This window comes from Anticarsia gemmatalis, chromosome 2 (assembly GCF_050436995.1).
Source record: "Anticarsia gemmatalis isolate Benzon Research Colony breed Stoneville strain chromosome 2, ilAntGemm2 primary, whole genome shotgun sequence".
NCBI lineage: Eukaryota > Metazoa > Arthropoda > Insecta > Lepidoptera > Erebidae > Anticarsia > Anticarsia gemmatalis.
Genome location: NC_134746.1, coordinates 4,401,474 through 4,473,562, shown reverse-complemented (window position 1 = coordinate 4,473,562; position 72,089 = coordinate 4,401,474). Strand labels below are relative to the sequence as shown.

General features: G+C 34.6%; 6 protein-coding genes across 9 annotated transcripts in view; 2 read left to right on the top strand and 4 right to left on the bottom strand.

Annotated features, from left to right (window-relative positions):
• The window catches only part of E2f1 (E2F transcription factor 1), a 17,786-nt gene extending 4,586 nt beyond the window's left edge, over positions 1–13,200 (top strand). For all 3 annotated transcript variants that reach the window (XM_076125383.1, XM_076125366.1, XM_076125375.1), the window contains exons 3-10: positions 2,098–2,264; positions 3,081–3,277; positions 3,607–3,857; positions 4,225–4,330; positions 4,411–4,522; positions 4,602–4,765; positions 4,886–4,981; positions 8,509–13,200. In XM_076125383.1, the coding sequence (XP_075981498.1) occupies positions 2,098–2,264; positions 3,081–3,277; positions 3,607–3,857; positions 4,225–4,330; positions 4,411–4,522; positions 4,602–4,765; positions 4,886–4,981; positions 8,509–8,621 (1,206 nt within the window). In that variant the 3' untranslated portion in view covers positions 8,622–13,200. The remainder of the gene's footprint in view (positions 1–2,097; positions 2,265–3,080; positions 3,278–3,606; positions 3,858–4,224; positions 4,331–4,410; positions 4,523–4,601; positions 4,766–4,885; positions 4,982–8,508) is intronic.
• Positions 13,201–13,294: 94 nt separating this feature from the next.
• Positions 13,295–21,748, bottom strand: Jhbp16 (Juvenile hormone binding protein 16). 2 transcript variants are annotated; one of them, XM_076125395.1, is made up of 6 exons: positions 21,446–21,748; positions 15,575–15,667; positions 14,747–14,894; positions 14,435–14,513; positions 14,091–14,283; positions 13,295–13,724 (listed from the first exon to the last, which is right to left on the bottom strand). In XM_076125395.1, the coding sequence occupies exons 1-6, from the start codon at positions 21,534–21,536 to the stop codon at positions 13,573–13,575; spliced, it is 756 nt and encodes a 251-aa protein (XP_075981510.1). In that variant the 5' UTR covers positions 21,537–21,748; the 3' UTR covers positions 13,295–13,572. The 2 variants fall into 2 exon arrangements, with proteins under 2 accessions (XP_075981510.1, XP_075981518.1); XM_076125403.1 differs by having other exon boundaries at positions 13,320–13,724; positions 14,103–14,283; positions 21,446–21,746.
• Positions 21,749–23,756: 2,008 nt separating this feature from the next.
• On the bottom strand, positions 23,757–43,176 carry LOC142980067 (circadian clock-controlled protein daywake-like). The gene is made up of 6 exons (XM_076125353.1): positions 42,967–43,176; positions 29,025–29,143; positions 28,255–28,376; positions 26,035–26,168; positions 25,450–25,599; positions 23,757–24,593 (listed from the first exon to the last, which is right to left on the bottom strand). The coding sequence occupies exons 1-6, from the start codon at positions 43,031–43,033 to the stop codon at positions 24,442–24,444; spliced, it is 744 nt and encodes a 247-aa protein (XP_075981468.1). The 5' UTR covers positions 43,034–43,176; the 3' UTR covers positions 23,757–24,441.
• Positions 43,177–45,041: 1,865 nt separating this feature from the next.
• Positions 45,042–48,026, bottom strand: LOC142978160 (uncharacterized). Its single transcript, XM_076122486.1, has 3 exons — positions 47,680–48,026; positions 46,463–46,722; positions 45,042–46,137 (listed from the first exon to the last, which is right to left on the bottom strand). Exons 1-3 carry the CDS (start codon positions 47,732–47,734, stop codon positions 45,070–45,072), a joined length of 1,383 nt encoding a protein of 460 aa, XP_075978601.1. The 5' UTR covers positions 47,735–48,026; the 3' UTR covers positions 45,042–45,069.
• A 315-nt stretch (positions 48,027–48,341) lies between these two features.
• On the bottom strand, positions 48,342–51,206 carry LOC142980058 (uncharacterized). Its single transcript, XM_076125340.1, has 3 exons — positions 51,055–51,206; positions 49,827–50,089; positions 48,342–49,541 (listed from the first exon to the last, which is right to left on the bottom strand). Exons 1-3 carry the CDS (start codon positions 51,107–51,109, stop codon positions 48,486–48,488), a joined length of 1,374 nt encoding a protein of 457 aa, XP_075981455.1. The 5' UTR covers positions 51,110–51,206; the 3' UTR covers positions 48,342–48,485.
• A 14,950-nt stretch (positions 51,207–66,156) lies between these two features.
• Positions 66,157–72,089, top strand: part of LOC142980039 (protein takeout-like) — a 7,291-nt gene continuing 1,358 nt past the window's right edge. The window contains exons 1-4 of the mRNA XM_076125318.1: positions 66,157–66,327; positions 70,376–70,518; positions 71,370–71,464; positions 71,974–72,089. The exon at positions 71,974–72,089 is cut by the window's right edge and continues 18 nt beyond it. Coding sequence (XP_075981433.1) covers positions 66,255–66,327; positions 70,376–70,518; positions 71,370–71,464; positions 71,974–72,089 — 427 coding nt within the window. The 5' untranslated portion in view covers positions 66,157–66,254. The remainder of the gene's footprint in view (positions 66,328–70,375; positions 70,519–71,369; positions 71,465–71,973) is intronic.

Below are 72,089 nucleotides of genomic sequence, written 5' to 3'. Positions count from 1 at the left end.
TCGCTCAGAGTCCACTCGACTTTTCCAATGGTAACAACTAGAATAAACCGATTAAAGGAAGTAGATTTTACTTTTAAGAATAGATTAGCCATGAGAGACAGACGAACGGTGTTAACATAGAGAAGAGATGACGATGGCATGCAGGATACGGTCGGTTCGCGTTGCATGCCAATTGAACCTAATGATAAATTAGTTTTTTATAGCAAATGCCAGCTGGTGGTATGTATAACCTTAAACTTGTCGCTACGTGGGTAAGTAGCATAATAATATGTGAGCATAGCGGGCGGCAAGTGTAGGCAGAAGGCACACATGTTAACAGTTTGTCATGATGGCTCGAGTGGCGTTCACCCGGCGCCATGTGGTTCCAACACTAGGTGGTCACGTGGCCAGGTACATACTTCCTGTCATCACACTTGCATTGCACATTTTTTCGGTCATTGTCCTAAACGTCTCACGCAAGCCTTACTTTACATTGGGGTTCCTTTAAATTATTGTTAAGAATAATTTAATTTATCATAGATAACAATAGAGTTTTTTTATAGATACGGATCGAGTTAATCTATTTTGTTCGGTTGCATGCAGTTGTATCATTATTATTACTCGTAATATACCAAGGGCTGAATTGATGATGTCAACAGTATTAGTAGTTTGCGCTGACGCGAGGGATGTTTTATCTGGTGAGATAGCGGGCCGGTGTCACATCTGCTCCGGTTTACTTGCTCGAGACGCACACCGGCACAAAGAAGCACGGGACCCACAAATCCGGCAAATTAACAATAGCGCCTAGTTCACTATTAATAATAACACAAATATTTCGAGATAAGAAATTGCCATTCTTTTGCTAGAGGTCCCTTCCGAGAGCTCGGCGGCTTTTGTGTTGATTCTAATTTATGTCATGTATTGTTGTTACCGGGTACCCTCCCCACACACTTCCTTTTGGGGGCTTTGGCCCCGCTGGATGTCGAAATTGAATTTGTTGCATGAGCTTATTGAAAATGCCTCGTGCATCTTCCTCTTAGCTCTCGTGCTCTATTTCGGTTTGACGTTGCGCACCTTATCTTTAAATAAAATTTTAATAATAGTTTCTTATATTGTGAGTTAATTTGCGAATAATAGTTGCTATTAATTAACATGGGGTCAACGTACAGTTTGAAATTGAGAGCAGTTACGAATAGATCCGTTGAAGTGTCGTGAGTTAGAAGTCAGTGTCTTAGTCGTTGTAGTGATGCTCAATTGAAGAGATTAACAATGACTTACTTTGTGTTAAGAGTGAGTACTATTTTATCATACGTCGCGGCCCGTGGAAGTGCTTGAGTGCAGTTAACTAATGTTATATTAACACGTCATGTCGCTTACATATGTACCTTAAATCACGCAGTATTTTGTTACATTTTGCGATTGAAAGTGAATGTCATGGGGGTGAGTGCACAACATAATTTTAATTATATTATCGTCGTCAATTTATGCGTTCTGAAATGGCGATGATACAAAGAACAATAAAAGTCAACTGTTTATTTACCGTACATAAATTCAATTCGGGTTATGTTTTTCAATAATTTATTGATAATGACGTACTTAGGCGTAGTGATAATATAAAATAGTCTAGATTGTAATATTCACGTAGTGCGTAAATTATCTTCTAAGATATGCTGTTCATGTTGTTGTACTCAATTTATTATACTCCTAGCTCTACATATTTTTGTATGTCGTGCATCAAACATCCGCGTATGGGTAATGCATTGCAAATGACATGTAAATTACCCTTATTCAGCCTGCTATCATTATAATAAACCCTCTTTTTTCTCTCACCTAACGTTAGACATCGACACCTGGTTTTTGCGCAACCGCAGTTTGGAATTCTTTTGTGCTAAATCAATGCATTTAAGGGACTTCATTTTTTTTTCTGTGAATAAACGTCACGATTTGTTCGTCAGTAACGCAGGTTTTAAAATGTTGAAGTGAACTCACAAATTGGGGTTCATTTAACAAAATCGTCTTTATTCTACGTAATTTCATGTAGGTCTTTACCTAATTTAAGTTATCAGATGATCACAAATAGTGAAAGAGTAAATAAATGTGGTAATTAATTGTTATCAGGCGGTGAAAAGAAGACTGAACCTGAGTGAGAGCAGTTCTGGCAGCCAGCAGGGCCACGTGGTGCCCATGAAGGCTGACTTCAAGACGCCCAAACAGAAACGCGTCAAAGTTCTCACGCCGTACAGTCGACCGTCCAGTTCTATGAAAAAGTACGCCGAACGTTCCAGGTACATGTCTCAGTGAGAGGTAAATTTCCATTTTAGAGAGCTGTAACTTTTCTTATTAGAGGAGAAAAACACCTCGTGGCTTAATAGCTACTGCGCGGGTCGCTCTCGCCGCCTGTCCCTGCATGCGTGGACCACTTTTGACCTCCTTGCATTCGAGGGCAAGTACCGTTGATCCTGAGCGGCGTATGATCGTTGTAGGCAGTTACCGATCAAAGACAAGCTATTTGGTAACGATCAAGAAGGAAGTTATGCAGAAAATATTCAAAATAAGAATTTGGAGAGAATTTTTTCTCTACAAACAGTAGAGGATGTAAAAAAACCACTATAAAAGTTTGGATATGAAAAATAGACTGAAGAATCTAGATCACAAGTTGGAATAGAATTAGATCACTGGTTGTGTTTCGTAAAACTTGGTACGGAGATGGAATGTGTAGGTAGTCTGGTGACGACAATTAACTAAACGACCTTTACATAATATACGTAAATATTTGAGCCAGAGGTTACGTTGACATTAGTCTGCATGAGTGCTCGTTACATTTTAAACACTAAGGATGTGAAGAAATAGGATTAATATTCGGCGCAAATTTCTCTTTGTTTTTATAAAGCTCTGACTGCTCGTAAATGGTTTTCAATGTGGAAGTATCTAGAAGGAATAAAAAACTTGTTACTGTTTTAGAAATATTTAAGGGCGTGGTTCGTTAGATTTAGGATGGCCTCAGGACTTGTGCGTTTACTAGCCACAAGTGAATTTGGTACTAGGACTGTGTGACGTTAGTTGATGAGAATATAAACTTATAACAGTAACAATTGTTTCAGGTTTGACACATCATTAGGTTTACTCACAAAAAAGTTCGTCGCCTTGCTGAAGTCGTCGCCCAACGGCGTGTTAGACTTGAACATAGCGGCTGAACATTTATCGGTCCAAAAGCGTCGTATATACGACATCACAAACGTTCTAGAGGGTATAGGAATTTTAGAAAAACGATCCAAAAATAATATACAGTGGAAATATGGTGAGTATTTTAATTCTTAACATATTTTATTGATGTCTCGTATTAATATATTTCGATACTCAGGCTCATTAAGGGTGGCACGAGGACGCTCGTCTGTTCCACTCACAAAATCATCCTATGCGAATCGCTTCCATGGTACCTCGTAAAGTTCAAAATAAAGCTCATATTGAAATTAAAGTGCCACCCTCGATGAATTGAGACATTTTCTGTAAGACCGAAGAGGTCCCTCATCGGGCCCGCTTTCGGTAGGAAGGTTAGGAAAAAGACAACCGTCGCTACCGACGGTCGTCAGTCCCGGGGATATCGTGTGAGTCAGAGTGTGGTTGCAGGCGGCGCGTGCGGGGACGCGGGCGCGGGCGGCGCGGCGCGGGCGCGGCGGCTGCGGCGCGAGGTGCGGCTGCTGGCGGCGCGCGGCGCGCGGGCCGAGCGCGCCGTGGGCGTGGCCGAGCGCGCGCTGTCCGAGCTGTCGGCGCGGCACGGCGCGCGCGCCTACATCACCTACGCCGACCTGCGCTCCATCCGCGACTTCCGCAACCAGACCGTCATCCCCATCAAGGCGCCGCCCGACACCCGCCTCAGCGTTAGTCTCTCCTCTTTAGCTCACTGCTTGTCGACCCTCTGTGCCGTCTGCGCTCTTTGCGCTCTCTGCGCTCTTTGCGCTCTTTGCGCTCTCTGCGCTCTCTGCGCTCTCTGCGCTCTCTGCGCTCTCTGCGCCATCTACGATCCCAATGTTCGTCCTTTTCGTGTCTACCGATAGATCTCCGTCGCCCGTTTAACCCGGGGAGTCGCTCCCCGAAATTCGGGTGGATAAGAAATCGAATGACACGACGCTGGTGTGAGTCTCGTCGTCTTTCGATCTTACCGAACTTTTGCGCGTTCCTACCGAACTTCTACGCGTTTGTGCCTTACTACGGTTCCGACTATAGACTTCAATTGATCTGTTACAGGTGCCGCATCCCGACGAGAAAGGATACATGATACACTTGAAATCCATGTCGGGAGAGATCGAAGTCTACCTCTGTCCGAAAGAGAGACCGGAGTCGCCCGCCTCGAGTGAGTACCCGCTTCACACTATTCATAAGAGATCGAAAGTCCGCCAGAAAGATCCCTATTTAACGTTTTACTTCCTTCAGCGTCAGGCGCGTTGCCGGCGGATCCCCTGCTGGAGGACAATAAGGCGCTGCTGGCGCCGCTCATAGCCCTCCTGCAGTCCAAACCCTCCGGCTCTATTGCGGCCGATTTCACGTGAGTATTGCTCTTTCGCCAAGTTAAATGTCCGTCGTTAACCGAACGATGACGTTCTAACGAGCGGTGGTGTTCGCAGGACGCCAATAAAGCGCGAGCCGGGCACGAGCCCCGCGCTGGAGGCCCGCGCGCCGTGCGTCACGGACCCCACGCTGCCGCTGGCCGCGCCGCCGCAGCTGGCGCCGCCGCACCTCACGCCGCAGCGACAGATCCACCACCGCGACACGCTCAACACGCCCGACAGTCAGTATACACGCTATTGTATCTTTCTTAACCGACTGAGCCCGCATCATAAGATAACATTGACGACTTGTAATTTAGTGATGATTCGATGATTTCATGGCAAAATGGCGTGTGTTGTAGGTGGCAGTGCGCGGGGTCGGCTGCGTAACGCGCTGATAGCGGACAGTGACGACTTCGCGCCCGCCGCCCAGCTGCAGACCGAGGACCAGGAGTCAGGTACTCGCGCTCGATACTCCTTGCTTCCTTTCATATTTACACTCACGACCACCTTGTGGTCGACCCTCGTGTGCTTCTTATGTACTACTGAATTTGCAAACAAAATTGTAATGTAAGGACATAATATCTTATTTTACCGAATTCTCGCTACGATATAGCTTAGATAATATATCAATTCATCAATAAAATCGTTTATTCTTTCGACGTTTGTCTCGCGATTTGTGTATTGCAAATATGTTAAGGCACATTCGATGGTACGTAAGGGTCATAGATTAGCACTTACGAGTATTTTTCGTCAAATCGACAGTCGTCACAGGCCTCGGAATTGCGTTGTATAAGCTACAGGTTAAAAATAGTTATAATCAACGAAGTGTACGTGAGAGCCAGTGGCATAATAACTAATTGACTACCACAAATGTATGCCACTGGCTCTAACGTCCACGTAAACGGGTAATAATATGAAAACCTCATTGGTGGCTGTCATCATAACTTACTGTTTGTAACATTCTCTAGGATTATTGCAGGTAATCTATCGATACCTTAAATTGGAAAACTGGTTGTTGTATTTTATTGTTTGTAAGATACCTATACAAAATAAACAAGTTTTCAAGCTACAGACTAACACATAACTTAGTAAAAGTCTGTAGTGATCTTTGATTTAACTATTTCAAGAGATTGTAGTTCGTATATTGAAATGCTTTCAAAAGTGACTATCTAAGTTATGCGTGTTGTAACTACAATTGAAGGTGTTTGTAGTAGTACCACAAGGTATATAATATATCACTAGTCATGGGTCATAAGTCACGCTACTGCGGGGTGAGGAGGAGGCCCGCGTTTCGTAGCTAGTACTCGGATTGTGACCTGTGTGTCCACTCACATCACAGTCAGAGTTCTAGCTGCGCGTCGCGGCCGCGCCACGGCCACGCTACCCGGCGAAGACACCACACATTATGTCACATCATGGTACTGCGGGATCTTAACACGGTTGGTTTATGTGCGGACTTGCTCCCTACACATATCACAATACATTACCACATCTCACACGTAATGGTGTTTCTTTGAGGTATCCAACATTCCAAATGATTTCGTTATTGGCGACTATACAGACGTGTAATCATGGGTTGAATGCATTGCTTATTTTAAGCATTGTGTCGAGTGTCTTTCAACCATGAGTAAGTTACACTTGATGGTTAATTGTGGCAGTGTAATGTGATATGTGAATATTATCATAATCATGTATTAATATTGTATCATGTTATTACATGGGCGCACACAACGTGTCAGCGCATTTGCATGCTTTTGTCTCATCACCCGTGCTCACGTCATCATCATCATCGGCTTTACTAACTTTGTAACTGTCTCTGTTAGTGAAAAATATACATTTTGAACATAATTTACTGATAACTGCCCTAAGTCGTGTGTGCGCAGATTGTTTCAAAGACTGACATTGCAACGAATCGTGGAGTATCATGTTAAACCAGTGAACCTTCATATTTAGGACGAAATATTTCTTCTATTCTCTGTTGCCTTCTTGTTGCCGTGCCATTCTCAGTAACCAGTTTTATAACTAATCGTCTAATCTATGCCGTGTGATCAATGCGTCTCTAATATAAATAATAAGTTTGTGTTGTGTAAATAGTTCGCTGCGGTCTATTAACATTTATAACTGAATAAATTTTGAAAGAACGCGATGTGTTTGTATCTGTACAAATACGACGACTATAAATATTTTGTAAATATGTATACTGAGGGGGTGGGACGGGGAGGGGGGTGGTCGCGAAGAGAGGCGGGCAGGTGTCGGCGAGCAGCGGGCGGGTGCGGGAGGCCCGTGCGGCGAGCTGTGTCCCGTGCGGCTCCAGTGCAGGCATGTAGCACCATGGGATTCAGCTCACGGCGCGGCGCCACTAACAGCCAATTCATCTACTAATACCACGCATCGCAATCGTAACAACCGCTCTCATGTCTAACTATGTTTGCACTACTATCTACCACGACACGAATAATATCACTTGTGTTTTGTATTACACTGCTTTTGAAATTATGGAAATGTTATTATTGAATACGAATATGAGTGGTATTTTTCGAAGTTGGATCGTCCGATTTGAATATGACCGAATCTAAAATATAATATATTCATGGAATTAGAGGTAGACTCGTTGAAATGTTCAGGTCATATTCAGATTGAATGATTATAAATATGATGATTCTAAAATAACAGACGAAAATAGTCGGAAATGTTTGTTTTCGTTTGTGTGTGATTTACATTTGACAATACTTTTGCAACATTACATAAATCATGACAAGCCTTATTAACACACTTTGGTATAGCCGAGTTGTTCTGACTGCGACGTCGTCCGCGTAATAAGATTCCCCGGGTTAGAAATAAATAGTTTTTTTTTATTACCGAGATAACTATCTGTCTGCCTAATTTTACAAAGTTCGTTTAGTGATATTTGTCTGAAAGAGTAACGAGAATATAGATGTGCAAAATATTGTGAGAATGTATGGACATTCTCAGAATCTTTTGCGTATCCATATCCATATGTACAGACCCAGGATCTATTTAAAAAAATACAAAGATCTCACGCCAAAGTTATAGAGGGATATTTGTCAAATTTAGAAGAAATCAAAATTCACAAATTTTAACAAATCCTAGGCATTTTTATATTTGTTGAAAGTTTATGTTGCAAAAAGTACTGTATATTTTGTCTTTCACCTTCGCTTCGCCTGTCAAGACCCTATACGCTTGCTCTATATGTTCGTATAACAGTGTGTACAGTTCTACAGGTGTTGTCGAAGGTGGCGGATGTTACAAACTAATTCTGTAGATAATAACTATTTATTTGTGTAATAACTCTGATATTGACCTATGTTCATTCACACGTTGTTTATTATTTGCCGTGAGTGATTCAGCATCCACGTTTTACGATTATTGATGTAATGTGGCGCAAGTTAAGAATTTGGATATATTATTTTCATACTAATGGAGTACTCTGAATACGATAAATCTTAACTTACGACATACTCTTTGTGTAAATCTTATCATTTAATTAAACATATTATACTGATACTCGTACATTGGGTCGATTTCCGACTACTATCAACCATAGACAACCGACTAGCTTTTGTCAGATACATTTGATCAGTATTTACTAGTCGATAGTACCGTATCGGGTGTAGGAAATCGCACTACGTAACACCATATACATACATAATTTACCTTATAAAAAATATTTGTATATTTAAGTATCTGCCTACAAGGTATGAAAACAGTCTTGGTGTACTTCCTAGGAAACAATATCTAGAATTTTTTAAAATTGTTTTAATTTTTTCTTTTGGTGCTGTGATGACTGAGACAATTATCTCATGATTCTTTTAGCTATAAAAATAATTGTTTGTTAAAACATTAAAATAGATTTAAAGGAAAATACAGCAAGGATAGTTTTGTTGCGAGCTCGTGCTATGAATAAGAGAAGTAAGTAGTAATGTGATGAGATATTGACACGTGGTGTGTGGTGATGTTGCAGAGCTGGAGCTGGAGCCGTTCCTGGCGCTGGAGCCGCCGATGTCGGCGACGGACTACGGCTTCTGCCTCGACCACGACGAGGGGCTCTCGGAACTGTTCGACTTCGAGTTTTAGTGTTGTGCCGAGTGCGAGACTCGACTTTAGTGCCGTTATCAATACCACGAGCTTCAGTTTCACATCTTTATTTCTGTCCACTGCTCGTTTTCTGTTGTACGTGAAAGCGGAGAACACTCTTGTGCTAAAACTTGTGAGTGTGTTGTTCTTTTATTACGTATAGGGCTTACGCACGCGACTAGATTCGACAGCCACTTGTGAAATGTATAGCTGTGCCGTTTTATCATAATCGACTTGATTGTTGAATCTGATTGTCATCTGTGTAAGCTCTCAGCCTTATTTTATATTTGTACAGTAGCAAATTATAAAGTACATTAGTTTGATTTTAATCATGCATTTCAGTGTTCTTCACGATGTTCAACACCTTTATAAAGTTATTATTGCATACTGATGACAAATCAAAAACACTATAATGATATTCAAAATGGTGGAGACTGCTCAGATGCATTATTAACTTGTTGAAACTTAGTTGCATTATGTAAGTATGCAGTAACACTGATGCCATTTTATTTACGGGTATATTGTACCATCTTTATGTACTTTGCAATAATGTCTGGGTGTCAAAAGTAACGCACTAACACGTTTATTGTCCGAATGGTATATTTTTAGTAATAACAGATTTTATACTTTATGTATGGTTGTATTTGTGTGTTGTCAAGTGCGAGAGTGTTCTCTGAATCTCTTTTATTATGGTTACATTACATCGCGCGCAGTAAGTTAATGTTAAAACTAATTTCAAGTAAATTATTTAGTTGGATTATTTGTGACGTAGAAAATGTCGAATATTTAACTAATTGTGTGTTATGTGCGACTGTGATTGGTGACGTGCTGTTACTGATACGATAGGTAGTAGCTTATGGCTGGGGCTCACGTCCAGATTGAGAAGTTCAATATTTTCGGAGTGCGGTGAGGTGACATTGTAGTTACACCAAACGAAGATTTCACGAACTGGGCGTCATTTTTCTTTGTTAATAGTTTTGCTAGATAATAGCCATATTAGAGCCGCTTTATAAAAATAAGATGAAGATTTATTGTAGAGAAACAGCACAAGACCTCAACTACAATCTGAAAAACATGGTGCTAATTTCATTTCTTCATACTGTCACCAATTACAGTTGTACATTCCTATTTAATAAACTGAACGCTTATAAAGAAAATGTTCCTTGAAGGTGTAATTTGTAATTGATTAATTTGTGGTATTACTGGGAAGATGGGAGTTTAACACTCACCACCACTGCCTTAGTTCACCTATTTGTAGAACTAGCTGAGGTGAGGTTACTACAAGTAACACACCCTACATATTCGGAAGCCCTCTTTCTATATCTGGAACTGTCGTAAAGATACTATTTATTATTGAACCAGTAAAGTCCACATAGAGCAGCATGAGATGGTAGGTCCTGCGTCAGTGGTGAGGGGTGGAGTGCGGAATGTGGAGGTGCGGGAGACGCGCGTGTCCGCGACGCCGTGTACATAAGTCGCTCAAATCAGTGGGCGGGCGGGCGCGCGCTTGTACATATTACTCAGTAATGAACGGTGATATCTTAGCGGCCTTCGATTTTACTTGTAAAGCTAGCTCTAGTTCCATACGTCATACGTTCACGCCGTGAGGGCTGTCGTTTGCGCATTGCACATTGTTCCGTTGTCGATATGATGATTTGCCAAATATTTAGTTAATACCTGAGTTCGTCGTTTAAGTTTCATTATGGGTTCGTTTAGTTATCGTTGTAAATAGCGGTCGGCAGGGCGGTCGCGCGGCCAACGTCCATATTATCGTTTGGATAAAATATAATTTTGAATGTTTAAGTACAAATTGCGACAGCGCGACGACCGTCTCTTAACGTAATGTAAGTACATTACTGGAACGCGTTGGCCCGCCGCCGCTCTGCTCTTTTTGAATAGTGTACAGCACAAATGTCATTGTAAAAACCTATTAATAAGTGCATATCAAAATAATTTTAATGTTAGAGTTAATTTGGAGATGTGTGTGAGCGGTTGTGTGAGGGTCGCGGCGTGTCGGACAGCGTGCAGGCGGAACCTAGTAGTGGAGACTAGTTACGACATACTGTGGACATTTTTAGTTCTCTTGATTATATATTGAAACTAGTTCTGTGCCCGTCATGTGATCTAAAGATATTAACATCCTCCAAACAACTCGAGACATTGTAAATAAGAACTGATTGATACGCGAGATTAAACGGTGATAACTTTGTAATTTATATAATCAAACTATCGATTGAATATGTCTGTTGTTCAATGAGCAATGTCCAACAATCAAAATCAAAACGAGCGAGTGATAATCTCATAACGGAGAGCACAGATGTAACGAATGCGACTATGTCCCGCCAGACATCCCGCTAATAGTATTATATCACTGATGTGACATGTATGTTAATTTATATAAATTATCTGCGTTACACATAAGCTTCCGAAAGATCATTTTATTTCACCATATGTACAGAACGTCAATTTGTGCTTAAATCTTATAAATGAAATGAAATCTTGTACCAATGAATTTTTAACATTTTTCGTTTCAACGTCGTTACGATTAAGTTTTATTTGCGTTTGATACGATCTTATTTGGGTTTGATAGAATTATATTTTGTTCGTTTAATTTTTGTACCGTACAAAGCAAACTCTGTTGAAATTACGTTGTTTTTAAACCCATAACGCGATAGAATTTGCTTTCAGCGGCGCTCGCCAAGTACCTAATGAATAAATGACAAATTTTGCGATATACTTTAGTTACCTTATAACTTGTTCCTTAAACATCGTGGTGATTAATTCCATATACAGTTTTATCGATTATTTTTAACAAATTGATTTCGTGCGAGTCGATTTTGATATCTGTGACCTGAGAATCGATTTTTAAGGAACTAAAAATTCCAACTTACACTCAAGTGTAGGTTGTTAGTCGCCTAAACAAAATTACATTCGGCATGATGCCGTCTTCCCAGGGAGGCGGACATTTTGATTTAAATTAAATTGTTTACGACACAAATTCTGGGGCCAAAATGTACGAGAAAAAGAAGTACAAATTATAAACAAAATTTTCTCGTAATTAAGTTAAGGTTTTTACGCTACTTCCATTGTTGACATTGATCGATGTTTTGTTCTATTCGAACTTAATTAAAATTTGTGCAATCACATTGAACGATAATGTGTTAGTTCAGCACAATGTTATATCATCTCAGGTTCGACTCTTGTAAATTATTATTTTGCTTTTAATGTAAATTTTTGGGATTACTTATTGTTATCACATATGAGGCGATACTTCTGAACTCTGACAAGGTGAAATAGTAACTGTGGTAAAGTGCTACGTATTGAGCGTCTGGTTACACTCAATTTTGATTAAGAAACTCAATATATTTTTGTCTGTGCAATAGTCACTCGTTTGTGGTCTTTGCAATGAGAATCCCTGTATTGTTATCCTATGTGTTACGACAAGACGTTCGCTACAGTACAAGAAACTCATGTAATTTCTTCAAATGACATACAGCGCACACAGAATGCACATGATTTTTCTACTTTAGTACTTGATGCAAAAACTGCGATGGTGGAATGATGGTTTTTCAAATGTGTTGTTAATGGAAATTATATGAGTTTACCCTACCTTATAAACAATTATAATAATCAATGATATGTAAAAGCAACTTCATATTGTTACGCTTTCACGATAACTGTCACACTTTTATAGTTAGTTTCAATTGTAAACACATTGGAATATGTAATAATTACCCAAGATCCGTGCGATAGTTGAGCGAGGCTCTAGCAAATTTAAATGTAAGTTGTTGTTTGTTTAAATAACCGCTAAGCTATCGGCACGGATACAACTGTTACAACGATTTTAGTCCGTACATATTGCGTCAGTTGACGGTCCACAGGGTCCTAATGTAGTATTTCAATACAGACAATATTAAAGTTAACTTCACATGCGCGGTGACGTAGGCGAACCGTTTACATTGTTATCTCCTCACGATGTCTGAGGGACACTGAGGGTTTCACACAGATATCACTGACAGTATTGTTGCGGAGTTAGTTTCAGTACGCAGTCGATGTACTTATTTGTTGTAACATTCTGACACGTAGCCTAGTGTGAACATTGTCAATGAACGGGTTGTAACCAGTCAAGTTTTATGTTTGAGCGTAAAAACATGTCGTCTAGTTCTGTATAGTATATTGAACTCGACGGTATGTTTTCGTATAAATACTTTATCTGGTTTTTAATATAACAAATTGAAGGTGCAATGTTATAAATATGTATTTATAGTGTGCGTGTGCCGCTTGCGCGGGAGTGCGGCGGTGTGGTCGGGAGAGCTCGTGTGTGCTCGGCAATGTCCGGGCGCGCTCGGGAGCGTCGGGCGAACCGAACGCTCGGAGATGTAACGATACGCTTGTTAGCGCCATTTGTTGTTGGTGTGAGGCCTGTTTGATTTGTATTCATTTGTGTTGAAAGACTGAGGTTGATTATTCCAGTTTCGACGAACGTGCGAGTTATTTGTTGATTGAATTTAAATATAAAGTCATATATATAGTTAGGTTATATTTTTTAATAAATATAATATTGAGATATGTAATATAATTTTTGTGTTTATTTTCACACATTTCAACCATACCCGAAAAGCTGTCAATCTATAGCAGGGCGGATATTATATAAAATCAGTAGCTATGCGAAAAGATTGCTGCAAACAGGTAGGTCCGTTAATCTAAGAAATACATTTTGCGTAACAATAAGACAAAATCCTTGTTATTGATTGACTAGTTTAATGAATCACATTGACATGAAATTGCTGTTTGTTAGAGGTATATAGACAATTTGATGTTAAATGTGAATACATGGAAACATTGAGTTTTAGATGTTAGAATTAAAGCCTTAATATAAGGTGATTGTACTCTTATGGTAAATACTTATTTACAAAGTGGCACTAGAAGAAAAGACATGGAGAGACTGTGGTCAGTCTCTGATGAAGTTGTCTAGGGGGAAGTTGTTGAAGGACTTGCTCCAAATGTCTGTGAAGGCGGTACTGACGAGGTCGTTGATGAGCGGCCGGATCACCGCGAACCCTGGCTTCCATGACACGTTGATGAGACGATCCAACATGCGCTCTGTCAATAAATATTATCACAAATAACGAGATTACAAGGTCAATAAAACAATGTCGTCGTCACGTGGTTTTTGCAATAAACTCCAAAATTCCTGCATAGATTTTCAAACGGGTTAAGAACCTAAGTGCTTACTATTGTGCAGTCACTACAATTAAACGTGCACTGGTGATTTTTCAAAGAGTTTCATGCGTACCAGCGTTATCACAACGCAAAAGCAGAAACAGGAACATCGTTCGTGCACTTTTTTTCTAAGTTAAGGACAGAAAAAGGAGTTAGGGCGCTAACTACTAGCAGCATAAGGAAGAACCACTACGCACCAGTCTACATACCCTGACAAGACACGATCGTGTCAAAAACAAATCTTACGTAAATAAGTACCGAGTATTCCGTTCCCTCGCAGCAGGTTGCCCACGTGGATCTCCATGTCGCCGATGTGGTCTACCTCGACGTGGACATCGACGCCCGTGCCGTTGCGCTTGATGCGCGTCGTCTGAGAGTAGTCACGTAGAGTCATGTTCCAGCGGCCCGAGCGGAGCACGCCCAGACCGAATGCATCACCCTGGGAAATAACATTATAATTTGTTAATCAAATTGGTACCTAAACTTAACTTCTGAACAATGTTAATCAAATAATATTTAGTATCTATAAAACTGTCTTGTCTGCGACTCAAGATATTAATAATTAAATACATTTCATACAATATTCTCACCTTGAATTCATAGTCGCCATTGAGCCATTTTTCAGGGAAGTACTGTGAGTAGACTATGCGCTGGTTCTCCCAATCAGTTCTGAAAACAGAGAGTTTTTATCTATTTACTAATTTTAGTTTAACTTCAATGTGCATTGTTGTATTAGTGACGCTTATCCTGACTACTGGTCGGTCCGTAGCATTATTCAAGAACGGAAGAATATTTAAGTGCCATGAGCGTCACCCGGGTAGCTTCGAAAAGTGATGTAACTTAGATTATTGCTTGGGCTTGTTCTTTTGCCTAGGTACACTATAGGTATGGTTTGACTTTACTTGTATTTGGTTACGGTGGACTGCGACCAGCCTCGCTCGAACACGTCGTTAAGCGTGAGCGTGTAGCCGATGCCGTTGATGGCACGCGCTTGGCGGATCTCCTTCGCGTAGTGAGGGTCAAACGGCGCCACGCCCATCTCCGGTATACCTGGACAAAACGTACCCTAATAAATACAGCAGGTGTGGGAGTGAATTTTGACTGGACTAAATATCTACGCTAAGTATGTTTGTTCTACAATATGTTTTTAGCAGGCATCAAACTTTTTCTCAGGTAACAAAAAAGTACCGCCTCCATTTCAATGTAGGCGATAAAATAAAATTACACATTCATTTTGCGTAATATTTTGTTATCATAGTATCATACCCGTAGTATAAGTCGGAAACTAACAACACGTGCTCATACATAAACTTTTTCTCTATCAGTATTTTATCTTAAGTGGGTACCTACCTACTTACGTAATACAACTTAGTAGTTTAATGTTATTGAACTCTGACGCACTTTAGTCCATAAAAATACATGCTTGTTTAGCTAAGTCAAGAAGTACCTACCTATTCGCCATTTTTATGAACGAGTACGAAGTTAAGGCAACACATTAGGGCCTTTTTCAAGTAAAGAGTGTATTTCAATTATCGCACCCTTGTTAAAATGGTGAAGGAAAAGGTGATGAAACCTTGCATCCCTGAGAGTCTTTAAAAACTGTTCTTGAAGGGCTATAAAGTACTGTAGAGTACCCTAGCAGCACGACTCAAGCCTAACTATTCTCTCACTCCAGTGCCCAACTGTTGCCCGGTCCTGGTTATTTACTCGTGTATGTAAATTTTACTCACCCACTTTGAAAAATGACCGCATCTTATTGAATGCTCGCTTTATGCAGCCGTCGAAATCTGGCGATGATTTCTTGCATGGTGAGAATATTCTTTCTGAAATGAAAATACAGAGACAATTTTATGGCATTGCGTGTAACCTTGTAGATTTAACAACTGGCCGTCAAAAAGTTAATCGTAGTGCGAATTCTGAATGAAATTTCACAGGGTTATTGTTATTCTGTTTGCACTAAACCAGCATAATTGCCAATTTGTAGTTTTGCAATACAGAGGTAGGCGCCGTAAATGTCTATGTTAACATTTTTGCAAGCACGACTATTGCGATTTTTTTGTTTAGATTTTGAGCGCAGATTTTTTTCTATTTAGCACTCGCATACACTTGTGAAAAGCTTTTAGCATCTTTGTTTTCTTCAAGCAGATGAATAGAAAAATTATTATGCCTATACAGATTCAATTATCGGTAATGTCAAGTTTCTATAAATAAACTGAATACATGTCTACTTGCTGCTTTGGTTAGGGTTTTCTAATCAAACAAATTTATGGATTTAGTAACAACTGGGTCAAGTCATATCTTAGATTGTATTCATTGTAACTCAGATCATTGACCGTAATGTTAGCAGTCAGCTGATATTCGATATTTCGAAAGGTTTGATTGGTTTGTTGTTCAAGGGTAGGTTGATAACTTAAACGATTTAGTGAAATAATGTTTTTGCTATGTCAGTATTCTATTTTATGTGATATAGATATTGCATATATTTTAGATAGGTTCCACTCAAGTACAGTTATAGGCCTACTATGTTAAGTTTATCCGAAGTTTCGTTACTATTTCGATAACTATCATATCGTGTCTTAATAGATTTTTGGTTTCTTGCTTTCGCGAATTAAAGTAGGTTTAGAAGATTTATATTTCATTCAAATGAAGCTTTGAAATGAATTAAATAATTGTAAGAACCATCCGAAATGTGCGACTTTTTGTTTTCGTTAAATTACAGTAGGCCAGGTGCCCATTTAACAAACGGGCCTTTACATTGACTCTATGATTCAAACATATTTTACTATTGTATATCTGATCCGTGCAGGCTTCATACATATATCTTTATATCCTATCATTAACATGTTATAAATAAACTATAATTACACAGGCCGTATGCCGTATGTTTTTGTGCCGTAGCTTGCCATATATTTTTTCACGTTGCTCAACTAAATTAATCAAGCAACATACTTAAACTATTATGACACACATACAATTAAAGAAGTAACTGAATTCTTCATAAAATTTATATACGATAACTTTCAATTGCAAAATGTTATTTGGCACAGATTACGAACACTCTCTTAACTCTAAAGCGGAGAGTAATTTAAGAATATCTTTATACTATTTAATTAACATATGGATACTAAGTTTACAATATTATGTAATTTGATTACAAGTTCGCGATGGAAGCTATTTTTTTTGCAACGAAACCAGGTGACTGTTTCTTAAGGCTATTTTGAAATTGTTACATATCTTTTAAACTTGTTTGCAAAAACCTGCTTATAAAGGATTATTTACCCTACACTTACATGTAATTAAACTAATTTGCAATCATTGATATTGTTAATTGATTAGGTATGCTATGAATGCTCTATTACCATCTTACCATTTAGGTACATAAAATGATCAGGCAGCACCATAGGTAGGAAGAATATAAATAATTTATAACAATACCACAATAATACGTCATATAGGTAGGTAACAATACTTAAAAGGAGAAAGTGAGAAGAAAAGAAAGAGATAAATTCTTCAGAAAATTCTGTGGGCATTAATCTAAATCGGTCGTTATTCCTGTAGCAGTAAGGAAAACTAATGCTTTAATTCAAAACATTATTTTTGCACCAACACATTAAAAATTGACCCGTGTTTAGAATAATGAAAACACATTTAAATATCTATATTACAGCAATGTAATAGTTGTCTATAAAATGTTTTATACTCGTACTTATTATTATAATAAACACAAACAAAGGAACTTGAACGATAGTAAATAACAATGATTTACCTCATAAATATATTTCTAGTCATTTGTAGGTAGGTACCTACCTATTATTATTTTGTCACGTAAACGTTTTGTCACTTCATATGTAATACATATATGTATTGCGACGAACTTATGTTCTAGAGTCAAACCAAATAACAAAGATTTTTTTAAGATGATACTCGAATAAGCGGAATTAGATAAATATTTGATAACACCGGCTTCACATGTCTCATGCCAAGGTTTGTAAATATGATTATACTCAAATCCGAAATTAAGTTGCCGTCATCATCACAATTGACTGTTTCTTGTGTGCTGTTTTCAGTTGTTGATACATAATAATATGAGGCCTGTTATACCGAAAGGCAGAGGTGTAGAAAATACATCCACCCATGTTTCTCCAGTAAAAAACCTGTAGGAAGCGAACCTACTGTAATTTACCGGACACGTTACAATACTTCGAGCTACTATTGAGAAATATTCTGATATAAATTAGAAAAACCAAAAGCACTTTTCTCGATTTTGGAATCGAGCCCGAGACCTCATAATCACCAGTCGGCTGTACTAGAAACCGCGCCACAGAGACTTGAAATTATTATATTCTAAAGTATACTCTTCATCACTCAAGAGCAATTTAGAGCATCTATCTTAATTTGTAAAATCACTATGATCAAAATTTATCTTTATCAATCAATGTGACATTGTATACAAAGGAATCCCTTGGCACGTAAGGTGCACCATGCTATTAGTCAAACGTCTCCTCGTCCTCTGAGTTTAACCTTGACAATACTTTGCGTCACTATTTGTTGATGCTCAAGTGAGTACAGCTTGGATCTTACTCAACGCATCCGTTACGAAAACATCCAAGTTTCATGCACACATCTGCCAATATGTTACCAAGATGTGGACATCTAAAATATGCTTTCATCAAATCGAGATGGAGCAACGAATCGCATTTTTATTCACTTCTTTAAACGAAGTAACACGTGTATTTTTCCATCAGAAATATGTAAATGATGTTGAGATTAAAATGTAAACAAAGAATTGACAAATATTATGGCGACCTGCTATTTGTGTAATGCTTGATGTTGCTCTCGACTATGTCTGTGAATATGTTTCGCAATTAAAACAATTCGTTACTCTTAATTGTCTGTTTACCGGGTTTACCGACTATTATATGCGAAATATTATAATTTATTATATTTTCGTCCTTTAATCACATTTTTTAGTTTCACGCCGCGCCGCTGAAAAACTAACTTATCTTTTACACATTCTAGCCTTTGACAGCAGGAAAAATAAGAGAAGGGAAACTCAGTTCGACCTCTAGGCCAGAAGATTTTTATTATAAAGGTTCAGCCAGTTACAGTTATGAAACAACACCAAAACTTCACACGCATAAGTACAAGAGCAATCTAATTATGCATAGTATAGATGGCTCCCATTAAATGTATAATGGCTCCGGGCAATGTTGCAATCATTTCACGTAATGTGTCCGGGGCAATAACGGACACACAAACGACTGTTATTGCACCTGCTATTATGCCAAGGTTTTATCATTCAATATGGATTTGGTCAAGTATATTTCCCGCCAATTTTATTTATTGCAAGAGGAAATGTACCCACGAATAATTTTCAAAAGAGAATTGACTGGCAAACTTGCAAAAAATTAAAAAATGTAGAGTCCCTTCAGTAGTTTTTTTTTAATAACAATTTAACTAAAAGTGTCAAAAGGTCGGAAAATCTACTTAAAATCATGACGTTATGCATCGTAAAGTTCGAGACTTTTAGGAATCAAATAGGATGTCGGAAGTAGCTAGAGCTGTTACAATGATTGTGTGGGTAGTATTACATAGTGGTTGACTATTTAGGGAAATGGTCGCCTTATAAATGGATAGTAAATGTGTAGAAAGTGACAATATCGATAATGGTGTCAAGATGACGGTAATGCAACAGTGATGGAGACTAACGATTCGGGCGCAGTGACGTCATTGATGCATTGCTAATGTCACTGTGTAGCGATATTAGGATAATATCGACACTTTCTACTTTCCCGTAGTTATCGTAATGGCAATGTTGCAACTAACACTAAATATATACTTTGAATTCAAAGAATTTGAGACTTTGATACTTGTTTTTAAAGATCGCGTATTGATTGCAAATTCTGTTGCTCGTTTAGCTAAGCCAGAAGGCGAACGTTTGTCTGCAGCGGCCTAGCAGGTTTATAAGAGTGTTGTTTCTTAGAATTTGAACCTGTGACCCACAGCCATTGAACACACTACAAGAGCTTTTCTCGTTTAAAAGGTTTCAAAGTTTTACTTTAGCAAAAATGCTATTTAGCAGAATGGTCGTAATAAAGACAATGCAATCATATCGAATATCAGCTATTCATTTAAACAAGCTTGCATAACGTTTGCTAAATGTAAGCCAGTTATCTAACTTAGAAAGATGTTAAGCTTAGAAATAATTGCTTTTATGGCGCCAGTCCATCTCGGAATGTGTAATTTTGCACACTCTTTAATTTTATTTGCATATTTTATTTGAGTTACAAGTTGTAATCGCATGTAATAATTCTGTATTTGTTATAATAAGTATTAGTAGTTAAAAGGTAATGGCGCTAAAATCAACGGTTAATATTATGAAAAAACATTTTTGCGTAATACAACTCTATCCAATAGCTGCGAAAATTCGCACCTAAATTGTTATTTTAATCTATGAAATCTCACGTACGTCGTACGTGTATCGTCTTATGCCGCTAAGGAACACCGATGATTATAATACGAAATCTTACTTAAACGATTTAGATTCAATCAGTATTTCAGAAGTAATTATGTCCAATTTGGTGGTCTATCTGTTAGAGGTATACGGTTACAACTACGTCTATTAAGTAACAACATTGCATTATCTCAGTATGATCTTGACCGTAAATTAATGTAGTAATAAAAACCGAATTAATATCGTTCTGTGGACTCGATGTAAAGAAAGGTAGGTTATGTTTTCCACAAATTGTAACAATGTTTGTAAATCTCATAGCGGCCGTTTGCCTTGACAGAAATTACCATTGCTTCGATGTAGCAATCGTGTTATTTAGATGCCTTACCTTACCTTTATTGGTGTGTTGATCGTCGGTAATTATTGTAATTACTGTTATTATGGATTATATGGTTTTTTATGAAGGAGCACGAGCAACGCGGACAAAAACAAAAGACGTTTCTTTTGAATGGAGTAGTTGAGTACCAGTCAAATCAGCTACTCTTTATGAAATGTCAAAAATATTTTAGGTGGTATAGAAAATACATCAAATCAATGCTTAATATAACGTTCCAGTTAATAATTAAAACATTATTAATGAAAGAAATGTACTATCTACGTAGATATTTTAGATAAACATTTTACGAACACAAGTTAAATAATTTTCTGTTGATCCAGTTAAGGTATAAGGATTATTGAGAAGTGCCGGTATATTTTATGGTGCTTGTATGCATGCCGCATGATACATTTTCCATATTTAAAAAATACTTTTGTGTGTAGGTATATTACGTGAGGATAGCCTAAAGATTACATAATTTTATATGATTGAATGCTAAAACATGCGATGAAACCAAGTTAAGTTATTTAAACATATAATCTATGCGTATAAGAGGTAGCGCTATTTTCGCTGACTTACAAAACAATGAAAATATTTTAAGTTAGGTACATGTCTACCCACATTTAGTTACTTAAATTGAAAATCAAATTAACCTTTTCATAACTAAATTGAACTAATGATTTCTATATCGTAAGGCACGCAATACATTCTTGCACCAAGGTAGAGCTTTATACAAAAACATTTTTTAGAAGTTTGTAACTGAAATGTACATACCGATTTCATACAACTCTCGTTCTGTCTTCGCAACTTGTGAACAGCACAACACTATGGCACTTATACTAATTAGCAAATTGAGAGGTCGCATCTTTGCCGCTTGCCAACAACAAATTAAAACATCAACTTTGTTATGAAACTTTTGAATGAGGTTACAATTTAAATATACAAATTTAAATCTATTTTTAGAAAATATTGAAATAGTTCAAAGGTTTTTTATAGATGGTTATAATTTTAATAAAATTGTGATAGGTTGCACAGTGCTATGGTCAGGCGTAGTCTGAGTTATGTCCGCGAAAGTGCAAGCCCCTACCAAGGTGTATAGTTGCGCCACTGGCACCGGCTCCACTGCTCTGCCTCTGTTGTCATTCACTTGCGAACTTATCAAATAAAATTCTATATTTGCATTAAATTTTTTGTACGATTCAATTGATCTATTAATGTTGTCACGGTTTGCTACAGGTTTATTGATAAGGCTGCGTGAGTTCACTTTCGTAATCATTCGTCGTTTTTTATGAGATTGTTTTCACGCATGCTGGCTGTTGAAACAAACTTATTAGTTGACTGACTTCATGTATTGTTAATATTATAGATTTTGTAACCTTTTCTTAAGAATTTTAACAATATACTTACTATATTTAGTTTACTTGTATTCAGGGTTTCAGGGTGGCACTTGCCCCTTACCTTTCAAATGTTTGATACACGAGTATGTATAGACTAAGCTTAAAGATAGTAGAGACTGTTCTAACTTTTTGGATTTCAGTGCTTCTAACTCTTAGAGTCTTCTTTTATAGGCTATGAGTAAGCTTGGTATTTACACGAATATTATAAATGCTCAAGTCCGTCTATCTGTTACAGTTTCACTGCTAAACCAAAATTAAATTTGACGACATTTTGCATGAAGATAGTTGAAGACCGACGATCAAATTATGGGCTACAATTTACATAAAATAAGTACCTAGCAGGCAGAGCCGCGGGCATAAATAAGTTATAAATAAAAGCACAATAGGTTTAATTATCGATATTGCATTATACCATTGATGCTGCAGGCGATGTTAGGTAATAAAACATATGCATGGTGTGTAACTGTGTAAGACTTACGACGTGCGTTGTGCAACCACGTAGAGAGGAAACATTACAACTTATTGTTCCTGGATGGACAGTCGTTAGATACTTACGTTTTGATATTTTCTGTAATGCTGTTACATAAATGATATTATTTATTCATGCTATATTACAGCAATTTAACAAAATTCTAAACTTAATCCTAAAAAAGAAACAAAATTAAAATATAATCATTAAATATCCTATTAATATTCTAAATGCGAAAGTTTGGGAGTTTGTGTGTATGGATGTTTGTTACTCTTTCACGCAAATAGTACTCAATTTATTACGATGAAAGTTGGTATGTAGGTAGCTGAAGACCCAGAATAGCACATAGGCTACTTTTTATCCCGGAGTTCCCGAGGGATCGGGATTAACACGGGAAGGGTTTTCACGCGGACGAAGTCCCGGGCGGCTTCTAGTTAACAATATATACAAAATAGAGTGCTTCACGCGTCGTAGTATTTGTCCTCATCGTCATCGACCGGTAACGTACCCAGAATGCTAGCAGCTATGCCACTTTGAACGGCAATGCTTATCCTTTAGCTCAAGTAAAGGCCAGCACCCTGATCACGTGTACGACGAGACACTCCACACACCCTCGGTAGAGACTTAGTCTCTCTAAAATAGCTCGTAGTACGAACTATGTTATATAATGACATCCTCCTAGCCGATATTCAACTAGGCTATTTTCATTGAAGATGGTTAACAATGGTGTACAGGGCTCAGGTAAACCCTTCATTTTGTTCTCTTACTGTCTTGACCTGAGTTGAAAGGTAGTTCGATATGACTAACGAGATATAAAAACGGGCTTGGTGTGATCGGTGGGTCTTATGACATTCAGCTCTCTTTAGACAGGTGGTCGCTAGTGATGTCTTAGCTAAGTGGTTTGGGAAGACACGTTTCAATTCTGTACCAGTGGTGGACAATAATAGACAATATGTCAGATAAAAGATAACAGCCGTTAACTAGGTGGACTTGGATTGTATTGATAGACAGCTAGATAAAAAGAATAAAGCGGATATAACGCTTCTTGATTTTCTAGTATAACTGATCAAATCGAAACCGTACAAATTGTTGGCCGATCTGCGCAAAACATCCACATAAAAATTGCTAAAACTTTCTGTTTTAAAAGTATTTAGGGGTTATACTATCGATGTGAGGATACTTGTCTTCAGGTTTAGGGTTTATCGCAAAAAATAAGGAATAAAATTAAATACTTTATTACAGTTTTACAAATAATCCTAAATAATAATACGAATAGAGACCCTCACACGGTCCAATCAGTTTGTTTAATAATAAATATCTTATTATCTACAATCGTAGGATAAGTTTTCTAAAACTATTTGTATTTTTCCTTGAGCACTATAACTAATGTTGTTCACGTTCAGTAGAAGGCAGATTTTAAAGAAATTTTTATTTCGCTTAAAAGCTCAAAATTTTAAACTTAAATGTATTTCATTTCGTATTTGTACCAAATATTCAATATCAGCACCAATTCACATTGAAATCAATAAAAAAGGGCTTTAATAAAATATAGGTAAAAATATTTCTTTAACTTTTAAAGTATTTAACCTCAGAGGAATGTAACTAGATTCGAAATTATATCAATAAAAAGCTATATTACTCGGATTACAGTTCATACAGTCTTTACCAATTCGAAAATTTGCAAAAATACTTTTAACAAATCACTGGAAATAGCATGAAAACAATCTCACATCCGTTACGGAACTTCACTTTTCGGATCTTATTTCCTCTAGTTCCGTTACGGAACTATACAGAGCTTTTGGGAATAACCCACGTTTAATTATTCCATCTATTTTCATTCTACCTTCTTTATTTAGTAGTACTTTTCAGACTTATAATCTACTGGTCTTATATAATTGTTTAATCTAGTCTACGATCCAGTCGTCGTAAGGTATTTGCTGCAGGATGCGCTCGAGGAAGCGAGACATCTTCTCTGCCAAGTCTCTCTTTAGTTCCGGCTTCATCTCCTTGAGTAGTTCTTGAGCGTTCGTGTTGATGAACAGGTTGAGTGCTGCCTCTGTATAATTTAATTAGAAAATAATAAAAAAACTGACTGTTTTAAAAGATTGGTAAGAGTTTGAAACTAAAAAATATTAAGTCAGGGAATCTCTTTGGCTTCAAGAATCACAAATGAGTACACGGTTCATTAGGTTTCTTTCAGTGAGCTCGTGAGGTACCCAAATATCGAGCTTTTTTGTGTAGAGACAAGATTTTATTACATGTTCATACATACTATAATGCGAAAAGACTTTTTCCCCGACCTAATATGTGTGATTTGAAATGTCATGCTTAGTATGTGATACTTTTTAACTTTGATTTAAAATGCTTTCTTTTTAAAAATAATATAGGATCTAGTAAAATGATTTATTCAGTGTGCTAAGTGATCTGTATGACGATGTGCCTACGATATGGAAGCTGCAACCAGTAGCGCTGTAGTAAATTTCCAAGAATATTTCATGTTTCAACAAATGTTAATAGATGGCGTTGCAAAAGTTATTGCTATTGAAAAGGTTATTTATTGTGAAAGTTGTTAATGTTTCGTATTTTGATAGTAATTATTATTTATCTTTGCTAAATTAAAGAGTGGTCTGAATAACTCGTGTGTTAACCACGAAGCTCCGGGTTTGGTTCAGGTCGGACAAAGTGCTATTGGTCTTGTTCTAATGTACTAGGTATTGCGGAGTTTGGTAACGTGCCCGGTATACGGCAATGGGCTCACCCACTGTTACATGGGATACATTTTGTCAATTGCTAAACGTAGGTATATTTCATACACCTTTGTACATACAAGCATAAGCAGTGAAACATGTATGTATGTTTAGGCCACTTTTGCGCTGTCGGCCTGAAATGAATTACTGATTACTAATACTCACGTAGTACAGCGTTGCTATTGTGCAAGTTCTCGACTCCCATCTGTATGTCTTTGACGGAGAAGTCCAGCTTGAGCTGCACGAGGCGCAGGTACGTGCGCCCGTTGCGCTCGTACGGCTCTCCGCGGAAGTACACCTTCGCTTTTACACCGTCTGTGCATGGACAAAGAAGAAATATTGTAAATGTGTATATGTGAGGGTGTTTTTCTGTGTTAGGTTCATTATGACGTATTTGTAACGATTTCATTAGTGCTATATATGACTTAAATGAATAAAGGACCGTACAGTATTTGTTTGTTATTCGAAATAAATGGAATCTAAAAAATTACGTCTTTTGTAATTCGGATCCTGATCCTTCTGGAACGTACCAACGTTACGGTAACTATTAAGACGAGATTCAGAATATTCCTTTTTATGAATCTCATGGGAGGCTACAAGTCAAAAGCCTTTCCTTTTCCATATGGTGTACCCAGCTATTATATTATTTTAAGTCACTTATTAGGTTTTAGGATCATTTTTGTTTTTCCCTGACATTACCACCTATGGTAGCAAAATGTTAAGAGTTTCATAGTTTTAGCGTGTACATACCGTATTCGCCCCAGTAGTCTCCGCCGCCGCTGGCTCTCACGAGCAGCAGTACTCCGGAGGAACGGTAGCGGGCGCGCGCGCTGATGTGTGGCCCGAACAATGTCAGCTGGAACTGGTGCGTCTCTAGGTCTGACCTGAGGGGAACATAGTCGAAGGCGAATAAGAAACATTTATTCTCTAAGGTTTTTTTCTTATTAAAAACACAACTCCCGCAATTAAACTGCTTAAGTGTCGCGGGGACTATTGCAAACATTCAAACAACGTACAAGGAATAGAAATCACTACACGTAGATCTCAGAAAATGTGCCGTAAGATTGGATTAGACACTATGAGCACTATAATGTCTATATCATTTGGAAAGATATAGATTTAGTTATATTCAATTTAAATTTTATATTATTATGTACTCAGTAAGCCTGCAGTCTTTTTCGGAAGCCTACGAACGTAATAAAAGACTACATAATTTTTCCCTTGTAGTCCATATTGGGACTGAAAACGTATGTAATCTTCCACTATTCCACTATGTCGGGGTAGTCTCAACGACAAATCCTTTGAGAAGCTTTTGATACAATAAGGAAAATAATTTGAGCTTACTCCTAGTAGCGCTAGAAGTAAGGTAGGTACTACTAAAAAAGTCAAAGAAGGTCTTTGAATCACATATAAGGTGACAATGTAAATACAATAACATTATCCGCGGTCAGGCATCGTCCTTCATACTAAATCAACCTTGAATCATTTCACTAAACAATGAAAGCAGCATTTTTGAACAACATTTACTTGAATACGTTAACCCTGTACGCGATTTGGGAGTTCATTACTTAAATATGAATGTCTTTGTCAACAAACGTGTGTAGAATATATTATATTATTATCTGACTAATATTTTCTTTTCCCAACATTCCGATTCTCCGAGTCATGTTCAATGTATGCAACTGTAAACTGTCTGTTGATTGGTTTAACTGATTGAATTAATTTGATGTTTTTTTCCCGTTGTTTTGTCGTGTGTTCAAAGGTGAAGGCTTCGTTGTTATTCCATTTTTTTTAAATATTATTAATCATTTTTTCGGTACTCTATAAGGATAATTATATTTTGTTTGGTATTATTTAAGGTGTGCGTTAAAAACAACGTTTTCTAAGAACCATAGTTGATATCGCCCCCTCTATGTACATAAATATTAAGTTAACGAACTTGCACGAATTTTATTTTATTTTTTACTTTTCTGCTTGTGATTCTATACTATCGGGTAGTGACCCCTAAGTAAAAGCTTAATAGTAATTAACGGGGGATTAAACAGATAGGGGTGAAACTGGCATAATCTTTTAGGTTTTAAAAGACAATATAGGCGACAAAATAAGGCTTAATATTTTATAATTGACAAATGCAAACTTAATTGGAAAAGCAATTTTGTTCAGAAGATAGCACTGGATAGTGTGTTTGAACCTGAAGTTAATCTAACCATAGCATAATAATGGTAGTCATAACACGAATGCTTCAAGAATGCATTACTTATGTAGTTACAACATGAAGAGCGCTATTGTCATGTAATCTTACATAAGTACACAGGGTTCCCAGGTGGAAAACTAACGCGTGTCCGATTACAACGATTATTTGTATGTTTGCAACACCATTGTTGAAACGTGAATTATTGCTGGACATTACTTTAATTAACGTTTTTGTTAAGTTTTTAAATTGTTTGCACCTAGTTTTGTTTTTATGGGTATGGTATTTTTGATATTTGTGTAAATTATAGTATTTATGATTTTGATATATTATGGTGTCAGACAGAAAAAAATTCTATAAATCTTAACAATCTGAATACTTTTATTTTGATATGAAGATTTTTTTTTGCCAGAGATATTTTGAGATAGAAGAGCCTAAAATTTTGTAACATTTTTTATTCGAGACTAAGTTGAATAATCACGTTGAGACTCCGCACACCTAATAAATAGTATACCTAACAAAAACTTGTCGAAACTTCCTGAACTTTGGACTTCTGGGTAACATTCCGTAGCTTTTGCACTTTGGACTCATAAGGAAAAGTCCAAAGTCTCTGCACTTTGTACCCTTGAATCAAATTTCAAGGTTCTGCACTTTGGACTTCAAACAAAAAAAAAATGATTTTGAACTTTGGACTGAAAGTTAAAAGTCCGGAGTCGCGAATGTGACAAAAATTAAATGAAAAATCAGGTACGGCTTTTTTGGGCAGTTTGATGTATTACCTGACGTTAGTGATGGTCATGTTGGAGGCACCAGTGGCGTGGATGTCGTTGAAACTGGCGCGGTAACCATCAGGTCCACCACCCAGCGCGATTGATAGCTCATCTATTACTATTGGCTCTGCCTGAAAATACATACAAATGTTTTTAGACATATTAAATCGTATTGACATTAAGAAAGATACATTTTTATAAATCACACTTGGTCATCTGATTCCAAACTAGGTTAGTTTAAGGCTATGTTTTTTAAGGTAATGGATTATGTATAATTAACACCAAAAATATACTATGAAATGTCGAGGTTTCTTACCAAATGCATATTTATACTTGAAGTTTGTAATTACTACGTTTGTATAAAGTAAGTAATCCAATAGAACAGGCCTCTATTAGTCATCTATTAGTTCCTAAATAAGACACTGTGATGGCCCAAACATAAATAATTTGAATTATTATGTTTTCGGAAATATTGAAAATAAACAATAGATATAAAGCTTTTACGGCGATCAGGGTTATCTACTTGAATCATCTTTTAATTTTAGTGATCAATTACTATTTTTGGCAGTAAAACTTTTGTTAAGAGATTCTTCTCTACTAATCGGTTAAAGAAATAAGCCTTGATTTTGTTAATATCCTTAGAACGTTTGAAATATTTATTTTCTGATATTCCACTGCGAAGATGACGCAGATACTGTTACGCCATTGCAGTCTGAAGAAAAACATTAATCACATACAAAGTATACCCATAACTTTCCCGAAAGTAAATTTGTACTTACTTCTTCAATGCCAAGTTCTGGTGCCCCGCCCTTCAGGTACTCTATGAGAGAGTTGAAGCTGCGCAGTAGACACGCGTCCACGTTTGGGTCCCGTCGTGAACATCGTCCACCGAAGATATCTGGAGGCAAATAGAAATTTTCTCAAGGATTATTGAAACCAAATTTTCGTAGTGTCTTTTGTATTTAAGGCCTACCTCTCTCACTCAGGCATAGAGGTCCAGAAGTAACATAATAAGTTGAAGATATTCGTCGTCTATGAGAGTAAAAATATATTAAGTGAGGTAAAATGTGGCACCACAAATTAAACTAAGGTTACTAGTCTACAAAAATATCTACATAATATTATCTCATTACTCATTAATAAAACGAGCATACGAAGGTTAAGTATCTATACCGTTGTTAAGTCACACCTGCGCTTCCTTAATTACTTTGTTAAGTACTAAAGCATTTTTCAATAGCTTCTAATGTGTCATTAACTCCTACATTAGCATAAGAGTCAATAAGTCACTAACGATACTTCCTTGAGTTATAATCATTGTCATTGAACAACGGTGGACATACAAAAAAAACTACATTTTCTTAGTACTTGTGCATTCGTAGGCAATATTATAGTGTTAACCCTACTAATAATATAAATGTGAAAGTTTGAGAGGTCTGATCTATCTTTGTTACTCTTTCACAAAAAGTTACTTGACAATTTTAGTGAAATTTGATATACTTCTAGCTTATAAAACATAGGAGTATTTGACCCCGTGGATTATTTTCGCGCGGACGATAGTCGTTGGTTCTGCCTAGCTAGTTTGTTATAACAGAAAAAAAAGTAGAGAATTGCGTTATTACCGCCTATTTTTGAAGACTGTTAACTAAAGGCAGCCCTATCCCTCTAACAAGGCTATTCAACACTAAAGCATTAAGGCAAAAGTTTCGCCGAAGGACACTATTAAAATTCAATAATAATACAGTTAAAAATCCAATAACAAATCTATTTTTAAATAGCGAGATTCATGTCAAATACATAAAACAAACAACGGTACAACTAAAAACATTCCATAAGCATATTTCTTTCAAATATATTAGTCAGCTGATATGTGAATGTTGACTTTCATCGGACCTATGGCATTAGCATGCATGTTGCATCCAATAACGGTAGCTAGTAGTTAGTAGCTAGCTAGGTGAAAACAATAGACTGGGTGTACACAATAGGAACTTCAAGCCTTGGGATCGATCGTGTGATACCACCATTATTGTTTACTTGGATGATCCTTTGTTTTTGCAAGATTAATCATACGTTTAATAAGCTAAATTAATGTTTGTGATTAATGATGCCTGTTCAAAAGGTTTTAGAATTCTTTTCTAAGTTTTTTGGGTAGAAATGCCTCTTGTGTTATGCCCTTCATGTATGATCCGTACAAAGGTTCTTTGTCTTCATATTTGCGGTTTCTGAACTATTTAAAAACTTCTATGGGTATGAAGAAATGCCGCTTGTATTATGCCTTTGCACATGTGATCCGTGTAAAGAAATCTTTTGCTTTATTTAGAGCCTTAGAATTCGGTTTCAAAGTTAATCAGAAAATTATTTCAACCGAACTCGAAGGTATATTATACTCGTAGGGAACATTATTATGAGATATACTTGATATATTATTTCAAACGTTTTAAGCTCGTTAAAATGATTTATGTTACTTGTTTGTGTATGGTCAGGAATTCAAAGATAATGAATTAAGTTCACAGCCAATGAAGCCTGACAGTGACTAGATAAATCTTTGTCATTACCATTCAAGACATTTTTAGAACGTGTTGGTATTCACTGTCTGTTCTTTCACATGTTCACAGACTTTTTTTATGTAACAAAAGCTTTTAACGTATGTACATTTTAATCCCAGATTAACATAATGGTCTCTAAAGTATTGGACTCTATGGTCACATAGATCTAGGAACTTTAACAATATTTTTTTTTTTTTTTTTTTTTTTTTTATTGTGGTGAACGAAGCAAACAGTATTATAACATTATGTAATAAAAACATTAAATTTTTAACACTGTCACCAATGAAGCTTCAAACAATGAATTGCACTCAGCGACAAAAAGTTAACAAAACGAATGTTAAACTAAGTTAACCAAAAAAAAAATGCGAGAGTAAGTTGCAAACATAACAAACATCATCTCACAGTTATTCTAGATACATGATTGTGTCAATACTTGTAGGAGTTATTCCGCACTGGTACGTAAAAGAGATTTGAATTTAGAAAAAGTTTCATGAAATATGTCAATATTATTAAACTTATTATTATAGCAGCTGCATGCTCTTATAATAAATCTATTTTTACCATATGAGGTTCTTGCAAAAGGAACGTCTAAAACTGAAGTACAGCGTGAAGTTGGTCGCCTACAACGTAAACCTATGTTAAATAAAAGATAAGAGGATTCAGTTAAGTTGTTTAAAACTTTGTATAGGAGAGTTATGTCATTGTGTAGACGGCGACGTTGTAGTGAAATTAAATTATTGGAATGAAAGTTAAAATTAGGATCATTGCAGTTTCTATATTCCAGATGTTTAACAAATTTATTCTGTATACACTCAATTCCATCGATATGAACATTGAAATGTGGATTCCAGACGGTAGATGCATATTCAAGGTGTGATCTTACATAACTATTGTATAGTATCATGTATGTATGTTTCTTTTTAAACTCTTTACCTTGTCTAAGAATAAATCCTAACATTTTGTAAGATTTAGTAATAATATGATTATAATGAGATCTAAAAGTTAGTTCACTATCGAGGATCACACCAAGGTCTCTTACCTCATTGATTCGTTTAAGATTAGTGTCAAAAAGTTTATAGTTAAAAATTATGGGGTTCTTTTTTCTTGTAAAACTGATTATATAACATTTATTAGTATTCATAACTAGACCATTTAATTTGCAATAATTACCGAGACTATACAAATCGTCTTGGAGAACTAGAGAGTCAGAGATGTCAGTTATTTTCCTGAAAATTTTAGTGTCATCGGCATAGAGTAGGCAACCAGAACTTTTAATGACATGAATAACATCATTAATAAAAATATTGAATAAAAGTGGCCCAAGATGTGAGCCCTGAGGCACACCGGAAGTGACGGGAGCAAAAGTGGACGTATAACCTTTAACAGTGACTGCCTGTGTTCTATTTCTAAGGTAAGATTGAAGCCACCTCAGAAGGTCTCCATGAATACCAATATTAGCTAACTTGGTTATGAGAATAGAATGGGAAATTTTATCGAACGCTTTGGAATAATCCGTATATACGACGTCAACCTGATAACCTTCATCCATTGTTTTAGTAACGAGATCGACTAATTCACATAAATTAGTCTCAGTAGACCTATTAGAAACAAAACCATGTTGATTTGGAATAATAAATTGTCTAACTTTAGGATAAACTGAATCATAAACAATCTTTTCTAAAAGTTTAGGAATGAGAGACAGCTTAGATATACCACGGTAGTTTGTGACGTCACACCTATCACCTCCTTTAAGTATAGGTACTACGTGACTCTTTTTCCAACGGATAGGCATTACTCCTTGTGTTAAAGATTGGTTAAAGATAATTGATAACGGAAGAGCTAACACTTTATGACAACTTCGTAGAAAGATGGGCGGTATACCGTCAGGCCCAGGTCCTTTCGAGCAGTCAAGTTTTTTTAAATATGTCTCAGTAAGTTGAACTGTAATATTAACTGAAGCTATGTCGACTAATTGATAACTATTACTAGAGGAAAAGTTAATGGCCATATCATTCGAAGGTTCAAAGACAGAGGTAAAATAGGTATTAAAAAGTTCTGCAATACCAGCACCATCAGTGGCGTTGACATCAGAGAGATATACAGAACTCGGGAATTCACTTGATTTCATTTTAGATTTAATGTAAGACCAGAAGTATTTTGAGTGAGTACTTATTCTATGTTCTGAGCTCTCAATAAATTGGTTATAGCACGTAGTTTGAACGTCTTTTTGTAGAGCACGAAGTTCGGAAAAATGGTCGTAGTCAGCCTGGCGGCCATAAATTTTCCATTTCTTATGGGCTTTTAGTTTTTGCTTGATAATTTGAATAAGTCCTTTAGAATACCAAGAAGGAAAACGTTTAGTGGAGGAAATGAGCTTTGAAGGAACATACTGTTCTATTACTGAATTAATAATGCTGTAAAATGTGTCAACTGATTTTGTAATGTCTGGCAAGTCTAATTCGTTGTGCCAATCAACATTTGATAAAACAGTATTTATAGAGTCATAATCAGCACTATGAAATCTACGAATAAAGCGAGGTGCAGGGGGCAGGCACAGGGTCTCGCCATTCACCGTACAATTAATATTCAAAGCGGGATGATGTTGTATATCTTCACCTGTCAACGGGTTCGAACAACGTTGAACATTACACGAGAAACTGGAAATAATTAGGTCTAAAAGTCTGTTATTATTATTGAGAATACCGTTAAACTGTTGTAAACCAGTAAAACATAAAAATGAATTTAAATTATACTCAAGATTACTAAAATTAGGATTTATAAGCGTTAAGCTATTGGAACCATCATGACTGTCTGACCAATGTCCATTACTAATATTAAAATCACCCAGCAACATACAATAGTCAGTTGTTTTATTTAAAACTATATTAGATATGTGCTCAAATAACGCCAATTGGCTATTTTGTTGTTCAACACTATGTGGAAAATAAGCACAGAATACCCTGAGATATTTTAACGTCGGCATTTTGGTCAGGACGATGCTAACGTGCACGCATTCAGCACCGGGCAGCGCGGGCGGCGCCGCGGCCGCGTCTCGCTCATCCACACACAGCGCGCGGCGCACCGCCACTAGCACGCCGCCGCCGCGGCCGCCGCCCGCGCGGTCAGCGCGGTACACCTCATATCTCGAGTCAAACAACTCACTATTAAAGAAACCCGGCAGTAACCATGTTTCAGTTAAACAAATAATGTCATAGTCATTTAACTGCACATTATTGAGAAAATCGTGTGTTTTTGTTCGTAATCCACGAACGTTTTGGTAGTAGATTTTAATATCCATAAGTAATGTAAAAAATAAGTGAATAAATCTTATTATATTTTCTAGCAAGCATAAAAGGATATGTAAGCTTACCAGATTTACAGTTAGGAACTAAAATTAACAAATAATAATTGATGATTTTAAACAACTTAACGTAAAGTAAAATTGTTATCTCAAACGCTGTACTTTGATGTGTAATTTTATAATTTAAGCGAAACCAACTGCTACAATAAGCAAAATTGTAATAAGCAAATATAGTCAAATGATTTGTTAACAAATTACAGTACGGAATAACTACTCTCGACATCGACAAAATAAAGAAAATATGTAATGTAATGCTGTTATAAAACTTGTAACATTTTATAAATTTTATACAGAATAAAATAAAAATAGAAACGTAACAGAAAATCTCTCGCTCCGAGAATATTATAAAAAATAGTAAGTAAAAGTTAATAGTATCAAACGGACGAGACGAATAAGTACAAACCCCTATTTGATTTTTTTTAAACATTCTTCAGTATTTATATAAATAATAGGTGAATCAGGCTTTCGACGTACCATGATGGAACAGTTACGAACCCAGCACATTGAGTAGTTTTTCTCACGAGCCAACTCTTTAGCACGACGCAGCAGATATTTGTTATGACTTGTTAAGTGGTCGTTTGCAAATATTCTGTTACCAGTCTTATACCCCAGCTCCAGCGTGTTGAGATCTTTTTTCTTACGCAAAGACGACAGGAAATCGTCCTTTTTATATCTGGCTTGAAATTTCACGATAATCGGTTTTGGTTTCTTGTGATCATTTGGCGACTTAACCGCGACACGCGTAACGAAATCTATATCCGTAGAAGGGTTAATCTCAATGTTACATAACCGCGCCAGTTTGCTGATAATCTCGAGAAGATTTTCATCCTTACTATCTTTTTTTTTTGTTAATTTAAAGCCAACTTTATGCATTTGATGATTAGGCTAGTTTTGGTTTTGAGTAATAATTAATAATGTAGGAGAATATGTAAAAATATTTCATGAGAAAAGTGAAGAAAATTGTGTCTATTTATATTATTAACCCTCATAAGGGTATATTAACTGAAATTGGTATCTCACTTAAGTTTAGTATCCTAATACAGCGGTGTGCAGATTAACAGATATCATACAAATAAAGTCAATAGAATGTTTTTGATAAGTGTAACATAGTATCTAAGCATTGTTTTTAGGCTCTATACTTATTTCACAAACAAATGAAAGTTTGATATTGAAACTACTTTCTCTCTGGTCATCATATCGTTTCAGCTATCAATAAGTCTAGGAACCTATGGACTAACACAATAACAACTAATTTACTTGCTACTACTTATGACGATTATTTCCAAAATGGTGGAAAATTACATAACTTTGTGTAGGTTAGGGAAATTAAGTCTAATCATAAGTTAAGGTATTTTGAATTTTAAATAGTCTTTGACACGTTTTAACATATCAACGGCTATAAATAAAAGAGTGAAACGAATATGTATTCAAATCGTGATTTGTCGTGTTCTCGGTAAAAAAATAAAACCGAATTTAAATGACTTATTTTATAAGATGTTTTCACAAACGCACCTCTTATTTTAAAAGTTCTATCACTAGTATCACTAGGTCAATCAATCATGCCGAGTATCTGATCGAAATCATTTTAAGTTCGCTTCCATTCTTAAGCATCTGAAGTCATCTCTATTGAGACAGAAATAACTAGTCTAGACGTCATGTGGTTATCCTTTCTCCTTTAAGAATGACAGACAAGTGGCGATTTCCTGCGCAATTGAACGATTTCAAACTTCGCATCCTCAAGGGTTATAACTGTCAAGGAAATAAAATAAAAAGGACTAAAATATTTTTGTTTATTCGAAAGCTTCAAGGAATGATTCACTCATGACACTGCCAATAAACTGTCATACCTTTCGTGTATTACAGTTATTGCACCAAGTAATAATCTTCACAAAGAAGGGCTTATACCGGCCGTACGTGTCATAATTATTTTTTTAATGTACTGCTTGTGAAATAACGGTGCGTCGTAATGCACCTGGCGAGGTCAACGACCCCGCGCGAGACCTTGTCCGCGAAACTCGATCTCGCAAAAACCATTTACTGTTAGCGGGTTAGCGCTGGTACACTTTTATACAGGGTGTGCGATTGTGCGGGCCTTTTGTTTGTTGATTGAGAAGCACGCAGCGGACGAGATGTGAACATCTTTGTACTACATTTGACAAATGTCTTTAGTATTTATTATTTGGTTTAATACCCACTTAGCTTCTATAGAAATCATTCGAAGGTTAACGTGCTAATACAACAGCCTAATTTATTATAAGTAACTGTAGCTTTTAATGTACCGAGTACCATTCTTTCTAATAAAAGATAACCATTAACTTTACAACGTTCATTAGTATTGAGCTGTTGACCTAACCTAACAATTGCCACGGTAATGAGCAATCAGTGATCTAAACTAGAACCAACTAGTACTTAATAACAGAAAAGTAAGACATTTGACCCCAATACACAGGTAGAAACACAAATGATAGGTTTGCGTGATGTCAACCTAATAGGTAACTAAGTATATTGCATACTATTACATGGTCGATGTATAAAATTAGTAATTTTACCTTACGCAGAAGGACAAAGTTTTGTACTTAGTAAAATGGGACGAATTGACCGCTGTAATTAATTGTACTGTACTAGGAATAATTATAGGCGATTTTTAGTAGTTAATGTGTAAGAATAAGGCAGACAAGGTTAAAATCAATTAGATTCTCGATATGTGATTAAGCAATTAGATAAGTTTTTAGGTCGACGATAAAAATAAGTGATACTTTTGATGAATTGATGTATCTTTTTACTACTGTTACGGTTCCTTAAGAAATGTTTGACTATCGCGGTTCAATATTTATATTTTACTTAAGTTTCTTTTTCTATTTGTGTTTTCTTTGGAGTGTAAAATATTATTTTATTTAGATTTTCAAATATTATAATCCACTATTGTTTGGTTTTTGTTTGTTGACTGAAAATATGAAATCCATTGCACGGAAACTATACATAAATAAAATATACGTTATCACATCATAGAACACCAAAAGAAAAGTTTCGGAAAGCTTTTCACATAAGTCAAGTAGGTAACGATGAAGCAACTAGTACTATGCTTTATAATTTAACCAAAATCCAGTCATAAACCATTTTTAATTGTCTTTCTTCTTGTAGGCCGCAGCAAGTCAGTTTTGCTGCTGATCATTACTAACCAAGGCTGTTAACCGAATAAGTTAACTGATATTACTAGGCTGACCTTTACCTCGCCTAAAATAGTAAACAAAACTAATGTTTTTGCTACAAACATTACCTTTCGCAATACGCGTATGTGACAATTTAGTCACACGTACCCAAGGACCAGATGTACCGCTGATTGTACTAAGTTTTTGTTGAAACACTGCAATTTACATCTCAGCGGTCGTTGAGCAATGAGACTAAGTAAATGTCACAATATAATAAAACGACTAACGATGTACGGGTACAAAAGATTTTCATATGTGAAGATGAGTTCACAAATTATTATCTGTGTTATTATTGAGTAACTTTAATGAGAGTGAAGTACTTAAAAGTAATCTTTTTTTTTTAGGTATGTATAATTTTTAAACTTTATTTTGTGAACTGAACTACTAAACTTGTTTTTAACAATAATAATTAAACTAAACATTAAATTAATACATAAAGTAAAAGTAATTATTTTATTAAAGTAATCATTATTTTTACGTATTACAGTGTAATACTTAATCTGCTCTTACAGTCTCCGGTGTTATAATCTAAAGGCCCGACTTCGTCCGGTTTGGTGATTGCAATCCCATGGGAATTTTTAACTAATCCATCCCATATAAACTTTGTCCCGTCAGTAATAAACTAAATAAACTAAAATGCATAAGCAATTTCGTTTATTTGTAATAAGATATGTGCGTACATACATTTTGGTAATTGATTTTATTAAGTATGTTTATAGATTGGAAAATGTAATAAGTACAAAAGATTGCGTGATTTAATTGACAGGTTTTTATGAAATTGCGTTAAAGATACTGCGGCCTACGTTTGCGTGCGTTGGTCTGACATACATATGTAAGGTAAGTGTCAAATTATAACACGGTGTGCCACAACCATAATTTATGCTGGGAACGATAGTGTTCTTAATATTTTATTATGAAGACATACTTACAATGACTCTAAAGAATGATTCAACGTGTTACAATTGTTGCAAAATGTAGCCCATGGTATCGCCGAGATAGGACATGATCAAAATAACTGCTCTATAAAATTATTACAATTACATTATATGATAATTTATTTTAAATATATAGAACTATAATAATATAGCTTTGTGTGTTAATTATATAATAAATTGTAACAATTGAATTCCGTAACGGTTTTGAATCGAAGTTGCGAATAACATTTGTTTTAACAAGCTATTTTTTATCGTAGAGATATAATGACTCTATAAATAATTATGATATATAAATAGCGAAATGAGCAGTTCTTAGTTTATATTAGAACTCGACAATAATTATCTGTTTATTAGGCCGTTAAACAATAAAAACTAGGAAGATGGAAGCGGTAGATAGCAATTTACAAGTGGTGTGAGGCATCTGTGTCCATTACCTGATTTGATATTCATTATTTTACTGATACTCTGCTCCTATTGGTCGTAGCGTGATAATATAATAGCCTTTCTCGATAAACGGGCTATCTAACACTGAAAGAATTTTTTAAATCGGACCAGTAGTTGCTGAGATTAGCGCATTAAAACAAACAAACAAACAAACTCTTCAGCTTTATAATATTAGTATAGATACACGGTCATTATATTTTAACCGAAAGTGTTTAATACTGCATTGAATTTATTTTTGAATGCGCAATAAAGATTGGATCTTGTTGGGATAAATAAAGATACATAATTATGTACAAGAAACATGAAATAATCGCAAGCAGTGTGACTCATGATTTAATATGTAAAATATGCATTTTTTAGGCAAGTATATTCATATCTTAATAAGGCAATAAGTATGTGATTTGCATGTAATAAGGTAAAGAAAAACTTATTTACAGTCTATATTATACATACTTAAGATTTAAACTCGGTTTATTGGTTATTTTTTTTAAAATACTTGTAGATTCACCTCGATTAATAATGACATTATTATAACTGAGTTTTGGTCGACAGATAGCGATACAATATAATTAAAGTACTTTTTTTTACTACTTTAGTTCTAGTGTGAATATCGAAGTACATCTCTGCTATTTGCCTATGCCTTGATACTTTTGTAATATGGGTCCCAACATAAGAAAAAATAATAACGCTTATTAAGGCTAATATGCTCTTGAATACTTTCTGTGAGTTAAACTAGGAGATGACCAACCCATCAGCAATTTGCCGCCTTAAAACCTGGCAAGGCAGACATAACTCGCAAAACGTCTTTTAACAGGGAAAAGAAAAAAAGAAATATTGTGAATGAATATTCCAAAGTATTCGTGTGTAATGTTTGTGTGCTACATCCCTGTTACTTAACCGACGTTATACAGGTTGTAGACATTTCTCTACTTTCCTACTCTTCCGTATTTAACGTCTCGTTTACGCAATAAACAATTTGTTCGCAATACTCGAGATCGTTCTCAATGCTCGTTATTGTTATTATACCATAAGTGTTTATTCATTTATATTTAAGCCTCTATTACATAGATTTAGATAATATTATCTTAGGTTAAGATGCTACAAAGAAAATAATAAACAATAACGCTTCACTGTCCCACTGCTGGCCAAGGGTCTCCTTCCAGAATGAAGGAGCGGTAAGGCCTTGATTCCACCAAGCTTGCCACTTTTGATATTTTTATTTAAGGAAAGTCTTACAATATGATTGACTACAAATTAATTTGTAATCTATCAGTCCTTTTAATAGGATACGGGAATTAACACGTTCGAGAATAACATCAAGCATAGCAAGTAAATAATGCATGATCACGTTAAACCCCGCATCTTATTAAAATAGGGAATAAATATTTAGTACGCAACTCTACATATTGTTTTAGAATTTGTAAATATCGGGAATAGGCGTAATGGGTTTTTAACTCTTTTTAATATGTATTTGAATTGTTGTAAGTTGCATTAATTTGTACTTTTCGTTGTAATATAATGATTTTTTTATTTACTGAAGACTTTCAGTTATTATTCAAATAAGTTGAGTAGTGTCTTTTATACTTATTTAAAGACCTTAAACAATAAAACTATACTTTGAAACAATATGGATTTATTTCTTAAAAATAGGCAGCATGCAAACTAAATCATATTTTATGCAGTAAGCTAACATGGATTTTTTCCCTTTAAAGTGGAAAGTTTGCGATCTAAATTATATTTTATGCAGTAAGCAACGTTCCAGCCTTCATAACAGCTCGTTCTATATTTACAGTACTAGTTAGCAAAGACGATATCGTTCCTATATCTAGACCGAACAAGTTTGCTTTAAATAACAACATACTACTTTATACAACTGGTTTTAAAACCCAGGGATTATATTTATATGTCGTGTAAATATTTCTAAGAAAGGATTCGCAACTCCTTGATACAAAAGAAAGTGCAAAGTACTGGTGAAAGTAATTCAACTTTCACGTTTTGTTTGTAAGCAAATATAAATGAATATAGATTTGTTGAAGTTATAAAAAGCTGTGTCTGTTATTGAAATCTGTAGTAAAATTGTCACAAGTATATATTTTATTAAAAAACTGCATTAATTTCAGTTTTAATTTGAATTTATGTGCAATTCTTTGAATATAGCAATCTAAATTAAGAATGTCTGTTGCATACATCGATTTTGAAATAATTAGAGATTTGTTACGTATAAAAATTATCAGGTTTTCTGAAACTGAATCGATTTCATAGTACGTAGATTTAGATGTAAAACTTACTAACATCTGAGAAACATAAAAGATTTATGATGCATTGCACTTCTTCGTTCCAATATTTAGTAAACTTAATACATAATTTTATCGACATATTGACTAAATTAAATTCCATAGTCTTAGCCGGTGACCGGAATAAACAAAACATTGTGTTATTTTAACTGTAAGTCATGTCAAGGCGCCGGCGCAGCTCCGGTCAAAATCAATATGTTCCCATTTCTTTTATTATTTTACCGAAGTCATGAATATTTAATCAAATTCGATATCCGTTAATTTTCAACGGTTTAGTTGTTTCATAAATAAAATCCCGCTAATAGTAAATACATAAATGTTAATATTTCGGGTTTATTCCATGTTATATAAGTGTTTGGTGTTATTTTCTTAGAATTGTTGTTTGGACTATGTCTAATAGGTTCTTGTTATGTTTAGGCACGCACTCATGATAAAATGTTAGCTCATAGTTTTGCTTGAAGTACGTAAACTTAGTATCTTCGTAATCTATATTTCTATACTAATATTATAAAGCTGAAGAGTTTGTTTGTTTGTTTGTTTGTTTGAACGCGCTAATCTCAGGAACTACTGAACCGATTCGAAAAATTCTTTCAGTGTTAGATAGCCCATTTATCGAGGAAGGTTATAGGCTATATATCATCACGCTACGACCAATAGGAGCAGAGTCCGAATAAAAAATGTTACAAAAACGGGGAAAATAATGACCCATCGCCTCTTATGTGACGCAAGCGAAGTTGCGCGGGTCAGCTAGTTTTGTATATTGTAAGTTTATTTAATACCCTCAAAATTTATTGAAAGTTAAATCTTGGACTTTTGAAGAATGACATAGTTTCAACTGTTTTCCTGTGGGACATAAAAGCTAAAATAAAAATAAAATGTTAGGTCTGAGTCCAGTTTCTTAATCAGTTGAGTACAGTTATTTAGCAGATTTAAAAACTTGTTTATAACTATCATTTTAAAAGACTTGTTTTTTTTAGGCGTAGTTTTAAAAAAGTCCTTAGCCCTCAACCCAAACCCCAGAAACCTAAATATTAATACCTCTAAACAGAGTCATATACAATATTAGGATACGTCTAATATATTAATGCATATAATTAAAGATCATTCGATCGATGAAATTTAAAATTTAAATAGTTAAGGAAATAAGTGAGGAAATGCATTCTATGAATAGAAATTAAGAAAGTAAATATTATAATTCTTGGGTTAATGTCAAATTAAAATGTCAAATTTTTGATATTTCTTAAATAATTGCATAATGACGTTTGTTTCATATTTTGATGTTTTGATTGATACATGTAAATTAGGGTAGTATTTCACAAGACTACTGTCTGCAAATGAAAAGCTATGAATTTCAGTGCGTGTGTGTAATAAAATTATCAGATAATCAATCTATCCTTTCACAAAAAATATGCAACTGAAAAGTTTTTTGGAAAATAAACACACGAGCTTAATAAATATCATGGATTTATGATTTAACAATAATTCGGCATTAATTAAGTATATTTAAATTAATGCTCAGGAATAATACGTTGTACTATTAAATAGAGGTAAATGGAATGATTTCGTTGAGCCTGATTAATCAAAATGCTGGAGAATGTGCATTCGAAAACGTAAATGAAAATTTAAAATGGTCGCTCTTAGCTCTATAACATCAATTCAATTTCTGACCAAATTATAAGTAAGTAAACATTTTGATACAATGTAAAGCTTCAACCTCAGTCCAACTATCCATATAGGATTAGAAAAAAAAATCAACAATCAAAACGTCGGATGCTTTGTCCAGCATTCTTTAAAGAAAATTTAAAAGGGAAAATGAATTCGGAGAGACTTCAATACATCATTCAGCAAGGTTGACACCATAAGCTCCTAAGGGCTCAATAAATCAATTAAATGACACAAATAGTGACACCGGTCTGTCTACTTTCTTCTACTTACGTGTATTTGAAGCGCCCGCCGCTATCGCCGCGATGCTAAATAATATTAACACTTGGTAATTCGCCATCTTAAAATTAAACAAACAATGCAAAGCTAAAAACACGCACTGAGAATTCTTAATTCAAAATTTAGCAATTGACAAATTTGTTTTTTTTTTTTATTAGGCAACGAGCGTCCGCCTTGTGCTGCCTCGGCGGGAGCAATGGTGTCTCGAAGACTGAACCCTCTCCAAGACGCAAGATGCGTTGACCGCAGTATGATTTTCTATGTATTTTTGCGGATGCGGTTTTTTATCTTTTGTTTCAATGTAACGTTTGAGAAGCACATTTTTCTGCGAACTTACACATTTCACTTTCTATTTTCTGTGAAAAATGTTTAGTATTTCTTAATTAAAAACGTAGTACTACATCAACATCTTACTTAGTTATTGTTTTATTATTCTATTGTTTTCAACTTTGTTATGTAATTTGTTTGAAATTGAATGGGTACCTACTTATAATAATATATGGTTTTGTATTATCTACCGTTAAAAAGTTGACACTTAACTAGTTTACTTTTTTTTACAGTCGTTCTTAAATCATCATCATTTAATTGTGATTAATTCTTATATTATTTAATGTTATAGTGTGGAATTTTTATAACTAAAATAATTCATTAAGCCAAAAATAAAATTATTTGAATACTGACATAAATCCTAATTAACAACCAGAGCGAAACTATTTTTACTTTCATTATAAAAAATATTTTTATGATATTTTATGTAATTGTTAAGTTTTTGCTCTCTGTCTTTATCAAATTAATTTAGCTGTAAGTCGATCTCATTAGTTGAATAAGGCGTTAATATTTTAATTTGTAATATTTATTGAGCTTTATATGTCTCAATATAACATATTGACATCACTTGGCATCGTCGAACATCTCTACAAATCGATATATTTTGGCGTAACGATGATTGAAAGACATTGTGTGCAGATGGAATATAAACCGAATCTTTGTACCGTTATTACCGGTTGGAGTGCATTCATTAAACGATATGTCGGTCATCCGGCGAGATTGTTGAAATCGGTTCGGTTTTTTAGTAATTATTTTGGTAAAAATATATATTCCGCTATGTGTGACAGTTTTGGTGCGATTGGAAACGATTTTTTTTATTCAGACGACATGCGACACCGTTGAATGTGGAGTCTTGCTGTAATTTTCATTTACATACTGTAGTTATTCTAACTCTTTAATTAAAATCGTAGATGTAGGAGATCTATCAAAATGGCTATGGTCCCATGGAAAGAGGTAGATGTTATTGTAATTAAGTGTCTCTAAAGTTTATAAGTATTTAGCACAGATCTATTAAAATTTATTTCTTTTGAAAACATTTCGTCAAATAAGCAGAAATGTGAAAAAGCAGCGTTTTTGTGTACTTTTGTAAATAAATTAAATGGATACCTGTAATAAGTCATCAGTAATATTATTCAAAAGGACCCCACGGAGTTAACAATTTTCATATAAACATTGTTGAATCAATATTCAAACAAAGGTGTTAGGAAACCACCCAGGTGCATAAGACATTCATTTGTGATGTGTCATGTCATCAAACGTTTGCATTTTATTTACATACAGATTCATTTTGACTCAATAAGTTTGTACCGGGAAATTTTCCGTTACTTACACCCACTTGACCTCAGACATTTTAACGTTGGGATTAAAAGGGTCTTGAAAATGCCATAATAACTTTTAAATTCTCGCATTGCATGTTTATTGTATAATAGAATACGGGAATTAACGCGAACACGCATTTTACCTTAAAATGCCTAAAGTTTGCCGAATGTCATATTTATGGATCTAAATATTTGTAATATTAAATATTCATTAGCATATATTATATTGTCACTCAGAAACTTTTTCAAATAACGGAGATGTAGTGACGAACAAAGCTATACAATTAAATGTGCTTGCTTTATTTGGCGTTTTAAAGCATTTGCATTGAATGTCAATATGAATTCTAACCTTAGTAAATTTAAAATTAAACTCGAGATATTACTTTCTTAAAATTTTATTTATAAGCAAAATAGTTACCACTGGTTTAAAAATACTGATGCGACAAAACATCTAAAGCGTTTCATAAAAATTAAAGAAATCGTCGCCATTGAGGTCCTTTGCTTGGTTTATCTGATGTGTGTTAGCATAGTTTTGAAAACTCATGTCCTGCATTTGTTCAAATTTATGCAACCCAATCTTTATGAAAAGTTCTACATTTACACGATCGAGTGCTTCCTGCACCCTTTCCCGGATGGGATTTTCCAAGGAACTTATTAACTGGTATCTGAGTAGATTAGGTACTACGTTAACGCCGAACTCTATGATATAGTCTAAAGTTCCGAGACCATCACAACGAACTTGAATATTACCTATGTCGAGCTTTAGGTCTCTGAAAACAGGGTTTTTTCTAGTATCCACAGGCTGAGCGAGGACAATCCTAGCGTTGATGTACTCTACTGAAAATGATGCACTGCCCGTCTTGGACATAAGACCACTCACTGCCGAGACATCCCATTGAGTCTGTCCTTCTAATTTCTGCGTACCGATCTCAAAATCCGTGACAAAAGTGTTGTTTTCCATCATAAATGTTATATTACCAATTCTATGGAACGACGATATACCAGTGAGAAGAGTATTAAATAATCGTACAGTGAATATGCCCACACTTTTATTATAGTCTTTAATTTGATAAGGATCTAGCTGCATGTCGCGATATTTGTTCCTAGCATCAATGATCACCATGTCTAGCGGGGAAATAGAGTTCGGGAACTGCAAGTCACCGGCGAATTCGTCAAGTTTCGAACTAATTATATTTCTAGCTTTTATGTACGCTTCTTCTAAGATGTATGGTTTGATGGAATCGAAGAGGAATGAGCCTGCATTGTTGATAAGACTCTGTAGCATACCGCCCAGCATACCTAGGTTTTCGAATTGAGCTGTAACTGCGTTAGAACCTAAATCTATTACGATATCTTTTACAACTAGTTTGCCGTTTTTATTAACGTCAAGGGTCGCTCTAGCCATGATCTTGAGGCCGGTAATGTCGACGGTGAAGGGTCCATGTCCAGAACCAATCCACGTAGTCATGAAATAGTCGCCGCGAGCTTGTACAGCGTCCAACATAAGAGCTGCTTGGACCTGAAAAAGTCAATATCGATATCTTAAATAACTGTAGGTATTATTTTACCTCCAGCATAAAAAGGGTTTAAACTTTAATGTTAAGCAATATAAATTATTCTTTTTAAATAGTAGAAATTAAGGTCGTTCGTTGGTGGTCAGTTGTGGTATGTAACTGTAGTCCTAAGTTCGATTTCCACACGAAACAATTATTATTATAAAAAATCATTGTTTTTGCGAATTAACTTTTACTATGTGGCGCTATATGTTATTAAAAAATCTTACTTCACTCAAGTCTAGCATAAATAATTATAATCATATGTTTTTTAAGTATAAATTTATTTACCTCCATCTTTTTAATCTCAGCATTTACATACAGGATACGGAACTTGCTGATGCCATAGACGGCGGTATTTTCGAAGTGCATGGTGGCCAGAGAGGTTGAGTGTTTCATTGGTGGGATGGGGTAAGGATCTGGTATCTCTGCTCCTGGTAGACCCACGGGGTTAGGCTCCTTGAAGTGTTCTAGCATCATGAGAATGTTCTCGCTGAGTTTGTGCTCCCCTTCTTCCAGTTGTTCAGATTCAGATTCTGTGTCACCTTCATCTAGAAAAGAAGCTGTTTTATTAATGACCAGCAATTATTTTCAGTCGGTACTATCGCGTAACGAAAGTTTCGTGTTTAAAATGTATTCCAAAACCTTTTCTATCTAAACAATTACAATGATTATATGTACATACTTACTGAAAATATTTATAAAACAATGTATAATTAATTCATAATTATTATATTTCTATTAGTAATAAGTCCCGCAATTTTCTGCAATCACGCAGAAATATAACGAGGGAAGGTTTCCGAGAAATATGAGTACAAATAACGCACGGTCATGTTTCACTCGGACATATTCTTTGTTCAAGCTAATTAATACACTTGATGGATGTTGAATGTCAAATAAACATCACTACCTTAATATTGACACTCACTCGAGGGCATTGAAATCAAATATTTTTGAACAAATATCCTTGATTCACAGATTTGCGCGTCTTCACTCGCCTACAATCTTTTATCCTGTATGTCAGCCTTTAAAGAGGTGATTAGAAAAGAAAGGTAACCTACATATATTTGACCCTGGACATCCAACAGTCTATACGTTAAATTTTATCGAATTTGTTCACTTTGTATTAATCGGGAAAGCGTGACAAACAGGGTTTCACATTTATGATGTCATATGAGGTCTGCTTATAAGCAATGTGTGTGTTTTTATCGTTTAAGTTATATCTTAATAGTAAAATACGTCACAATTGAACTTCAAAAAGTTATGAAAAGCAATGGCTATTCACTGCCCGAAATTGTTAAGAAACTACTATAACATAAATCCCAGTTCCAGACTAAAAGCACACGTTATAAAAATAAATGATAATTAACAACAAATTATTGATAGCATATCCTCTGAAAATTATGTTATACGGTTATATCCTCGACTCCATACAATGCAAGACCTACTTTACATTATAAATAAGGATGCATAATGATCATGAAACTATCATCAACTTTATGACTTACCTTGACAGTTGACATTGAGAACAACACAGAACAACAAGCACTTTCGTAACCACATCTTATTAAACTAACTTAGTTCGAACTAATGACAATAAAGAAATTATGAAATGTAACACTTGTAGGTTAACAAGCTATCAGTTGACACCATGACGTTTTATAGGGACAATATGTATGTAAAAACCGTGATTTTATGTGTGTGATAACTAAAACATAATATATCTTGTTATTTTTCTATTTCCGAGAACCCTTGCTTATTCCTCAAAACCGAATTGTTTTTTTAAAATTTTAAAAGCTTTTCTTATGTGCAAATATTTTACGATAAGACGTCAATGTGCAAATAGCTGACGGTATCCTTTTGTTTATAAAGTTGGTAGTGTTAACAGAAAAGGTGAATTGCTTACGAGGGACTGTGTCTTTATAAAATATGTAGTAAAAACAAAATGTAGTCTCAATGTGTATATTAAAAACGTTGAATATGATATCGTGGTGATTAATAGAAGTGTTTCATAATATTGCCTACTTTATGGTAGCGTGATTTGTTTGTCAGTCTACTGCAAATATAACTAAATCGTGTGAAACCCAATTCACCCATTAATTGAATGTTTCTCAGAAACCGGGGGTTACGGGTAAATAAAATTAATGAATTATGAATTAAACTATTTCAGTGGCTGTAAATTCTATTTATTGTGTTTTAATAAGTAAGTAATCAGATTATGTACAAATCCTCAAAGGAAGCCTGCTACAATTTTGTATTATATACAATTATACATGTGTTACATTATATTACACTACTTTGTGTTGTGATGTCTTTAAAAGTTGAAAAAGTCATCTTCATCGTGAATTTCTTCTGCCATTGGGGGACCTTTGAGAGCAGATAGTTTAAAACCTTGTCCTTGCATGGCATCCAGTTCGGGAAGCTTCTTCTTTATAAGATCTTCTACATCCAATTTATCTAACTCCTGCTGCACTCTCTCTTTCAGAGGACCTTCTATAGCGTCCATTATCTGATACCTCAGAAGATTCGGTAGGATATTAACTACAAATTCAATCACATAGTCAATCGTCCCGGCACCGTTCCACCGCACTTGGATGTTCCCTACCTCTAACTCCAATCCTCGGAAAATAGGCTTCTTTCTAGTATCCAATGGCTGAGCTAGAATTATTCTTGCACTTATATATTCTACTGAGAAAGAGGACGTGCCCGCTCTGGACATGAGACCTCCTACAGCCGATATATCCCACTGAGTTCTACCTTCAAGTTTTTGCGTACCGATTTCGAAGTCCGCGATAGCAGTGTGGTTTTCCATCTTCAATGTAATGTTACCGACTCTGTGGAACGAGGATATGCCAGTGATCCAAGTGTTTGCCAGCGTCACCGTGAATATGCTTACAGTTGTATTGTAGTCCTTGATCTGATAGGGGTCCAGTTTCATTTCTCTCACCTTCTTTCTAACGTCAACGATCACCATATCCAAGGGGGAGATTGAGTTAGGGAATTGCATATCGCCAGCAACTTCGTCCAGTTTTGTGTTTATTTCGGCTCTGACTTTGGTGTATGCCTCTTTTAGAACGTAGGGCTTGATGGAATCGAAGAGGAAGTTTCCTACGGAATTGATGATACCTTGGAACATTCCACCGAAGAATCCAAGGTTTTCGAAGTTCACAGCGATGTTGGTGAAGCCGAGGTCGATGACGATGTCTTGTGCTCGCAGCTTGCCATCTCTCTCTACGCCGAGGGTGGCTCGTGCTGTGATCTTCAGGCCGGTGATGTCGACGGTGAAGGGACCTTGAGCCCTGTTTAGCCACGTGGACATGGTGTAGTTGCCCCGAGCTTGTAGCGCATCGATGGTCATAGCTGCCTGGACCTGAAATATATAAAGATGTAATATTCAGATTCTTTTGAGGATTAGTATTCGGTTTCCAGGTCGGGAATAGTTCTATTTGAGCTTTCGTTACTTAACTTATTTATATTACAATATTCTCAATAGTCTCGGCGTTTTTGTAACGTGCCCGGCAAAAGAATCGCTCTCTATTATTATGTAATGGGGGATATATATAATGGGACCATTGTTATTGGCAAACGGGGGTGTATGTGCACACTTCCGTCTACATCTTTGATTATAACAGGCGTGATAAAACATGAAATTTACCTCCATAGATCCAATTTCAGCATTGACATACAAGATGCGGAACTTGCTAATGCCGTACACTGCAGTGTTCTTGAAGTACAGGGTGCCGAACGACAGAGACTGTTTCATATCAGGTACTGGATAAGGTTCAGGTATCTCAGCCCCAGGTAGACCCACGGGGTCTGGTTGTTTGAAGTGCTCCAGAATAGCCAGGACATTTTCACTCAGTCTTTTCTCCCCTTCCGCCAATTTTTCGGTCTCGGACGAATCTTCTTCCGTGTCATCTGCAATATGTTTTAAGATTGAGTTTAAGTATGGCTGTTTGATTAGGCGTTTTCAATTTTAAGATAGTCTTTATACATTTTTCATGATTTCGGGAAAATACATACAGGCATATTTATATTAGTTACGTACATTATATTTTATATTAATTGCACAGTATTCATAATCTCGTTGAACATCTCGTAAATAGACAATGTTACGCAAAGAGATAATTCTAGCGTTGAAATAAATCTTACAGACAAGATCTGTATTCTAGCCAGTGCAATATAATAATTCAAACTATGAATCTCATCGGAACACTAAGTATTTAATAATATAGTTATACAGCATACAGTTATTTAAAACATATTAAATAATCGTCATTATTTCAACCAAGTTGGTTGAAATAATACAAAACCTTAATTTTACGTCACTCACGATTGACTATCTTTTAACGAAAACTGCATGACATTTTCCTAGTAGTTAAGTAACTAGCGAACAGACAGACATAGGAACTTAGTTTTTATAATATAATAATAATAATATGTAAGTATATTGATGAGTGCAGTGTAATTCAATCGCGTATCTCAAGTTTCATATGCACGTGTATTCCTTAAGACATTTTGACGACGCAAATTAAAATTTACACACTTACTAATCAGTTATCGAACGATTGAATCATACAACAAAACGTATTGGGAACAAAATAATGACGTCACAATTTTATCAGACCACAAGAACACACGATTATTTCAGTATTATGGAGTTGTCGCCAAACAACTTGAAAACAAATAGATGTTTTAGGAAAGAAATTGAATGTAGACCCAGTGTAAAGGACTTTTGACTGAGTGTTCTACCAATCAAATCGCAATAACCCTCGCTGTCTTGTCTTACAATTGCAAAAGGACTTAAATAATCGTTTACAATAATGTAGCCAAATTGTTCAATTTGTTTAGCGACATCAATAAAATCACACTAACACACGCACCTTGTGAAAACACAGAGACGAAAGCACAAATAAATATTAGTTTATTGAACCACATCCCGTTCGGTACAAGGAATTGTTCTAACTGAATGATGAATGACGCTCCGGAGTCAGGGGTCACGAATTATCACTGTAGTATGTTATCTTTTGTTGGAAGTTCCAATGAATACGCTTGTTTATCGATGAGTTTACTTTTATCCTGTTTTAGTTCCTTTATGAGTTTGTTTGTTACTTAGTGATTGATTTTAAAAACAGTTGTTAATTTTACGCTAATGGCTCTTAAATAATTATGTAAAAAATAGATTAATGGTAATACTTAAATACTTTATTATCGCATCACGTCTATTATACCCGAAGGTGGAAAAGCATTATTATTGGAAACTCATTTCTATACATGTTTATTTTTTTAACTGCTCAAGATTTTTTTTAATTCTTTACGTTTCGAATATTGCGCGAAAAACAAGCCTGTGTCGCAGAAATCAGAACGATAATAATATTAATGGTAGAGTCTTTAAAATAGATGTTTTAACGCCATTAAAGTCAGTTCTATCATTATTCAGTGCTGCAGAAAATTTATATTATGTTACATTTTAGCCCATAATTTATATTTATAAAATATATATAATTCTTAGTAATTAAGTAATTGGGTCAGTTTATTGTTTTTTTCAGCAAGTCTAAAGTTCAATAATAATTTACAATAACAGATTAGCAATAGTTAAAGTGATAGTAACAATAACTAATTGGTCCTAATTATTTGTAAACACATTATATTCAATACTTTAAAGTAATGACTGGTATTGATTAGTTAATTGTTATGTTTCTTATCAACGCCATCTGTTGATCAGGATATGACATTAATACAAATGTCCGATAGAGTAAAAGTCGGAGTCAGAGCTGCTGGTAAACCGTAATCTTAATGTTCTTCTTACAATATAGATGTCGCTTTAATAAATACTGCTGATTTTCATTTAGGTTTATTTAGTTTTTTACTAACTACACCTTATTAAATAACCATTAACCAGTCTTAAAAAAAGAGGATCCAAATCAAGACAATCTTTACTAATCATTTATATTGTACTAAGAGTATAAATACGAATGTTTAGATTTTTGGATATTTGTATCTTAATTGCTCCTAAACTAATGAACAGATTTTGACGAAATTATGTCCACATATAGTTTGTAGACTGGCCTACATAACATACATAATATTATATTAACCCAGAAAATCTTTTTACATACTTACTTCACTCTGATACTTTTTATTGTAAAGGAAGTCTATCTGTAATTAATGGAAGCTGTATGTTGCATATTCATTTGTCTAGGTGGATGAATAAGTTAGAGTATCACAATTTTACGTTATTCTATACAATATTTAATTTTCATACAAGGCAATCATTTCATAATATTCGGAATAGAGAAATTAGGCTGAGAATCCACTATACTGTCCAAGTGCGGGTCGGGGTCGTTAGGGGACTTTATTTTCATGAACTCACAATCATGCGAGGTCTAAATATCATGTTTTCCTTTACTATTATTGCAATATATTGTAATAAATATTAGCACAGTTTCTAAGTATATTGACTATTAACTTGACCTACATTAATATAGATAATGATCATCAAACGACTTAACGTCAATTATTTCACTCATCTGAATAGACATCCTTGTGTGTCATGTGTGATAGACAGGATAATAATTCTTTATTATTATATAAATAGGCGGGTCAAGAGTAACCTTATTTATATCGATACATCACGAGGCCAATTTTCTTCAGCAAGTTTTATTGTCGTCCTGGCAGATTACAGCTATGGCAGCCAGTTTCATTGAAACCAACTGTGGAGGACTTCGTTTATACAGGCAAAGTGTGCGCACAATGCACAGGTATTCCTTTACTCTCATAGTCGGTTGGGACGGCTAAACCGACACGACCAGTGAGAGGTCAGGCGCAGGACCAACGGCTTTACGTGCTCTCCGAGGCACGGAAGTCTACGACCTCAAAAGCAAATTCCTAACTCCGGGCTATCTCTAAGAATTTTTTAACAGAAAGCTGAAAAATATATTGTTTGCCCGACCCAGGATTTTAACACGAGACCTTTTGCAAGCAGTCGCATACACTACCGGTGTACTAGATGATTGCACGCGGTCAAAAAAGTGGGTAAGAAGCGTGTAAAATCTTATACATAACATTTCCATGTCACAATGTTAGTTACCGTACTCTTCCGAAAAGGCTTGAAATCTCATGAAATTGTGTGAGCATATTGAGTTGGTTTAAGAAACGGCCAACATCTATATTTCATACCCTAAGTGACACTATTTTTTTTATTTATATGGCAAAACGGTTACCGGGTCAGCTAGTATATGTGTAATGAGTTTTCCGGAAACTTACTAATGGAGATGTACTCAGTGGCCCTTGTACTGACGTCAACGATTAGATGAATATCAAGTAGATCATTACCACTGTGTTAATACTTCATGATGAAGTATTGTAGTGATGATAGCTAACGAGGAAGTTTTGTATTTTGAACTAAAGTTTCATTTTAAGATTGTTCTGATATGGTATGTCAAAAATATCCTTTTTTGCGTTCCGTATTCAATGGATAAAAATCTTTTTTAATATGATTAATGGTAATTCATTTTGGAAATAAAGTAACGCATTTTGAATAAATGACTTAAAAAAAAAAATTATGAAAGGTTTTTTTATTAAACTATTTGACTGAACTTTCGGCGCATTGGTAAGCGTGGGCAGCTCACCGGAATAAGGGTAACTCCGTGTGCGAGGGGTTCGAATCTCAATAAATTATGATAAATACTTATTTGTGTGATTAACACGAGTATTCTGTTCTGAGCCTGGTTGTCAATATTTGTATATACGTATGTATTCAGAAGTATATAAGTATGTTTATCAGTTATTTGGTTACCATAGTACAAGCTCTGCTTAGTAGCAGTGTCTGCTTCCTAGTAGGAATCAGACGTTCGCCTACTTAGTTTAGCTTTTGACACACAGACAGGCTTTCAACTGTAATGTTAGTACAAATTTTTAATGATCGCTTGGTCCACAGACCACGGATATTGCATGCGATTGAATGCGACTACCACGTTAGGGTCTCATATTCGTTTTCCGGGTCGGATCAAACAGTGACTGGTCAGTTTTTCAATCAAATTATTTCTATATGTATTGTACATAGGTATGTCGATTTTATGTTTTCCTAGTGATTTAATACTCGATTGTAAGGCGCCCGTAGACAGTTGCGCTCACCGTCCGTGGGTTAAGCAAATCTTGGCGCGGCTTGGCTCATTCTAAAGATGGGCGACCGCATGATGGTATTTGAATTGGACGTCTCCCGGTATCTTTTTTGACAATAGGGACAGCACCCCTGTTGTCAAAAAAGATAACAATCGTTAAGCCACGTCTAAGCTTTTGGGCGGCGTGAACAACTTTGACACTAGGTTGACCACTAAGGCACTAATCATACGATAAGAAAGAAAGAATATTCGATGCCTATAAAATACCAGTTATTTTATTTGTGTTAACTGTTCGACTGGCTAGTGTTTATTGCTATGACAGTACTACTGTTATTTGTCATCATTTATTGTTTACAGGATATTGACATTAAAACATTCATTGTAACTTTTTGTACCGTTTTTACTTGGAATAGTTATTTAGAAGTTTTTGATACCGGTGTTAAAGTTCAGATGATAGTGCTAATAAAGATGATTACGAATTATTTAGTTGACTAACGCGGCTTCGGTCACGTGTTATTCGGTTTGACGCAGGTTGTTTTCAGAACTATAAGTCCACTGAAATGTTAAAATTTTTGGCCTAAGCATGCGTTTTTTTTTTGTTTTTGTAATGTTTACGGGGGTACAAGTTTATGTGTTGTAAATTTGTGGGTTCACCACCCTTGTCTCCCGGTCCCGACCTTAGGGAGCTGGGAAGCTTAAAAAATAAAATTGTGTTGCAGAACATGTTGCTGAAATGAGCCTGAAACAGTATTAATACTGTTTTGTTTGCAATTTATGGAGATGATTTGTTATTTTTTCTCCTGCATGCTTTTCACTAAAACAGACAAAGTTAAGTTTCAAGAATCCATTTAATTAAAAAAATCTTTAACATAATGGCAACTGCAAAGTGTAATTATATCGATTCTATCCAATACCTGCTTGTTCTAACCTTAGAATAAAACAATCAAGGATTGCGGAACAAATACAATATTAAACGATCAGTGGAAAATTTTAAAACATGCCTTATCTAGACCTGACGATGACCTTAAAGTCCTTGAGCAACAGTAGGTATAAAATATTTATATTTATAAATAACATGTTCAAAAATAGAACACAAGAGTTCGTACATACCTTCTAATTTTAAGAAAGCTTTGATATAACAAATATGGAAAACCATTGAATCGATGTTGAAGAAATTTTGTAATGAGAGAGTTAAAGACCCGGTATCAAACATTACTTAGTAAAGAGTACTTTTTATTAAAAATGAATCTCTAAACGGCTAAATTACAAAGAACGAACAAATTTTGTATATTTAGTGTAAGGTCAATTGTTTGCTATGGTTCACATCACTCGAGTAAAATACTACCTGAAAATTTCATTGATTGAAAGTATGGGCTGTAGTAAATTCAAAGTAGGGATGTTATGGACATACTATTTCGGATACGGATACGTTAATAACTTATTAAAAAGCTTACACGGCTTTCGGATATGATTATGAATATGATTTTTTCGCAATATCTATAAGATTTTGAAAAAGTAGTTTTCTTAGCCTCTTTGCGTGTCCCACTGATGAACAAAGGTCTCTTCCTTTCCTTCCAAATCAGTGTACCGGCGGCAAGCTGCGACCAGTGATTTTGAAACGTGTCCGAGTTCATCCCGCCACCTTCGTTGGGACTGCCGCGTCTGCGAAAACCCCGGCAGCTAATTGGTAGAAATATGATATTATTAAATCGATAAAATGTTATTGTTAAAGTATAAAAAAAACCATTTTGGCTCTATCCGAAAGTTTTATATCGGTTCCGTTTAAGTATATAATCTACTTTCGATTATCCGATACTTTGAATTGCAGTTGTAACCGTGTCTACATACATCCTTGGTTAAAAATAAAATGTCCACGTAACGTTACGCTCAATTTTATCTCAATTATATAAGAGTCGTCTCTGCTATTGTTTTCTTACGTATTGTATAGAGTTCACTCGTTTTCATTTACTTTACAAAGACCGTGACTAAAGGTGACCGTGACGATGCGAGTGATTGAGTTAAGTGACGTTCTCGCGGTCAGATTTAAGATGGATATCCATAATGTCAAGTTAATATTAATGTTGTTGAATAAAAGTACACCAAAACCTAATAGGATAAGGATAGGAAACTACGCAACTGGCTTTTTGTCAGTGTAGTTTAAACTTAAGAACTCCTCCCCCTCTTCCGAGAGGTTACCCTAACCCAGCAGTGGGAGAATAATGAGATTTGGTTATTGTTAAATAATCTAATGAATCACGTCGATAAATATTGTAGATTTATCGAAATAAATCTGAGAACTTTATCATGAAACATGTTTTTGAATACTTTAAAAAAAACTTAATTAAGAGCAACAATTTTGCAACAAGATGTGGTTTTGGGAACTGACTTTAATATTGATTGCACTTGGTTTTTGTTCGTTATTGATAGGATGATACATCATTTTAGTGAAGTGCGTGCATCTTGAAGCGCAAATCAAACATTTGATCAAACGCAAACATTGTTTAGTTTTCTAGGAGTTACTTAAATTATAAATTACTACCTGGTTCCCGCGTCTTTGCCCGCAGGGTAAAAAGGATACAAATTCATTAAAAAATATCCAGTCACAGTCTTAGACCGTATATTTATCCACTAATATTCGCCTCCACTGCTATACTTCCAGCATCTATAGTTAAACGTCTGTTTAATTTTTGAAATTTCGGTAGTTTTTAATATATTTGATAATATAATTAAAGCGTAATAGATAGACAGACTTTTGCATTTATGTTTTACGTGTAGCAATAAATTGATAGACATTCATGCGTCTATTTTGCTAGGTATAACATAGTTTCTTAAACCATCAGCTCACAATGACTGTTAAATTGTAAAGTGTCCTCAAAATCTAGTAGTTATATAACTTTAAGACTATTTAATCTAAGATCAAACCTAATGTTTTCATAATATTGCTGACGCACGATTATAGACAAGAAAAACTGGATTTAATTTCAAATAAAAACTTTTATGCAGCTTTTTTTGTAACAATCATTTAAGAACTAGTTGTGTATAAATATTCTTATATATAAATATTATTTTAATTCATTTCCTAATGCGAAATGGGAATTAAATACAATTTATAGGAAATATATACATTTCCGAGGATATGTACATATGTGTCGACTAGTTTTTAAAACCATATTTTATAAATTTTCTTAAGAGCTTCGGAATTGTAGATATGCATGTCCTAGGAGCTGTATACAAATTACAATTCCTAGATTTTATACATTTTCGGTAACATATCTAATATATAAAATTCTCACGTCACAGTTTTCGTTGCCATACTCCTCCGAAACGGCTTGACCGATTCTCATGAAATTTTGTGAGTATATTGAGTAGGTCTGAGAATCGGCCAACATCTATTTTTCATACCCCTAGGTGACACTTTTTTATTTAGGTATATGGCATAACAACGTTTGCCGGGTCAGCTAGTATTATATAAAGTCCTCATAGCCGATATTCAGATAAATCAGTCGACTATGCAGGATTTTGTTTATAGTGTCCAAGTGTGCGCGCAATACACAGGTACACTCTCTCTTCCCTCACTCCCATAGCCCGGTGGGACGGTTGACCTACATGACTATTGAGTACCCAGGCACAGGACCGACAGCTTTACGTGCTCTTCGAGGCACAGATATCTAGAACCTCAACTTCCTAACTTCAGGCAAAAAATAAACTACTAGGTAATTTCAAGTACTTCAATCGGTTTAGTTTTCCCGTTATAAAATTTTTTCGCTATAAATAGAAGGATATGAGTCCATCAAGCTATTTTTATACACGTGCGTAGAATAGTAACAATGTTTACTTGTTTCGGGTTCACAAAACAATGGTATTTTCCTTTATGTGTACGTAAAAACTACTACGTTTAACAGTTGTTATGTTTCGGACACGTTCTATTATATTTGTACAAATATTATCAATGCGAAAGTCAGTCTGCCAATGGCTTGAACTTTATTCTAAACTTGTTATTACCTGCGACTTCGTCTGCATGGCGTGGTGTTTGGTTTTAAAAACTATTGACTGCATTATGCAGCTAGGTTCGGTAACGCAGAACCTAGGCTGACTAACTCGCTTAGCACAATGGTACTTTAAAATACTAGGCAAAAAAATCACCTCAGATACCAATGACTTGTCTCAGTGACTTAGAGCAGAATTTCCACACAAACATTTATCCCCTCCTCTACCCCCTTTTAAAATGTATGCCTATGTTACACGCGCATGCTGATTTTTTTGTCCAGAATAATTTTTCTGCAATTTTTAAAACTCGTTAATTAACATATGATGATGGAATGATAAAATTTAAATACTAAAAAGCTCAGGCAACGTTATATAAGATTGTAATTAGCTGGTTGAACTATGTAGGAATAAATAATTTATTTGGTATTATAGACTTCATTGTTTATGCGGATGTGCTAACATGGCCAAAGTTCATTTAATTATCTTTAATTACGGTCTCTTTTTATATTAAAAACTCGCAGAACTAGCGGTTACATGTATTTCTGGGTAATTACAAACTGATTCAAATTGTATGTCTTCATTAGACTAGTAATGCATTACACGCGTAGTCTTTTCAAAGTAGGAATTCATTTAAAATGAAATAAAGTTTGAAGTTATCGTCATATTTTAGTTACAAGTATTTGAAATCGTCGTATTTTTTAAATATACCACCGTTTCGGAAAAGCTGTTGAAGAAACCGCTAGAAAATCACGGCTTATTTTTTATTGCCGATTATATTTAATGTGACAATGTTATATCAATGAATTACTTTGGGCAAAGTCGAGAAAAAAGCATTACTAAAACAAATCATGAAAATGAATAATATAAAGGTTAAAAGGAAACTGTTAATATTATATTGTGAACCTCAAATGCTTTAAAGTTATTTACGAGGCAAGGAAAAGTCCGTGGCTAGTAAAAACACAAGGAATAATAGGATAATTAAAGGTTACAATATATTATTGGTGTACTCGGAGGTTCGAAGTGAGGTAAAGATGTGGTCCACAGTACCTCGATTCTCTACCACTATCGACTACCGACAACGGGCTAGCTATCGACATTTGACATTTAGAATGTACTGCCAAAATGTTTTCTACGACACCCGTCAGAGGCGCTGATCAGATTTTCATACAAAATTTTTCGATGACAGTTCGGTTGTCGGTAGTCGATAGTAGTAGAGAATCGAGCTACAGTGGTGTGTATTTAACACTGCCGGGGTTATTATCAAGCTACTAATTACTTGACTTAAATGACTGTACTTACACTCTATTCTAACACTTTTTACAACAATCAAAGCGTTTATTGTTTACCTGTTATATGATTAGCACTTGACAGTTAGTTTAATGATAGTGCCGAGGTAGTTGACATTTGACTACTCTTGAGGATGCATATACCTATATAATAGGCACTGATTAATTTGAAACTGTAAAAATATAGCGCTGTTCGTACTTACTAAGGGGTAATTTCCAAGTACGATAGCACTAAACGAAAAGACAACTAGCCAAGCAGCGGTCGCCATAGGAATTATTTTTTTACTTGTCATTTGATGTCTCTTGACACTCGATAATACGGTCTATAGGGACTCGCGCTACTGTACCTCGATTTCCTACTACTATCAGCTACCGTCATCCGGCTAGCTATCGATAAATTTTATATGAAAATCTAATCAGCGCCTCCAACGGGCGTCGTAGGAACAATTTTGGCAGGACATTTAAAATGACAAACTTACAATACCCGACTGTACTGAGTGTAGAGAATCGTACTACTGATCAGATTTTCGCTTCTATATAAACATATGCTTCGATATTACTGGGCATATATAAAAAGGTCGCATAATAATCATAAAATTATCATAACTTTAGACTATTGTAGGAAAAAATAGCATAATTGAAGGCCTATATTCAATGACTGTTAGATAATATGAGATGATTGCATAAATAAACATGTTGCATTGTTCATACAATACCGCTGTACTTTAAATCATATGTTCTTGAAGACAGAAATATAATAAAACGGCATTAATACTTTGAAAATCAGAGATTTGAGTAAAAGAATTTGGTATAGAACTTTAGCCTTACCTCTTTTAGAGTAAAATTACTCTATAACATTGTTAGTATGGAACTGAAAACGGCTTCCTAAGTTAAAACAGAATATATATTTAAACTCCGTGTCTGTAGTGGTACATGGGCGGAATATTTTCATAAACTGCCAAAAACATAATTCCACAGAACAATAGTATAAAACTTCCGTAATACGTAAATTACTTCCACATACATATAATATTTAAGATGAAGATTATGTAGTTTTATCAGATTTTAAACCAGTTCTTAGACTTATATTTCTAGTAAATAAACAAAGCTCTTACCGTAAGTACGGTCGGAGTCATATTAATTTTATTTTAAAGTCAGTCAGAAGATTAAAATACGAGCGATAAATCTGAAACTATATATAGTTTTAAAAATCAATTTAAAAGAAAAACGACCTGGACTATTAAATTATACGCAGAAATAGAAAGATATGTATATGATATTGACCAGATAAAACATTATATTCTATAAAGTAAATAATAATAAAAGGTTGGAATGAGATTGATGACTTTACATACATATGTCACTGGATAATATGAATTTAATACTTATTCCACTAATCAGTTTTCTAAGAATAATTTAAACGTTAATAATATTCATTGGGTCAGTTTCGTATCGAAAGGGTTTTATATTTATAAGCGCATGTTTTTATTTCTAACTGAATATATCAGAAATAGGCAACATAAGTTCAAGGTAAACTACATCAAAAATAAAAATATGGTAGCCGGTTTGTAAAGACTAAAATTATTAAAAAGGCACGAGTGAATTTGAAAAATGGGCAATAAAACATCAAAGATAGGACTTGGACAGGATTTGCGTCAAACGGACGTCATGGAACATGAAGCGAAAACGTGCCTGACCAAAGATCATTTTTAAAAGCTTCATATCTTTATATATATAATTCTTCTGTAAGTGTGTATGTCACTGAACTTCTCTTAAACGACTGGACCGATTTTGATGAAATTTTTTGTGTGTGTTCAAGGGGATCTGAGAATGGTTTAGATTCACAATTTTGTCCGCTGGACAATGTTTTTTTTTATTTAATTTGTATGGCGAAACAACGTTTGCTGGGTCAGCTAGTGTGTTTATAAGTTTGTAAATGTTTTCAAATATTTTTCTTTATAGGTTATATAGCGAACCCGGCAAACACTAACTGAACATAGACTCTGATGGCTGTAAGGCTGTGTAATGTAATTGATATAAATAAATAATAATAATCGATGATTCACGAATTTTGGTTATGACTGAAAAAGTTATGAATACATCATTTGATAAAATACCTTTTAGATTATATTATTATTTTATTTATTCATAGAAGGATTTAGTGCATTTTTGACCACTAAGATTTGACGATTTGCAACCTACCTACTACTTGCTAACTTTTTTTGAAATGCAACACGAGCCTTTTTCCTTAATACTAGGTAGATTCATATGAATATAAACACTATCTTATCAATGCCTATTGACATTTACCCGAGACATCTCCAAACTGCAGTCTTGTAGAAAAACCCCATAACACTTTCCTGGTTTTAAGCATTTATTTATTTAATATAGGGTCTGCCACTTTAAATACTCAGCAACAGATACCTACACTCTACCTACATAGTGACTAGTTCAATGTTTCCTTAATAATTTACCACAACATTTAATTATATTTACCTAAAGTTTACAAGTATTAGAATCTTATAATTCACTAGCTTCTGCTCGCGACCTCGTCTGCCTGGTTAGATGTCCCGTGGTAAAAAGTCTCTTATTTGTTAATCCAGATTATAAACTATCAGCCGGATAAATTTTATTTAAATCTGTACTGTAGTTTTTTCTTGAAAGAGTAACAAACATACCGAACGTAATGGCCGAAAAAATCTTAAGCCTCTGACCAGCGCCCAAAGTACCTTTGCTCCAGAAATGCATCTTTGATAGTTCAAGTTCAGAGTTCCTTTCCAATGTTTTTGAGGGCAGATATTAGTGGCAGAAGGACGGTTTTCCACCACTATCGTCTCCGAAATCCGAGCAAATATTGAGGTTTTATGAAAATCCGAACAGCGCCCCTTGCGTATTCCACGAGAACTATTTTACTTGGTGAACTTAAATGTTACACGCTGGCTAATAAAATGGCTACAGTAGTTTATTTTTGACCCCTAATTTTCCTAGTCAATATTTTTTTGATGTTGTTTCAAATTCCGGCCTGTGAGAAATGTTTATAATTATTTCTATGGGCTCTGTGATTAAATAACTGCTCTGTTATTACACAACACAAAAAGTTGTGGTTTTGAATCGTTTTAATTCAGGTGTTTTGGGTTTGCCCAAGATAATCATGATGTACATTGGACCGTATCTGTGTATCATAGCAATAAGCCAAAGGTGTACATGCTATTTTTTATGCCTTTAAGAAAAAATAAGAACAAGAAAGCGTGAGTTGTTTTCGACCATGTTGCTATACTGCACGTATTTGTGAAAATTCATTTTTTTTTACTTAGCTCTACATTTTCTACGCGATTGAATACTTTTCCTACTTCCAGTAATCTTGAATATTTGCTTCTATTAACTGAAATAATTTTAAATATTTAACTTTCATGAGCAACTCTATATAATATTATTAACTAAGTAATTCCTATCAGCTCATCACTATCAATCAATATATCATCACCATTCGTATTTAAATGCCTACTATGTGCTAACTACGGCAGCATTAGGTTTATTAAAAAAATCGTTGGTTATATCTGTTCTTGGCTTAAAACCATAAACTTACTGAATTTCATTAAAATCTGTTTATCGGTTTAGTCGTGAAAGTCTAGCAGGCATTATCGCATTATTAATACTAGTATAGATATGCAGAAATATGTAAAGATTTGCCCTTGAGATGACCCTCAATTAACCTACTGCAAGCTATCGGGGCTGACCACAAATATTTATTAAACGTATCCTTGAGATCGTGTGCGTCAATACTAAAAGTAGTTTGATACAAAAACTATGACCACTTACATACTAACGTGTAGGATTGCCACCTCTAAATATTGAAAAGCCGGACATATAAATCAGCAGGCATATAGGCAAAGAGACTTTTCAATCAATATAACTAATTGTTATAATTTATTTATTTATTAATCTTATACCGGAGAGTACCTAAGAATACCCAAGAGCTGCCTAAGAGCCTTAAACCTGTGGCCTAAAATGGGACAGTAAAAGTTAGGAAAGGAATGTTCACCTCCATTTTTTTCCAAACTTTTTCTGTAAAAGAATTTTCATGAAATTAAAAAAAAATCTAATGAAACCACAACAAAATTAAATTATTTAGTATTCTTTTTAAAGCTTAACAAAACAGGACAGTGTAAATGAGGACAGAACGTCAGAAAAAACCTGACTGTCTTCCATTATCTTGAAGCCTGGCAACACTACTAATATGGGATTCCACCGCAGTTTTTATGTGCACATTTTAAATAATCCATTGTTTTTGTTGTAACTATTTTTATTAGTGTATGTATTTGGATAGCTTGTTATATATTTGTCACGGGGGCTAATTCTAGAACCTACTGTGGTTATGTAAGAAGTAAGCTTTAGCTTTTTCTTGTTGTGCAATATTTTGATTAATTATCAAATACGAGCTGTTACCCGCATCATCGTAGTTTCTGCGTGAATAACAGACATCCATCCAAACATTAAACTTTCGCATGTACATAGTATAGATTCAATTAAAATTATTATCATCTGTAATGAGCTGTCTCGTCGATGTTCATCATTTACAAGTTTTATGAATTCTTTTGTTATTATTACAAACATCCATACATACATTCAAACAAACTTTCGCATTTATAATATTATAAGGATCTCAAATTGTACGTACGGTTATTTAAAAAAACGTATTTTGAAGTTACATAAGCGGCAATGCCATTGTCAATCACCTCATATGTATTTAATACATAATTAACTTGTTGCATAAATGTGTGAGTCATTCATTGTTTCATGAGTTCTTTTATTTAAAGATACATTCTTAGGCAGGTCGTTAGAATTTTTTAGCTAAGCCTGTTTAAACAGGAAATGTAGTGGTGATTTTCATTGTATTTAGTTGCTATGGATAATTTGGCGTTAAAGAGGATTAGCTACGGATTTACCAGTTCTGAATAAGTAGTAGTAATCCGATAGTTTATTAAGTGATATTTATAGATTTGCTATTAAATACTTTATCTATTTGATAGGTTTAACAACACTCATTAATATGCCGTGCAACCCGCCTAAAATCTCATGAAGTCACATCTTTTTATGTTATTTCTATGTATTTTAATTTTTTAATACCTGTTGTAAACAGATGGGATAAACCGACTTAAAGTTTGCATCTTCAACTTCTAAAGAGGGACTGATTATAGTCAATTATAACTCAAAGTCTCTTAAAATAAAGAGAAAAAAAAATACTTCTAAGGAACTAGGTAATAATTATAAGATATAATATTTGGTGTTGATGTTTTTATCACAATAACATTCGCTAATCTTAGGTATGCTCATCCTATATATTGTGCCTAACGTGTACGAAAATAGAGCAAGGCTAAGAACAGCTTCAATTGTAAATGAATTAATATTTTTTATCATCATTTATTGTATCATATCATATGAACAATAAAATTTAAATCAGTTTTTATTTAAATCCGATGATATAACGAGATAACGCTGAATATAATTCATTCTCACGAACATATAATTTTTTTTCCCAACGTTTGTGCAGAAAAAATGACAAAAAGGGCTTCCAATTTCCGATTCTTAACATAAAGATATTTTTGAAATAAACCGCTTTACTTTGTGGAGCTGTTTTTGAACGTATAAAGTTCATTTCGACACGGTCAATTAATATTATTAATTATACAGAATTATATATGTACTAATTATAATTACGAAGAAGGTATTATATGTACAATTGTATATGACTCGTGCCATGATTAGGGAAAAAAATGTGTTAGTAACATTGTGATTTTTTGTAACACGAAAATCTAATATCTTCATGTATAAATACTAACCAGAGTCAAGCTACCAAAGAGTTTGGAAGTCTATGTTAAAAAAAGTATTTGAATATAATTGCATGCTATTGTCAATAGAGATATGTGTCTGGTATCTATTTATATTTATTACCGCATGCTTTGTTACCGCATTTTACGCGAATAAATAATTATTATATTCTATTCTACGGAAGTAACCCTTGTCCCAGCAGTGGGAAATTGTTACTGAAAGAATCCCTGTTTGATTATAGAACCCAGTTTTAATTACTAGTTGAAGCATTTAATTCACTATGTAGGTTTATAATGAGCAAAAATTCTAGGTCTAACTGAATATGTTCAACTTTAACTATGTTATTTCCTCTCAGTATATAATTTGTTATTTGTTACAACCAACTTTTGTAAAACAGCTTTCAATTTACCTACATTCGATTATTCCTTATATTTAAACCTTAAAATATTACTAAGCTTACAATTCCACATGAAAAAACCTTTTGTTAATATTATAAAATTGTAACGAAATCTTTGTTCCTGAGATATCTTTACTAAACATTAACAGTAAATTAGTGCAAATACATTATTCTATCTATTTTTTATATTATCTATTTAAATAATTAACAAACAAACAACGAAACAGTTTTTACAAGTCGAATTTTTTCACGTCAAACTTTTTCGGCGGCACATGTATCATATTTTTTATGTTCTAGACGTAGGTATATAATGGTCACCTTGATTTTCGCTGACTCTGGCGCTTCTTACAGCTAGGTATATAATATCATTGTTGCATGAGAGACCAGTAGTGGCTCGCGGGAGACTGACGGACACACTTACGACTTTTGTGACAATATTATATTAATATTTTTGTGTTAAAATGTCTTTGAATAATTTATTAACGTCGTTTGTTTTCTTCTGTGCTATCACTGGCGGTTTGTTTAAAGAATTACGTGAGTATCTTTATTTTAGTTTACTCTTTTTAATTTTATTTCTGAGGATATCAAAAGGGTTTCGGCAAAAAAGAGAGCTAGATAAAGAAGACAATTTTATTTTTAACATTGAACAATTATTTTTAATTTTATACGCACAGAAAAATGAAAAATAAATAAGACGTTTTATTAAGAAAATGTTTATTTTTATTTTGTAACATTAATAAATTAACTATCCTTTTGTAGACGAAAATAGTTTTTTTTACGAATTCAGGTATTTTAGATTTTTGCCTTAGCTCTAGAATATGCCTAGGTATGTTCTAATTTTTAGAAACATATTGAGTAAACCTCAAATATTATTAAAATAAAAAATAAATCAGTTAATTAAAGTTATTAACTTTAAGTAAGTAATTAATAGATTTTCGTATCTTATAGTATGTATAGTAAATAAGGCTGTTTGAAAAAGGTGAACAACTGAAACACCAAAAATAATAATGAGTGATCATTAACAATATAAATATTTGATATCTAATCTTAATACTAATTTTAACCTATTTCTGTTCCACTGCTGGACAAAGATCTCCTCCCTAATGAGGAAGGGGTTCGGCTTAATTATTCCGTGTAAAATCATCCTGGGAAACTGGTCAAAACTTAGCAAAAAGCTAAATAAATCCAACATTTCAACCTAAAACAGTTTACTGCCATAAACAACAACTATTGTTAGTTAGAAACAAACTTATAAAGTCAATCAGGTATTTTAATCGTGCCTATTATACCTAACCTTCCTGTATCATGGTTCCGCATAAACACAATTAGTTCCTCAATCAATAAATAAATGTAAAAATACCAATATCCACTGTTAGCATATAAAACAATATGATTGATTAAAATGGCCGCGGGACCGGTTCTTGTGTTCAATATTTATAATTAAATCTTGTTTATTAGTGGCTAATACTTGATAACTTTGTCTAGGATGTTCCATTTTGTATTTTTACATACATAATATTAGGCCTGTTTTACCCAGTTGTTTTGTGTTTTTATGTATAGGTATAATGTTGTGTCTATTAAGTTTGATGAACTGAATTTACGAAAAAGTTCAAATACCGTTTTGTAATATTATGTCCAAACCTTTAAATTTTCAATCGCGTATAAGACCCGTTGCATTATAATATTATGTAATTCAAGCATATATGACAAGTAAGAATATTGTCTATATGCTATAGAATAGTTTATAATTTTATAATCTCTTCTCTTACCTGTTTTAATTTAATCTTACAAAGAGAATCCAATCATTTTGATCTCTAATATAAATTAAATGAAGTCGTCAGCTTTAAGAACAACGAAAGTATCCACAATAATTAACCAATCTGCAGGTCTTTGCTTATATAATTATGAGAAAAATCGGACCTAGCCTTCTATTGATCGACAACTATAAGCGAGATAAACAATACGCTATAAAACCTTAGTAATTTTATTTCTTCCGTTTTCTATAATATAGGACAAGTAATTAAAAAAAATGTCAATTCAAAAAAATACAAAAATATTAACATTCAATCAAAGGATTTTCGCTTTAATTTTAGCTCTAAAGTATATAAATAATGGATATTGTTCTTCATAAACAATACATTAAACTAATTCAGCGTTTTTTCTTGACCTATTCGTCGAATGATCATGATCATGATGGATTTAATCACTGGTTTATGCTAATGTGACTGCAATGATTGATGGACCGTGATGACTACTGTATCAGTTTATATTTATTTAACAAGAAAATCTTTGTTATTACAGAGTTCGCTTTGATAGGCACTTATTATTACTTAGGTCAGTACTCTTATTGTCGTTCCCTCCCAACAGCATGCTGTAAAGTTAACGCTATACTTTCAAAAAAACAATGTTGCTGTGAGCTTTACATAACTACGTAGTTTAATTTTTTTTTAATTAAAATCCGTCCGGTAGTTTTATTCATGAAAGACAAACAAACATACATATGTACATCCATCCATTATCATAAACTTTCGCATTTTGTAATATTAGTAGGACTTCGAACTAAAACAAGTTAGATATTTCAATGTCAAGCTCAAAATAACAGAATAAAAAGAAGCTTTAATAATGCATGAATACGCGTGGTTTTTCGGTATATATTATAACAAATAGGTATCTAAGTGTTATAAAAATAAGTCAAAACTTGCGAAGCAGAAATATTTAAATCTTGAAGGCCAAGGATCTTTCAATAGGTCGTTGATGTAATATGTGAGAACAAAATTTAAAGCTCTTTATCATTTCCGAGGATATCCTTTTGAATATATTACAGTTAAATAAAAGATATACTTAGTTGAGTTTATGCACTGCATATAAATGCAGTTTTTAAAATCAGTTGTATTTTATGAACAAAGAATAATAATAAGAAAGTGTTTCTCTGAGTTTGTTATTGAACAAAAGTTATTTCAGTGTCTCAATGCTATGAATTTTCGGATATTTTGTAACATGTAGTTTCATAAAATGTATAACACGGATTTTAAGCGCATGCGTATAAAATCCGTACGTCTTTTGCACATCAATTACGTCTCTACCTGTCTCTTATAACAGTAATAGTAAAAAAAATATTAAACCTGGCTGATGAATTAGGTATGTGAAAAAAATAAATTCATGTCTAGTTTTTGAACGTGAACTTTTATATAAAGCATTTTCGCTGTAAACATACGGAAGGCATCGCGCGCTTACGCTGAACGGAGGCCGTAGCCCATTCAAATTACGATATTACATACATAGAACATACTCCAATGATTATTTACTTGAGTACTGGCGAATCTAATGTCATATGAATTGCAAGAAGAATAGCACATCAACACAATTATAATAAGAGGCTGGCAGTAATGTGTGGTTAAGTCCTTTGTAATCAGCCACTACAATAACCGCGTGTGTGTTTCTGTGTACATTGCAATTTTCACGTTATGCAGTTATTATAACGTTTCGCTTATGTTAACATGAAGGGCTGAGATAACTGCAAGTTATTGCTAATTAATGAGTTAGTTAATTGAAGATTTGAAGACGGTGGTGTAGTGGTTAAGGTGGTCTGCGAGCCAATACTGCTGTGTGCGATGTGGGACTTAGATTAAAACTAGATTCTCTTTTGCGAAAATTCATTGAGCCATCTACAAGTACATACATAGTTGCTTTGGGTCTGGTAATCTGATTGAACTTTGTATCCGATGATTGTATGTGATATACTAATTTATAAAGCAGGACAAATGTTTTTCTGAAAACAAAATCTCATATTTTTATTCAAATTCTAAGATTAAGGTAAAATATATATCTTTGACTGCGTCATTAGAGAGAATGGGTGAATTTTTTCCCCGTTTTTGTAACATTTTTCACTGGTACTCTGCTCTTATTCGTCGTAGCGTGATGATATATAGCCTATAGCCTTCCTCGATAAATGGGCTATCAAATCGGACCAGTAGCTCCTAAGATTAGCGCGTTCAACCAAACAAACTAACAAACTCTTCAGCTTTATAATATTAGTATAGATTAGTTTAGATTGAATGTTTTTATACTATAAAAATAGTGTTTTCTAACAGCTTCATGGACTAGAGTTATCCGTCTAATATGATAATAATATGTAAATAATATCAGCGTTGACAGCATATTTATCTACTTAGAAGGCATATACCGGAAATAAAATACGTAATTTAGTTACAACTAAGTTGTAAGAATACTAGTATTATTTGAATAATAGTATTTAGATGAGAAGGAGTACATATGATTAAGTACCAAAGAGAAACGAGATATACACGACCGTCTCACAATCAAACTATAGTATATAGTTTGATTTTTTAAAGGTGTCCTTTCCCTGCGTATACTTAATTCCTTTCTAGGTTTCCTCGGTTATTCATGTATATTCATGTTATTGAGCCATTGTTTTTAAGAGAATTAATAACAAATAAACGCGTCCACATTTTAAATAAGTTAATATAGACTTTAATATGAATAAGTAGTCATTTTTGCTTCACGTACTTTCCTACTAACTTGCCATTTCTCATTAAAAATTGATGTCCATTTGTTGTTTCAGCGAGCTACATCCACGTGTGCCAGCGTGATCCGAACACGATACAAGATTGTGTTCTCAAGTCTATAGAGTCGTTGAAGCCTCAGCTCATTGCAGGCATACCAGAGATCGATGTCCCGAGCATAGACCCCTTCTTCATTCCTGAAGTTAGTATAACTCTTTTAATCTGGTTATTTTGCGATTGCATTTGCAAAACAGAAGGCATTTTTTTATAGTTCCACTTGCGTAGCATAGGAACACTCTAAGTGCTAGAGTAGAAACAACTCTATGTACCACCATCTTAAATGGTGTTAAAATAAGCTTCCTTAGTGTTTTCTCTCTTTCTTTTCCTGCCATTATGAGTAAGCCAGAAGATAAGTAAGCTTACTTTTAAGAATCTTAAGGAATTACAGGGGAACTTCAAGAGTTGATAGTAAATAGTAGATGTCTGATGTAATTGTTAAGTGTTTGCTTTTTTCTAAAGATTTTCCCTGTAATTTAACAATACCCGTAATTAGTAAGCGCCACCCAATGTCATCGTTCATTGTAACACTGTAAGAAAATCTTTTTAAATTACTCTTTTTCCTTGTCCCAAAATAATTAAATAGTTAAATACAATGTAGTAAAATAATTAATACCTTCCTATATATTCATAGTTCTAATGAAATAAGTGATTTGGAAGACTTATCTCAATAATAATGAAAAAGCATAGTGTATGAAGAGGAAAAAATAGAGCTAATGGGAAGAATAATTAAATCCCTTTAAAGACATTTGTGGAAAAAGGCAATTACTATAAGAAAAGCATAGATTTATTATATTATAAGTGTGACGTGACCCTGATAGTCGAGATCTAAATCTTTAATGTCCAGTTTCTGTGATTTTGCACATTTAGCGGTACTTTATCGTTTCCAACTTAAACGCTATTGAACAGATAAACTACCGCTAAATGTTGTCAAATGTAATCTTATGTCGCAGAAATCGGGAATAAGGGATGTAAAATAATGGCATTTGTTTTCAGATCAAAGCGCTGACTACAGACAGTATTCCAATTCGCGCGTCAGGACAAAATGTGAAGGTCACGGGCGCTGGAGACTTCAAGATCAAGAGCTTATCGTGAGTACATCAACCTAGTTATTACTTTGTATACAACCTTTGTGGACTTTGCTTTGTAATAAACCTTTTTTCTTAAGAGTAGGCAGATAGAAAAAAATATAGGTGGGAACAGAGAACATTAACGTTGATTTTACAACCTTTATTAACTTAGTAAATTACCTGTCTTAAAACAGAGAGATTTACAAACAGAACTAGTTGACAAACTTTTCTGAGATACATAAAATTTTCTATCTAACTACATACGCCGCCAACGCACTCTACCAATCTTAAATGAAACTATTACAAGCCAAAGTTACATAAAGCCTATATTTTACTTAATGTTAACTAAGCAATAGTACGTCAAGTTAGCAACAGATGGCGTTAGCGTCGTATATAGCAAAATCATAGCAGCGTAGGCGCTACGTGTAGCTGTAAAGAATTATCCAAAAAGTACGCGTAAGCAGTTGTTCTACAAAAACACTTCTTAACTTCAAAAGAAGCTGAATCTAATAGTATTTTTCTTTTTCCAGTGTTGACGTGGACACACTCCTGATCAAGGTCCGCGTTCGCTTCCCCAAGCTGCACTTCGAAGGCGACTACAAACTGGACACCCAAATTCTTGTCGTGCCTCTCAAGGGAGAAGGAA

What these genes read in the sequence shown, in the direction of transcription:
- Jhbp16 (XM_076125395.1), bottom strand. Translation starts at nt 21,536, where the DNA reads ATGCGACCTCTCAATTTGCTAATTAGTATAAGTGCCATAGTGTTGTGC. An exon ending in ACGAGAGTTGTATGAAATCG is followed by an intron (nt 15,668 to 21,445) that starts GTATGTACATTT and finishes TTTTCATTTCAG; the next exon opens with AAAGAATATTCTCACCATGC. An exon ending in GCGGTCATTTTTCAAAGTGG is followed by an intron (nt 14,895 to 15,574) that starts GTGAGTAAAATT and finishes CGTTTTGTCCAG; the next exon opens with GTATACCGGAGATGGGCGTG.
- LOC142980067 (XM_076125353.1), bottom strand. Translation starts at nt 43,033, where the DNA reads ATGGCGAATTACCAAGTGTTAATATTATTTAGCATCGCGGCGATAGCG. An exon ending in AGACTACTGGGGCGAATACG is followed by an intron (nt 25,600 to 26,034) that starts GTATGTACACGC and finishes GTCCATGCACAG; the next exon opens with ACGGTGTAAAAGCGAAGGTG. An exon ending in CAATAGCAACGCTGTACTAC is followed by an intron (nt 24,594 to 25,449) that starts GTGAGTATTAGT and finishes TAAATTATACAG; the next exon opens with AGGCAGCACTCAACCTGTTC.
- LOC142978160 (XM_076122486.1), bottom strand. Translation starts at nt 47,734, where the DNA reads ATGTGGTTACGAAAGTGCTTGTTGTTCTGTGTTGTTCTCAATGTCAAC. An exon ending in TCTCAATGTCAACTGTCAAG is followed by an intron (nt 46,723 to 47,679) that starts GTAAGTCATAAA and finishes CTTCTTTTCTAG; the next exon opens with ATGAAGGTGACACAGAATCT. An exon ending in CTGAGATTAAAAAGATGGAG is followed by an intron (nt 46,138 to 46,462) that starts GTAAATAAATTT and finishes TGACTTTTTCAG; the next exon opens with GTCCAAGCAGCTCTTATGTT.
- LOC142980058 (XM_076125340.1), bottom strand. Translation starts at nt 51,109, where the DNA reads ATGTGGTTCAATAAACTAATATTTATTTGTGCTTTCGTCTCTGTGTTT. An exon ending in CGTCTCTGTGTTTTCACAAG is followed by an intron (nt 50,090 to 51,054) that starts GTGCGTGTGTTA and finishes AACATATTGCAG; the next exon opens with ATGACACGGAAGAAGATTCG. An exon ending in CTGAAATTGGATCTATGGAG is followed by an intron (nt 49,542 to 49,826) that starts GTAAATTTCATG and finishes TATATATTTCAG; the next exon opens with GTCCAGGCAGCTATGACCAT.